The sequence below is a fragment of the Urocitellus parryii genome, chromosome 8, assembly GCF_045843805.1.
Source record: "Urocitellus parryii isolate mUroPar1 chromosome 8, mUroPar1.hap1, whole genome shotgun sequence".
NCBI lineage: Eukaryota > Metazoa > Chordata > Mammalia > Rodentia > Sciuridae > Urocitellus > Urocitellus parryii.
The window spans coordinates 57,985,085-58,057,173 of record NC_135538.1 but is presented as its reverse complement, the minus strand read 5'-3'; the positions used below and the strand labels follow the sequence as shown (position 1 = coordinate 58,057,173).

Genomic DNA, 72,089 nt, shown 5'->3' with positions numbered 1-72,089 from the left:
AGTTGTAGTTTGGTCTTAGTCTTCACCGGCACTGGGATGGAGATGGGAATTATGGCCATGTTGCTAAAGAGACATTATCCTGAACAGAATTATGAAATATAATGAAAAGGAAAGGTGAAAGTAAACAAACATATCTGTTAACCACCTTTAAAAACAAAATTTAATAACAGCTGTTTACCTAAAGTAAATTAAACCATATAAGTCACGTGACTAAATTTTTTTTTTTGAATACTTGTATCTATATATACATGAGCGCTCCTTATAAATGAAATATGGACATACACACATACAGACATACAACACAAAACAGCATACATAACATAGAACATATAAGACAATAGTAAATAAAGGCCTTGTAGCTATAGCTAGGTGAAATCTCCATTGCAATGTTTAAAAACTTTACAGTTAAAAATAAATAAATAAATAAAACACAGTCAAAAAAATAAAACTGATCAGAAAAACATTAACCTAGGTTTGTATGAGCTTAAAAAATAAGGTAAAATAAAATAAAATAAAATAAAATAGAACTTTATGATGTGGGAAAAATGCAAATAATAAAATAGATATTGAAAAAGGCACCGTGGTAAATCACTGTCGCAGATGCAAGAATAGCCAGGCTGGAACTCTGGATATCAGCTGTTATGGATTTGAGTCAAATCATCTTCTTTTTCTGTAGAAATTGTTTTAGTTAATCTCTCTGGAATCCAAATTGGTTGCTGTTCCTCCTGTGGAAAAACACAGACGGAGCCCCGACTCCAGACTATTACTGGGTCCGGACCTTTCCATTGTCCTGTTAGAATATCTTTCCAAAGTACCTTAGGCTTATGTACATTTTTCGGATACATATGTCTTTCCGCAGCACTAAGTCCTGATGAATCCAAATTTAGAAAGTTTAGAGTAAAAAGGGTTATTTTAAGTTTATCTTTGGGGGATATATACCCCTTACTAATTCCCTCCCTTTGCTTTAATAAGTACATTTTTATAGTTTGATGAGCTCTTTCAACTATGCCTTGTCCCTGTGGGTTGTATGGGATTCCTGTTATATGAGTAATGCCAAATGATGAGCAAAATTGTTTAAAAGACTTGGAGATGTAACCAGGACCTTTATCGGTTTTTAACTGTATAGGAACACCCACAGTGGCAAAATTTTGTAAGCAATGAGCTATAACATCTTTAGTTTTTTCTCCGGGATGAAGGGAGCCCATCAAAAATCCAGAAGAAGTATCAACTGTAACATGTAAATATTTTAATTTTCCAAATTCTGGCAAGTGTGTGACGTCCATCTGCCAAATATGGTTAGGTATCAGTCCTCTAGGATTGACTCCAAGATTAACTTGTGGCAAAAATGTCACACAATTTTGACATTGTTTTATTATATGTCTGGCTTGTTCTTTAGTTATTTTAAAACGTTTTTGTAAAGTATTAGCATTGACATGGAACCTTTTATGAAAATTTATAGCTTCTTCTATTGTGGAGAAAATATGTATGTCATGTGTAGATTTATCTGCTAGTTCATTACCCAAACTAAGGGCTCCAGGCAATCCTGTATGTGCTCTGATATGTCCTATAAAGAATGGATCCTTTCTATCCCAGATTAGACTTTGTATAGCAGAAAACAAAGAGAAAACAGTAGAGGAAGGAGAAATCCTACCAGCATCTTCAAGAGATACGATAGCATTAACTACATACTGACTATCAGAAAATAAATTAAATGTAGAATCTTTGAACATCATAAAAGCTTGCAATACTGCATTGAGCTCTACCTTTTGAGCTGATTGTTTGGGTACTAAAAATGTAAAAGTTTGATCAGGAGTAACTACTGCTGCTGTACCATTATTTGACCCATCAGTGAATATATTTGGAGCATTTATGATAGGGGTTTTTCTTGTCATTTTTGGAAAAACTACAGGATGCTTAGACCAAAAGGACAACAAAGGATTAGATGGCAAGTGATTATCAAATGCACCACTAGATTTACACATGATTATTGCCCAAGTATTTAACTCATTAGCTAACTCATCAATTTGATCCATAGTATATGGAGTAATAATTTTATTGGGAGAAATCCCAAACACTCCTTTTGCTGCTTTTATTCCTTTGAGTATTAATTGCCCTACAGCCTCAGGATATCTAGTAAGAATAGTATTAGGAGAATAAGATAAATGTATCCATAATAATGGACCTTCTTGCCAAAATACCCCTGTAGGAATATTTTTTGTCGGTAATACAATAAATAATAAAGGCAAACTTATATCAATTCTATCCAAATGCATATTTTCCATATATGTTTCAATGATTTTTAATGCCTTTCTAGCTTCAGGCGTTAACATGCGGGGTGAATTTGGATCTGATGGACCTTTTAAAATATCAAATAAAGGTCCTAATTCTCCTGTTGGTATGCCTAGATAAGGCCTTATCCAATTTATATCTCCCAATAACTTTTGAAAGTCATTAAGTGATTTGAGTTGATCTACTCGTATTTGAATTTTTGGTGGACGGACCATGGTTGAGGATAATAGAACTCCTAAATAATTAATTGGAAGATTTAATTGTACTTTATCTATTGCTATCTCTAGATTATAATTTTTTAATAAGTTTGTAAGCGTGGCATAACATTCTAGCAATGTGTTTTTATCTTTATGTGCCATTAACACATCATCCATATAGTGAAATATCTGTAGTTCAGGGTTTTGATTTCTAAGTGGCTGGATTGCTTTATCAACATAAATTTGGCACAAAGTTGGGCTGTTAGCCATCCCTTGAGGGAGTACTTTCCATTCATATCTCTGATCAGGACCTTCATGATTCAGTGCAGGGATAGTAAATGCAAAATGTGGACTATCCTCGGGGTGAATTGGAATTGAGAAGAAACAATCTTTAATATCTATAGCTAGAACATGCCACGTTTTTGGTAAAGCAGACAGTTGGGGAATCCCTGATTGAGCAGGTCCCATAATAACCATTTCATTATTAATGGCTCTTAAATCTTGTAATAATCTCCATTTACCAGATTTCTTTTTAATAACAAAAATGGGAGTATTATGGGGAGATACGGAAGGTTGTATATGTCCTTCCGCTAATTGCTGTTTGACCAGATCATGGGCTACTTGTATCTTTTCTTTAGTTAGGGGCCACTGAGGAACCCATACTGGTCTTTCTGATTTCCAAGTAATTTTGATTGTCTCAGTGGCCCTTTTTGAAAACCCAATCCATGTTTATCTATCTCTTGATCTACTTGAATTGGTGCTGTTATATCTTGTTCTTGATTTCTTAATCTCTTTTCTTTTCTAAAGCCTTGTTTTGCCCTAGTAGTGGGCGCGTTAGGATTGACGTTATTTGTTAATGTCAATCCTAATTGATCTAGGACGTCTCGTCCCCATAAATTTATGGGGAGATGGTCCAATACATAGGGCTGTATAGTTCCTTCACATCCTTCAGGATCCCTCCAATCTAATACCATTGCACTTCTATGGGGATTAGTTGCCACTCCTAGGCCTCTAAGCGTTTGGGTCGCTTGCTGTAATGGCCAATGTTTAGGCCATTCCTGGCGAGATATGATGCTGAGGTCAGCGCCTGTGTCCAGCAGTCCATTAAAATCATGCCCTTGAATATTTAATATTAGCATAGGGCGAGAATCTAAATTTAAAGATAGCATAGCCCAATCTACACCTATGGAGCCTAATCCCTTGGAACCTCTTTCTACATTACAACTGGAAAATTTATCATGTAGGCTTGGTATTATTAATAACTGTGCTATTCTATCTCCTGATGAAATTACTGATATACCTCTTGGAGAACTAGCTATGATTTTTATTTCACCCTCATAATCGGGATCAATTACCCCAGGACTTATCATAAGTCCTTTAAGTGTAGAAGAACTGCGTCCTAATAATAAGCCTACTGTTCCCTGGGGAAGAGGTCCTTTTATTCCTGTGGGAATGATTTGAACTCCCATCTCTGGAGTTAATACTGCTCTGGCAGAGGCACAGATGTCCAACCCTGCGTTCCCTCTAGTCTGTCTGATGAGGGATCTGATGGATAATGCGTCCTGGGCACCACCTTGATGGTGCTGCTGGGTTCCTCCATTGCCCCGTATATTTGTGGTTTTGGGCCCCGGGGCATTGGGCCCTCCAATTCGTTTTTTGACAACGGGGCCTGATGCCTTTCTCCACGATATCGTGGGTAGACACTTGGTCTTTGTCCATTTTTTTATAACGGAATACCCTCTATGGTGGTTTGAGAATGGCATTCATTAGCCCAATGTCTCCCTCTATGGCATCGTGGGCAAATACCCGGGATTCTACTCTTTTGATACCTAGCTTTGTTAAACCCTCCTCCTATGGGGCAATTTCTTTTAAAATGCCCTTCTTGATTGCAATTATAGCATGTTTTTGGCTTGGTACTTAAAGCCTGTTTTACTTCAGCTGCCATGACTTGTCCTTGTTCATTAATGTCTCTACATAATTTAATATATGTGTTTAAATCTTCCTGTTTCCATGGTCTAATGACCTCTTTGCAGCAACGATTTGCTTGATCGTAAGCCAGCTGTTTTATAAATGGCATTGCCTGTTCTGTATTTTCAAATGTCTCAGAGGCTGCTTCAATAAGTCTAGCTACAAAGTCAGCGTAGGGCTCATTAACTCCTTGTATTATCTTAGATAGTTGACCTTGAAAATCCCCTTGTCCCTTTAAAGTTTTCCATGCCTTAATTGCATTTATAGCGACCTGAGCGTATACGCCAGGATCATATCTGAGCTGTTGCATTTGCTCTTGAAATTCCTCTTTTCCCAGTAACATTTTCAGGTCTCGTTCAGGGTAACCTGCTTCTGCATTTCGCCTAGCTGTCTCCTTGCAAAATTCCTCATTGGCAATTTTCCATAATAAATACTGTCCTCTATTTAGCACAGAATTACACACGTTAGCCCAATCTGCTGGTGTTAAGTTCCAGCCGGTAATAGATTCGACCATACTGACTGTGAAGGGAGCGGCCGGGCCGTAGGCTGCTACAGCTTCCTTTAATTGCTTTATTATTTTGAAATCTAAGGCACGGTAAACTCGTTCTTTTTCTTCTCCCTGCTCAACTACAGGGCATGCTAGTTTTTGGGGTCCCGCCTCAGGATTCCGTTCATCATCTATGGAGGCAGGTAAAGCTGTTGGTTGAACTATGCCCTCTGGTGGTGGAACGGAGTTAGTAGCAGCCTCCCTATCTGACGACCGTTTTTTCCCTGAGCTTGCCTTGTTCAAATTTTCTTCTATCTGACTAGCTTGAGAGACCTTTTGTTTTGCTTGACCTAATATGTTTTCTGCCATGGCTTGGACCTCTAACAATTTACTTAACAGTTTTTCGGTTTGTTTTTTACTAGATTCTAATCTACTATAAAGGTAACGTAACCCAATAAGATAGGATAGAAGAAAGCCAAAACAGAATGAAACAGAAACGGAGAGGAGGAAAATGATTATGTCAATTTTCTCTCTCTCAGGGCCGAATAACTTCAAACCTTGAGTTAACCATTTATCCCAACTCGTCTGAAAAAATTGTAAGGCTAGAGAGCCTGAAATAAGAGCAGAATAAATCAAAACAGAAATACCCATTCTGTCGCCTTTCCTTAGGGGCGAGCGATATTACTCACCTTTAAATTTTGGGCGTTCCCGGTACAGGGCCACCAAAATGCCGCAAACTGCCCGGCCCCGGGCCGGCTGAGTCCCGCTCCTGCTGCCGAGCACTGCCTGCAGCACCCCTGCTGAGCGATTCCCTGCTGAGCTGTTAGTGCACGCGGGCTTGCAATCTTGCAACCCGGTTGGGCACAAAAACACAAGCCAGTCAAACTGAGACAAAGTTTTATTTAGAGAGAGGCCGTGTGCGTCCCCTAACAGGTGGGTCCGCCACGTGTGTGTTCTACCTGAGCTGGGGGGTTTCCCCTTCCCCCGGAACACCCTCCTACCATCCTTTCCCAACCAATGGGAACTCTCCCATTACAAGAGTGACATGAGTAACCTGAGTCCTGAAAATGGGCCCAGCTAGACAGCATGAGTCCAATTACCATATGAATGTGAATTGCTGGCTGGCAGTCATAAAATCCAAAGGTGCCTGTATCAATATTTTTGCTGTGGCTCCTAACAATAGGAAGAACATGGGAAATAAATAAAAATACAGCAGGAAAATATTTCCATAACTACCTTATCTAATATTTCCAACCTCTGTGTCTTCATATTATTAGACTTTATTTCCACCACAATAATAACCAGTATGTGGAACATAAAGGTCACATGGGGTAACATGAATCCATGGTTCTCTTACTACTTCACATCATAACTTGAGTTCAAAATATAGCTGTCTTTTTTGTCTTCTTTATTCTTTGAAGTATGTTCATAGAAGGAAGTTTCTAAGGCAATGAATGAAAAGACAATATGGCCTATGACTGTTATGGTCACTCATAGAAAGTGATACAACAACATTAAATTATAAGTTTCAATTCATTTATAAAAATATCTACAGTCAGAAAAATTATAGTCCTACCTAAAATTAAACTTTCTTCACAAACTATGATCACAAATGGGACAGAGTTATTTCTGCCCATTTTTTATTTGGGGATTCTAAGTCTAATTTTACAACAGAAAGTGAGGTCAGAGGAAGGGAATGAAGAACAGATATTAAATGTCTGAAATTTATTTTGCTTTTCATTTTTTGGGTCATGCTCATGCTTAAACATTTGTTTTATGCCAAATGCCAAGTGCCAATGTCTCGGCTGGCACTGAATCACGAGCCACCACACAGCTTTGTAGGTTCAAACAGCAATTCTTTATTCCGGATCTCACACCAGCCTCCACACACGTTCAGGGGCAGTCTCGTTCTCCCTCACAATTCACCTACTCCACGAGGCTTTTTCCAAATCCCATTTTAATCTCACGAGAACTCAACGGGAACAAGCAGCAGGAACACCCTAATCCCAGCAGCCATAATCTTCAACCTCAACTTCCCTAAAACCCTTATTCTTAAACCGGGAAACGCCTTAAACCGGGAACACCCTAAACCCAAGGACCATACTTACTCAAACCTGCAGGATACTTCCTCAAACCTGGATCCACCCTCAATCACCTTGAGCAGGGTCATCTTACTAAAGCACACAAGCAAGGTCTCAGCAAATTTCCAAGGCAAGTCCATTTAACATGGGGTACACTGGCAAGGATTACGATGCGTCAATACCTACTTGGTAATGGCCCTCAGCAGTTTTATTCATTAATATATGAAATTATAAATATATGCATTCATATTCGTATTTTGACGTACAAATTTCTATGTGATTTTATAAGTGTATATAATATTTGCCATTATAAGTATATTTAATTAAGTATATGTAATACATGTAAACATATAGTTTGTTAATTATCAGGTAATTAATATTGATATACTCTTCTAGAATTTTGGAGTCTTGCCTGTTCTTTCACCACCATTATCCCTGTTTTTGCATCAGTCCTGGAAACAAAGGAGATAGGTAAATATGTTGCATGGATTTAACAAATGTATGGAAAATCATCCAGCACAGACACTTTTCAGACAAGTTTTGTGGAGTAATAACCTATATTTGGAAATTTCTGATTGCAGATAATATTTTAAAAAATAATAAAAAATCAGATAAATTCTATAGATAAACTGGAACCAAAGTTCTAGGGGAGGGGTAGGCAGCAGAGCCCAGGAAGTAACCCATTAAGGTAGAGTAAAGTGAGTTGCAAAGATTGTCTTCTGAATGAATGAATGAATGAATGAATGTTGTGAGAATGAAGATCAATATGTGAAACATCACAGAGTGGCATTGATCTTATTGTTGAGCAGGAACTTGATAGCAGTATTAACTACGCGGTGAGGATTGGGGTTGAACTGAAGGGGAAGCTCTCAGTAGTTCTGCATGAGATTAGAGTTTATAGCTATAGTCAGTTAACAAGATGTTGAGTTTAACATCAGGATGGACATTCATGAAGTAGGGATGAAAACTTCTGGAGTAAGGGTAGCAGGTGGTTTACATAAAATCTCCTAAGATGATTGAAAGTTGGAACCAGAGTGGGAATAAAAGGTTTTCTTCTAGTTAACTCAATCATCAAACCGTCTGTGGTGGCAAACTTCAATTTGATACACTGCATTAATATGGTACTGTGTTAACGAGATCTTTATGGCAGATATAAGAGATACTGTATTGTTTTCAAAAAAATCTATAAATCAGGAGGCAACAGTATTTATTATTTGCTTGTTTATTTTTCATATGCAGATTAGTAAAGCACTTGTCAAAGGTGAGATATCTGCATGTGATCCTTAATAATGAAATGAGACTAGAGAAAACAAGATTTTGAGGAATGAGCTTAAAAAGATTTGAAGATGGAGGGATAAAGTGCAGAGTATTAAGGAGAGAAAAGACAAGAATGATAGGGAATTATAGGGTGACCACAAGTTATAAAAGAGTGTATTGCCTGTTTGGATAGTTATTGCAAATAGAAAATAGAATTGAGTTATAGCCATTTTCCTAACTTGACTAACAGAGATTTTTGTCTTTGTAATATCTTATGAATTTGATTATCTTTTGGTAAAAAACAACAACAACAACAAAAAAATCTATTTCCAGATAAGAAAGATTTTTCTCTAAATACTTAATTATACACCAACCTCTGTGTTAGAGAGTAAAGTAATAAAAGTATATTTCCATTTTGAACATAGAAATAGCTTTGAATAAAAACATATCATGACACAAATATGTCTAGAAAAAAGCAAAGAAAAAAAGGATTTTTATATCAAACTCATTATAGAGAACTGAATAATACGATAGCATGAAAGAATAGCCAGGCAGACTTAAGTGTTTAAGTATCATTTTGCTGAATTTATAAAATATAATTGCTATATTTATTGAGTTAAAAAATGAAATAGATAAAAATTAGAAAGTATCAAGTCTATATACTGATCTTATCTATTATCAAATTAGCATACCAATTGTTATAAGTCTCTAGTTCGTACTACAGTTCCAAATGAATACATAAAACAGTTAGCATTTTAAAGATTCTTGATCTCCGAGAATGTAAGAATGTAAGTAAAATTTCCAATAACTATGTAAGATAATTTTTACTACTACTTTAATAGTAGCTCTATAAGTTAACATTTACTAATATTTATGCATAAAATGAATTGACCTACTGAAAACTAATCCCCTGGCACCAGAATATGTTATATTATCATCTGATCAGTACATTTAGTGGCACAAGCACAACTTATGCTTTCCAGTTGAAAATCAACCATGATTTTATTCACCTTGAGAAAAAAGATTATAAAGAGAATAAAATCTACAAAATTGAATAAAACCTTATATTTCTTCTGTTTTTTTTCACACTAATAAAAGGTGAATTTTTAAAATGTTGTTTTTAGTTGTAGATGTACAAAATACTTTTATTTTATTTATTTTTGTGTGGTGCTGAGTTTCAAACCCAGTGCCTCACACGTGCTAGGTAAGCACTGTACCATTGAGTCCCAACCCCAGCCCAAGGTGAAACATTTTATAATTACATTGTATGACCTCAGGTTTCTAGAAATCAAAATTTCCTACATACCTAATGATGAATTAATATAATAGGTCAAATCCATTTTAGTATCAATTCTGTCACTTTGCTTAATCATTTCCTATTTTATGAGACCTAAGTAGATCACACAATTTATTCCTCTTCACTCCTAGATGGCCATCTACTGAGATATCAATAGCCTATATATAGGTGCAAGCAATGATTGTGTGAAATGGAGCTAATTACACTCCTTGCATGTGTTATTATTTCTAAATGATTCCCACTATTATGTATAGCACATTAATAAAACATTTATAAAATAAAATTGCAAACTCTCCAGAAAAAAAGAAATGATTATGGTTTCATATCCCATTAGGTTCTCATTATTGTTTGTCAGGTCTTTTGCTTTTATTTCTTGATGTACCACACCCACCCAATTAATGCTGGTGTCAAAAATTATCCATTAAATTTAAATTGTTTACCATAACTTCCTATTTTTTTATTTAGCCACCAGGAATAAAAATAATCAAGTTAACTAATGATACCTAAAAGCATATTATAAAACTGTGAACAAATTTTTCTTATGAAATCAATTCTTCTCATATTGGAGGTCAGTTTTCATTTCCTTGTTATTATAAGTCCTGTCTTCAAAACAACTTTTCATTGTTTATTGATTTCTGTCACTTTTTCTTTGATCATTTATAATTTCTTTACCTTTTCTGATAAACTTTAAAAAATATTTATGTAGAATATATATAAAATGTTTATTTAAAATAATTAAGAATAAAGATATATTTTCAAGAATAACTTGGTGAAGTGTATATATATATAGAGAGAGAGAGAGAGGAGAGAAAAATAAGACACAGTTACTCTTTTCTGTGTGTGTGTGTGTGTGTGTGTGTGTGTGTATATATATATATAGAGAGAGAGAGAGAGAGAGAGAGAACAGAAAAAGAAGAAACAGTTCCTCTCTTCCTTATCTGTAAATGACTGGCTGCATTACTAAACGAAATTTTGCTTTTCTTTTTGATTTTTTCTTTAAATTCTACTTAATTTTATTATAACAAGAGATGTCTCAGATGTGGTTACTGCTATTTGAAGGGGCAGATCATCTAGTATCTTTTTCCATAAATTATGAGCTAATTTTGGCAAAAGGAAAGATTGATGTGATTTCCATAGGCTACTTTCAGAGAGTTGGAATTGCCTTGTTAAGCGGCTTGTCTGTGGCCAACTAGAACATTTCAGTAGTACAATACTCTATGAATAGCTTTTATAATCATATTTTCTACACCATCTATACTTTTAAAATTTCTAATTATTATTAACTCTTAATGGAATACATAATTAAGCATCCTAACTTTGAATCTTAATTAACTTTAATTTGTATTCTACATTCTTAACCCATTACAACGTGGATGATGATGATGATGATGATGATGATGATGATGATGATTTGGTGACCGTAATTTTATTTATTTACCTATTTATTTATCTATTTATTTATTTATTTACTGTTTTTTTTTGTAATACAAAGCATTCTTTTTATTCCTTCGATACACATTTTTTTTCACTCTTCAAAGCATGTTTAACTTAAACAACTAAAATTAGTATACTGGGCTGGGTATGTGGCTCAAGCGGTATCGCACTCGCCTGGCATATGTGCAGCCCGGGTTCAATCCTCAGCACCACATACAAACAAAGATGTTGTGTCTGGCAAAAAAAAAAAAAATATATATATATATATATATATATATATATATATATATATATAAATTCTCTTTCTCTCTCTCTCTCTCTATCCCCCTCCCTCCCTCCCTCCCTCCCTTTAAAAAAATTAGTATACTATTCTCCTCAAGAAAAACATAAGAAGTTTAGAATGTCATAATTTTGAGCATCTTTTCTATTTTTGTGCAATTTCATCCAATATATTACTTGTAGAGAAGAGCCTCATTAGTCACAGATACTTGATTTACTATCTTTTTTAATGTATTTTTTATTTATATATGATAGCAAGATGCATTACAAATCTTATTACATATATAGAGCACAATTTTTCATATCTCTGGTTGTATACATAGTATATTTACACCAATTCATGTCTTCATACATGTACTTTGGATAGTAATGATCATCACATTCAACCATCATTAATTACCACATGTCCCCACTCTTCTTCCTCTCCCACCCCTCTGCCCTATCTAGAGTTTGTCTATTTCTCCCATGCTCCCGCTTCCTATTCCACTATGAATCTGCCTCCTTATATCAAAGAAAATATTCACCATTTGGTTTTTGGCAATTGGCTAACTTCACTTAGCATCATATTCTCTAACTCCATCCATTTACCTGCAATTGCCATGACTTTGTTCCTTTTATTGCGGAGAAATATTCCATTGTGTATATATGCCACATTTTTTATCCATTCATCTATTGAAAGGCATCTAGGTTGGTTCCACAATTTGGCTATTGTGAATTATGCTGCTATAAACATTGATGTGGCTGTGTCCCTGTAGTATGCTGTTTTTAAGTCCTTTGGGTGTAGACTGAAAAGAGGGACAGCTGGGCCAAATGGTGGTTCCATTCCCAATTTTCCAAGAAATCTCCATACTGCTTTCCATATTGGCTGCACCAATTTGCAGTCCCACCAGCAGTATATGAGTGTAACTTTTTCCCCACATCCTCACCAACACTTATTGTTGTTTTTATATTATTATTATTTACGTTAATTTTCCAATTGGAAGTTTATGCTTCCTAATAAGGAATGAAGACTGTTATTATGGTTATTCTATTGCTGCATTTTTTTATACAGAAATTGGATATCATTGTGACTCACCTCCTTTTACTATTGCTTTCTTCTCTCTCTCTCTCTCTCTCTCTCTCTCTCTCTCTCTCTCTCTCTCTTTACTTATTTATTTATGGTGCTGGGTATTGAAATCGGGGTCTCATACATGCAAGGCAAATTTTCTGTCATTGAACTACATCCCCAGTCCTAGAATGCCTTTCTTATTAATTTCTTATTTCTCTTCAGAAACCATTTCCAGATATCATATAATTTCTAACATGCCTACTGAAACGAAGTGAAGTAAAATTTTCTATTTTGCTATATTACTTGATGTATGTGAGCATGTGTCTATGTGTGTTCAAATTTTTCAATATTGTATGACATTATAATTATATTGTTGTTGTCCATTATGTTTTACTAATTGAAGTTTTAAAGTCCTTCAGAGTTTTTTTATTCTTATTTTTCCTATAATTGAGTGACAAAATAATTATATGCCTACTTAGCAAAACTGAAATACCTGTATAGTTCTATAATCAGTAGGTATGCAGTATTTCAGTGAGCCCATAAAAATTAAGGGCAACAAAAATTTTATTTATAAAAAGATTAACTTATAAGAAGTTCATTTATAGAAGTTGTAATTTAAGAAATTAGTTGAACTTAGAAATATAGTATTTATCCTCAATATTAAAACACATGACATTAATTAACAAAATCTTTGAATTAGATCATATTTACTTAGTTAATCATCCACAGTGTTTTAGAATCTGCTTTCAGAATCAATACATTATTCTTAATGGGAAATACAATATTGATAGTACTATCAGGTATGCCAGTTGCAGCAGGTGAAATGACAGTCTTCCAAAAGATTAAACACATGTCCTTATCCCTGGAACCTACAAATGTTACTTCATTTGAAACAAACCAACAACAACAAGAGTATTGGAAGATATAATTGATTAAGGATTAAGAAATCATCCTGAATTATCAGAGTGGACCCTAAATCAATCATCCTATAACAGTGTTCTCTAAGATAGATACACAGGAGAGAAATCCCAAGGAGAGAAACCCGAAGAAGAGGAAGCAAAGTGACAACAAAGACAGAGAGACTAGAGAGATGCAGCCACAAGCCCAGATGCCTACAGCCTCCAGAAACTTTAAGAAGCAAGAACCAAAATGTGGCCCTTGATTTCAGGTCCTCAGTCTCCAGAATCACAAAATAAGAAGTCTCAGTTATGTTCAGTCATGTAGTTTAATGTAGTGTGGAATAGTAGCTGTCAGAAACCAATAAACTCATATTTAAAATGTGCTTTCTGTCCTCATAGAACGTATTTCAAAGACTTTCCCAGTCATTGTCGTCGTCGTCGTCTTCTTCTTCTTCTTCTTCTTCTTCTTCTTCTTTTTGAATAATTTAAGAATTTAATAATTTAAGAGCCATCTGGTCCTGGGCTTTTCTTTGATGGGAAACTTTATTACTGATTCAGTCGAATTATTCATAATTTATTTGTTTGTATCATTTTTATATTCTTATATGTTACAAAATAAAATTGAACTGAAAAAATAAATATTTTTCAAGTTCAATTATTTTTAAATATCATAAATGATAAATAAGAACCTATAAACTCTCCTTTTAAATGCTAAAATTACTTTCATAAGTCAAAAGTAATTTGGTGTGTTCTATACTACCCAAGAAGTGGAAGTAATACAGTAGACAGATCAATGCTATTCTGCCATGACTAACTACTGGGTAAGTCATTAAAATAAGAAAAATTGAATAAAATAAACCTCTTTCTTCAACCTTTACAATTTTATTTCTCATAAAAAATTCAGTTATTTTCACTGAGAAAAATTTAAGCCAAGTAATGGTGAGGATTACATTTGGATTTTGTAGAGTAAGACAAATTAATATAAACAGTCATGTAATGAGATATCCTTATTGAAACCAATGCATTTTCATATCCTCTTACATGTTGCAACTGTTAATCCAGGCATCATTTTCTGCTTTCAATGCCACTACTACATCAACTTGTCACCCAAATAACTGTAATTAAGCATTCTCTCTAGTTGCTGATTAGAGTATGCTGATGAACATTCCCACTGGATTTAACAGCCTTTTTCATAACATCTACACTAATCATCACATATTATAATGTCTTTTTTTGCTGAAGACTTCTTAAATAATCTAAAATTTAAATTGAACAGCCCTTTGATTATTGCAATTTAAAGTTCAACAGGCGTTTAATCAGAAAGGTGTAAGTATCATATCTTTGACATCTAAGCAATAGGATAATATATATCTAGGGAAATAAATACTTAAACTCCCTGGTCATTGATCCATGTCATTTTAAAAATTAACATCAGCATATAAACCAGATTTTTTTTCACTCCAAAGTAGCAAACTAACTAGGAAATATACCTTTTGAACAGAATATTTACAATACTCCTATGATCCATTATGAGGACTTTAGGACATATATAGTGATATGCACAATAACACTGGAATCTGAATCAAGTAAAAGTTTACTGAGCATACATTGAACTGTTATTTAATAGGGTCATTATTATTCATAGATAAAAGGAAAATGACATAAATTTTCAAGTCCAGAGTCCCAATGCATATATACGTTTTATTGTGTCTTTCCTTAGATCTGGGCAAGAGGAACCACTCCACAAATCCCATGATTCATGAGATTATAAAAATCACGTATATGCAATTATGCATCCCTATATAATTATCCTCTTGCTCTATAATCTCTGTTACTCAGGATGCAGGGCATATATCTATTGTGATCCCAGACAGTAATATCAGTTCTTATGAATGATAAGTTTTAGTGTTTCAGTCTTTAGAGAATAGATTTTCCACATTTTGCCCCATAGACTTGGAGGGGAAAAAAGGCATCTAGGTTCAAATGTTACCAATATTGATGATTTTTTATTGTCAATATATGGATAGATACTTATTTGTAGGACAATAAAAAGAAATTTAATTGCATTCATACACACTATTACTTGAACTACACATTTCTTTATTTTACTCAATTTGCATTCACAAACCAATCATTTATTTGGACTACTCCACGAGAATATGATTCAATAAATATGAAAAGCTATATCAAGAAAATGTATAACAGTACATTACTTAAACATTTCTGTGAATATATATTTTCTACATCTTTTTTGAATACTGTTAAGAATTTTACAAAGAAGCAAAACCAATAAGATAAATATACTGTATTGTATGCACATTATAAGAATTTGGCTAATGTGGTCATGGAGGTTGACAACTCCATTATGCACGGTGGCCTGGCATGCTGGAGGCCCAGAAAGAGTTGATGTTACAATTCGAAGGCTATCAGTAAAAGTTCACATGGCAAATGAAATCAGAGGCAGTTGCTTGATAATTCCATTTTTAGGGAAAGGTCAGTTCTTTGGTTCTAGTCAGTACTTCAACTAGATAAAGATCACTCATTCAGAAACCCACCCCCCAACCATGCTTATGAATAAAAACAACCATCAGACTTTGCTAAACAAAGTATGTGTTAAGTCTTGATTTTATTTACACCAAGCAACTTAGTACTTGAAAAATATGTTTGTGTGTATGGTTGGGTTAGGGAGACAGAGAAAGAGACAGAGAGAGATAGACAAAGAGAGAGAGAGACAGACAAACAGAGATAACAAATGTGTGTCTTTAGGGGAGAAAGAGTTATGTATGCATATAACAATTAAAATTATTAAAATAATAAATGAACAAACAATTCATGAATAATGAACAATTAGCCAATCTATGTCATAATTTTATTGTGGATCCATTTATTTGTAAACGTCAATATATCCATGTACATTGATTATAATAGCAAATAAACAAAATCTCAATACATTTTAGACCAAGGAACAAACCTAAACACATTTAGGAATAATATTGCATATTTCTCTTTTTCATTTGTATTTTTGAATCTACTAATGATATTTGAAGCAAAAAAATGAAAATGGTAATGAAGTTTTTTCTCTAGGTTTATATATAATCAATTCATTTAATTTATTATTATCTTGAAAACAAAGGAAGTTTTTCTTTAAAGTCTATGTTATTTTACAAATTATTCTTTTCAAGATTATATTTTCATTTTTTAAAACCCATATCCTAGAAGCTGATAAACCCAAATCAATTGTCAGAAGCCGCAAAATATTCATTAACTCCCACAGCTTTTATTCAAGCATTTCAGAAAAACTTCAACAGAAAACTATCGTAAATTACTTGAAATATTTTATAATAATTTATATCTATTTATGCTTTTTTAGTTGGTTAGAAATCATAAAAAGTGATTCCATTCTAAGTTTCCTAAGGAATCTCCATACTATTTTCCAGATTGGTTGAACCAATTTGCACTCCCATCAGCAATGTAAGAATGTGCCTTTCCCCCCACATCCTTGCAAATGCTTGTTATTGCTTATATTCTTAATAACTGCATTGTGACTAGAGTGAGTGAGCTCTTTATATATCCTAGAGATTAGTGCTGTATCTGATGTGGGTGTGGTAAAAATTGGCTTCCATTCTGTAGGCTCTCTATTCACTTCACTGATTGTTTCTTTTGCTGAGAAGAAGGTTTTCAGTTTGTTAGTATCCTATTTATTGATTCTTGATTTTATTTCTTGCACTTTAGGGGTCTTGTTAATGAAGTTGGGAACTAATCCATCTTGATGAAGATTTGGGCCTACTTTCTCTTCTATTAGGCTCAGGGTCTCTGGTCTAAATCTTAGGTCCTTGATTTATTTTGGGTTCAGTTTTGTGCATGGTGAGAGATAGGGATTTAATTTTATTTTGCTACATATGGATTTCCAGTTTTCCCAGCACCATTTGTTGAAGTGGCTATCTTTTCTCCAATGTTTTTGGCACCTTTGTCTAGGATGGGATAACTCTATTTATATGGGTTTGTCTCTGTGTCCTCTATTCTGTATCATTGGTCTACAAGTTTTTTTTGGTTCCAGTATCATGCTGCTTTTGTTACTGTTGCTCTATAGTAGATATATAGACATTAGTGCTCTATCTGATGTGTGGGTGGTAAAAATTAGTTTAAGGTGTGGTATTGTGATGCCACCTGCTTCTCTCTTCTTGCTAAGGATTGCTTTGGCTATTATGGTTCTTTTATTTTTTCCAGATGAGTTTCATGACTGATTTTTCTATTTCTATGAGGAATGTCATTTGACCCAGCTATCCCACTCCTTGGTGTATACCCAAAGGACTTAAAAACAGCATACTACAGTGATGCAGTCACACCAATGGTTATAGCAGCACAATTCACAATAGGTAAATTCTAGAACCAACCTATATGTCCTTCAATAGATAAATGGATAAAGAAACTGGTATATATACACATTAGAATATTACTCAGCATTGAAAGAGAATAAAATCATGACATTCGCAGATAAATGGATGGAGTTGGGGAATATCCTGCTAAGTGAAGTAAGACAATACCAAAAAACCAAAGACCAAATGTTTTCTCTGATAATTGAATGCTGATTCATAATGGGGTGGGGAGCATGGGAGGAATGGAGGAACTTTGAATAGGGCAAAGGAAAGGGAGGGGAAGGGAGGGGGAATGGGATAGGAAAAATGGTGGAATGAGATGGACATCATTACTCTAGGTACCTGTATGATTGCACAAATGGTGTGACTCTACTTTGTGTACAACCAGAGAAATGAAAAGTGTGCTCCATTTGTGTACTATGAACTGAAATGCATTCTGCTTTTATGTATAACAAATTAGAACAAATAAATAAATTAATTAAAAACAAAAAATAAACCATAAAAAGTACATAAAATGAAAAATAAATTCTCCTTGCACACTCACTTAAAATTTCTCCTTTGAAAGTTAACCAATCATTCTTCAGACCTATTTAAACTTTAAGTATTCAGTTGAAGTACTTATACTGTGGATTTGTTTTCATAAGAGGTGAATGCATTAAGCATGTCATTAAAACTCTTGGTCTTATTGATATTAAGTATTAATCTTTAAAATTTTTCCCTTTCTGACATAGAAGTAATTTCATTTAATGGTTACATATCGTTTCTTTTTATGTATGTAACAAAATTTAAAGATTCTCATAAAATTGAATTTTCATATTTTCCTGCAACTCAGAAAATGTTGGAATACATATATCAATACACAGGGCTTGGTCTAATTTTATAAGCACATTCAAAGGGTATAGTTCTAAAAATTTAAATGTTTGGGTCACAGAACATATGTATATATCCCTTAACTAGAGAGATATTACTAAATTTTCTTCTATAAAAGGTATGCTGATTGTTATTTTCATAAAACATTTATTTAATTTAAATAGACTTTGAGGTAAAAGAATTCCATTATATTCCATAATACCAGGTTAAATTTTTTGTAGTTACTAAACTCATTATTGATTCTGATTTTCCTGATTTCTAAAAATAGTTGATTCCTTCTTATACTCCCTTCAATTTGTTCATTAATTTTGCAATAATGAAATCTAGAATTGAGCATTTAATTTTGAATGCATTTATTTAGAGATCGGTTGGGAATAATTTTAAAGAATCTTATCCAAAACAAAATATCAACTTAGATTTTGAAGTATGCAAGATGCAACACTTTCTTTTAATATTTTAATATTTTCATAATTTTAAGATTTTAATATTTTCACAATTCCTTCAATTCAAAGTAATGTGCTGTTTTTACAATTTTCAATTGACCTTTAAGACCCAGAAAATACGTATGTTTACGTTTTGGAGCTTGGCCCACATGAGTGACTGTGAAGTAGTGAGGGACTTAGTTCATTTCAGCCCTTTCATTTCCCATAATACAACAGAAAAGAGCAGTGGCAGAAGAAATCAATCCCAACTTATCCCTTGTCGAATATCAGCAAACACAATGTCACAAAACCAATGTGAAGAAATAGAGTATGGATTTTCTGCTGACATTTGTAAAGTGTTTGTGTCAAAGTATTTTTCTAATACAGAAAAGGTTATAGCTTAGCAAATTAAAGCACATGTTTCTTTTAAACTCTTATGTTGGTCATTTAGATTATTTTTAATAGCTTTTTTCTTATAAAATTCTAACTTATCTGGTCTGATCAGTTTAAACCTCTGATATGATCAATCTCAAAGATTTATTTTCATAAACATTCAGAAAATTTATAAAATATATTTTTTATATTGCAGATTTATTTACTATAATTTCAAATAGAATTTTCTCAAGAATTTAGTTTCTAGAAAGGATTTTTAGTTGTTTTTGTTTTGTTTTGTTTTTAATTTTTTTGGTTGTCAATGGACCTTTATTTTATCTATTCATATGCTGTGCTGAGAATCAAACTCAGTACCTCACACATGCTAGGCAAGCACTCTACCACTGAGCCATAACCCCAACCCCCATTTTTTTTTGTTTTGAGTGTTAAAAATGTGCTACCTTAATTTACATTTACTGCTATTATAGATTCTTACAACTATATGTGATCTTAATTTTGTGGATACATATAAGAAGAGATGTGTGCTTATATATTTATCAAAGTTTTTCTTTTATTTTTATTTCCATCAATGCCATGTATCTATGATCTACTTAAAAACATTATGAGAGTGTAGATGAAGTACCATGGTTGTAGATTAAATTAAATCAAGAATGTCTCATTATAGAAGGATGATGAATAAATAAAGATGAATCGTCTTCCTTTTTAAATTTTTTTGGAAATGCTTAAACTCTTCCACATTAAAAAAGTATATTTTAAAAAAGCAGTTCTTTATAATAGAGAACATTATGAGTGAACAGAAGGAAATGATTAAATGATTAACTTACCTGGGAGAAGATCTAAAAACTATATTTAAGGGCTGGGGGTGTGGCTCAGTGGTAGAGTACTTGCCTAGCATGTGTGAGGCACTGGGTTCAATCCTCAGCAGCACATAAAAATAAATAAATAAATAAAATATACTTAGAGAAGATAAATTTTATCTTATATAATCTTATTTACATGACTTCCTTCCTTAATTTTCATATTATCTTCTACACTTTAAAATGAAGACATTATTTTATTGATAAACTTAAGAGGTTTTTTTCCCCCACCTGGAGGATGTACCAGAGATTGAACTCAGTCTGAATGTCCATCAGTAGATGAATGAATAACAACGTATAGTATGTACATACAACAGAAAAATATTCAAACCCAAAAAGAACAAAGTCCCATTATTTATAACAACATGGATTAATTAATTAACCTGAAGGGCAATATATATATATATATATATATATATATATATATATATATATATATATATATATATATACAAACAAATAAGCCAGGCACAGAAAGATAATTACAACATGATCTCACTGGTGCAGAATCTACAAAAGTAAAGATAGCAAAAAAGAGGGAAATTCTAAAAAAAAAAAAAAAAAAGCAGGGAAGGGAGATAACTAGAATACAGGAAGGGGAACAAGAGGAGAAAGAAAAGGAGGGAAAGAGATGTACTGGGGAATGAAATTGACCAAATTATGTTATATGCATGTTTAAATATGTCACAATACATCCCTTTATTATGTATAATTATAATGCACCAATAAAATTTTTTCTTTAAAAAACTGGTATTTTAATGTAAATTGTGTTGAACATATAGGTTGATCTTGGTGAAATGGACATTTTAACAATATTAATTCTTCCAACTCAGGCTCTAAGGGACACCCCTTTTACCAGGTAATATCGATGTTCTCCACATTTTCATTATCACTTGGTGTTGTGAGTTAGTTGCTTTGGATTTTGGTCACTCTGATAGACCTGAGGTCAAACCACATTGTTGTTCTAATGATCATTTCTCTGATGAAGCATATGCTCACTTGCCACCTGAATAAGATCTTCTTTGATGAGGTGTCTGTTCAGGTCTTGTCCAGTTCTTAATTATCTTGTTTCCTTATTTTTGAGTTTTGATATTATTCAATTTGTTTTGACAGGAAAAGGATGTAAACACTAGGGCTAAAATAATCATCTGAGAATTAGATATTGTTTCTGAAAATGAACTAAATGTCCAGCAGATATGTAAAAAATACAAATAAAAATTATTATTCAGATTTGTAAATTAATTACATTCATTCTTCCAATACCATTGTTTTACATATTTTAGATGAATTAATCTTCTTAAATTAAAAGTACCTATTAAATATTGCAAGAACAAAATATGACCTTTTAAAAATCATAACTAGTGCAAGCATTCCATACTTATTAACTTTTATTATATTTATCATCCATTAAAAGCAGCCTTTTCATTGTTGTTAAGGAAGTTTTCATGAGTATATTTTTAAACATATATTTGTTTTATCACAATTCTAACAGTTAAAATTTTACATTTCATTTCCTAGCAAGATAAAAACAATGCAATAGATCCCCTTAAGGTTTAGTACACATATTCTCATAAGTTAACAAAGAACCTAAATATTTCAAAATTGGCATGGTTTGTGCACACAAGTCAATAATGACCATATATCAGCTTTTAAAAGTTAATGATTTAAGGTAATGAAATAATATAGATTTAATTTGCATTTACCATAAAGAAAGATTGGATATCAGCCAGTATTCAGATTTATTAAGAATCAAAAATGCTGTCACAGCTCATGTGCACATGGAACATTAGTCATTCATTCTGTTAATCTAAAATAATATGGAATATAATTTATCAGGACATCAAAATAATAGCTTTTACTTCATTTCCTCACTTCTATAAGGACATGCACAATAGACTCTACAGCTATACATGCACTCTATTAGAGTTAATTGAAAATAGATGGTACAATTAACCTGCTTCTTAGTAAAAAGCATTAACACTTAATGTAAAAGTCTAATCACAATAAAAAGAGGTTCACATCAGAAGGGAATGTGGTGAATAATTCAAAATGATCCGATTTTCTCTTACAAAGTAAATTAAAGAAAGAAAAAGTTAATATAACACCACCCAGAGCAGCAATTAGATCATTTGCTTTCCTATTCTTTGCTTTCTCTCTCAGATGTATTCCATTTCAGAACATTTTATAGATGATTTAACACAATGACTCTCAGTATTTAGGTGCAACATAGAAGAACTGAGCAGGTGGCCATGGAACAAATAAGCTGTTAAAGTAATCCAATACAATACAAACTGCAAAGAGTGAAAATTAATATGCAAACTCTTTCTAAGAGAAACTACCTTGATAATTTTTCTCAATAAATTTTAATAAACAGATTATTTTAATAGTGTGCTACATTTAAATTCAATAGTTTCCTAAAAGATATAGAAAATCACTATTCATTTTTCCTATTAAAATAAATACAAATGATAATCATTTGAAATCTACAAGTTCGGTTGTCTTGTGAGACGATTTTTCATGTCTAAACTTTAAAAAATGTTTTATAACTCAAATTTTTAAAGCAATATTTCAAAGAAATACCATCTATACTTTCCACCACTATTCCCTTTTTCACTGAGAGTAAATTGCATTAATCAGGATATACTATTTCCTGATAAATCTCGTCTTAGTTCAAGGATTTTTACTGGTGATCAACACTACCAATTCTTAGGGATTGCTATAACATAGTGAAATTAAAAATCACAGTGTTGATCTTTCTTTTCTTTACTGAGGACTGAAATAAATTAATAATATATTAGTTTTGAAATTTCAAATTAATTATACAAAATTTATTTCAAATGAGGATGCATGTAGATCATGTAGGACCATTATTCTATGTGTGGCATAAAAGATAATATTATTCATTTCAGGAATTTAAGCCAGGTGTGGTAATACACACCCATAATCCCAGCAACAGGGGAGGCTAAGGCAGAGGATCACAAGATCTAGACCAACCTCAGCACCTAAGGAACTTAGAGAGGCACTAGGATTTAGCAAGACCCTGTTTCAAAATAAAACAAAAAATGGGCTGAGATGACGTTCACTGCTTAAGCAAACCTAGGCTCAATCCCCAGTAACAAAATAAATAAATAAATAAATATGTGTGTGTGTGTGTATAATTTTTTTTCTGAAAAAGGTAAAATACTAAGTGTTACTAGAATTGAAACTGAATATAATTGTTATACTAAAATGATAGTAGATCAGTTTCTATTTTTAGAAAAAATATTCTAATTTATGAAGTTGTGAATAAGTTTTTATTAGAGGAGATGAAAAAATAGGAGAAAGCTAAGTTTAGACAAAATACTGAAAATCTTCAGGCTATAAGAATTTGGGAATGGAATAGTATGATATTCAAACACAATAAAATCTAAAATAATTTTTAGACTATATGAAGCAAAATAAGAAAATTAAAGGGGAGAATCTCTTCAAATCAGCACCATAACTCATTTCTTCTCTCGTCAGTGGTAGATGAACTCTTTGAGATTGTCTAGAACTCCAGTAAACATAAGTATAGATTGGCTAAAAGTTAAGATATTATAGGGACAGCTACATACTTATTTACTTGAGAAGTTATTTTGTAAATATATTCATACCTTTGAATTTATGAACCTTCAATATACTATAGAATAAACATCATTCTTGTAACTTTTTTTATCTATAGAAAATGAAATAGATCTAACTAGAATGACCTAAATCTACATTTTGCTCTTTCTAAACCCAAAATGTTTCCTGGTAAGGAAAAGCTGCAGACTTGGGAGATGAATCAGGTACATAAGGAATCTCACAGATGATGAGGAATTTGTGAAGTAAATAGTCACAACTTTTTTTGTAGTCTTTGCTAATCATCAGTAATACGATTTAAGATTTGTATTTTGTGTATATCTATGTTATTATTCAGTACTTTGGATTTACTAATGATTAAAGATTTATGAGACTGACTCTAAAATGATAGAATAACAGGCACAGATTTTGTAATTGGTATAGCTATTAAAAATAAAAATTTCATTATGAAAAAATGTTTAGGATGATTCACCTTTTAATACCCTAGAGATTTGTAATGAACATTCAAATTCTAGAAACTTATTTCTAGAACCGCATTTCTAGAACCAATTCTAGAACCATATTTCTTTCTCTAAAGGAAATAACAGTTTATTGTGAAAAATATATGAGTGACCTATGCCCGGAGACTAAGATTTGAGTATCCTTGGAAAATATGTTGTCCCACGGAAGAGGTTATATGAACTTTTAGAGTTGCAGAACAAAAGAACGTCATAAATAAATGCATTTGCAGAAGATTGGTGGTTTCATCAAGTATACAGATTACATACAACACTGCAGGAAAATTTTTTCTATAGGTTTTGGATGTGATTTTATGGCATTCTCAGATTTGGGGTTGGTGGAACTTGAGGTCTGCTCTATTCACCAATACATTCCAAGAATAAATGTCTATTAAAGGAAATAAGACAGCCCAAGACAATTTTGACTCTTAACCTGCAACATTCCATCTCTCCACAATCACAATGTTGTACTCTACTAAAGTCAGTCTGTAGGGTTTTTCAGATGGATGTGGCTTCTTCAGAGAACTTCAGCTACATAATCTCAAGAAGTACTTTTTGTGAACTGAGAGAGAAGACCTCCAATTCTTCTTAACACAGTGCAACTCAAATTTATTTCACCAAGGGAAAATGAATTTTTTTCATATGAGTACCAGAAAGATTTTAAATAAAGAAGAAAAATCATATGATGCTCTCAGTAAATTGAGAAAATTTGATAAAATTCAATATGTATGCACAATAACAATCTCAGGCAACTATAAATAGAGTGAAAATCAATGTTAAGCTCTTTAAAAAAACTACAACAGGTTTGAGGTTGTAGCTCAGTGGTACAGTACTTGCCTAGCACATGTGAGCACTGAGTTTGATTCTCAGTACTGCATATAAATTAAAAAATCCATTGAAAACATATTTTTAAAATCTACAAAAAAGCAGCTGAAATATTAAAAGTTTTTTTGGTAAATAAAAAAGGAAACAAAGATTACCACTGCCATAGATTTTCTTTATTTTAATAGCAGAGGTTCTAGCTTGAGCATTAATGTAATAGAAAATAGAAATTATAATTGTCAGAGAGGGATAAATAAGTGTTGTTTTTCACACATTGCATGATTACATATATGGAAAATGCAAAAAAAAATATGCCCCAAATGTTAGAAGTAATCATAGAAACTAAAAATTTTTCTGCACCCAAGTACAATGAACAAAGTCAATTGTGTGTCTTTATTCCAAGTTAGAAAACATGTTTGAACTCCCTTAGAAAGTGGAATATTATTCAGGTAAAATAAAGACAAATAAAAGGAGGGATAAATGATAACATGATTGGAAATGTTAACTTTGATAAGATTCTATATATTTCCAAGTGTATTTATATATTCAGTGCAGACATTATTAAAATTTTATTTGGGAATTCTCTGAAAAATGTGAATTAATTATAAAATGTATCTGTATATTCAGGGAGCAAAGACAATCTAAAATGAAGCTGAAAAGGAACAGCACAACTTTTATTATACACCAAGTCAAGGATTAGGCAAAAATATTTATATACTAATAGAAGAACATAATCTATCCAGATTTATTCATAGAGTATCTCAATAATAATCCATTAAAAGAAAAATGTTATTCTTTCAGTCATTGTGCTGTGTATAAGTGACTAGCCTTAAAAAGAAAAATAAATTAATTTATCCTGACTTCAGACATCAAAAACTAAATTCTATTGTATTATCACTGAGTATTAATGCTATACTATGGCTTCCAGATAAAATGAAAGTATAATTTAAACATGAAAATTGAAATAAGAGAGGGAAATGCTAGGAGTAGGCAGATTATTAGAGGTTTTGGAAAGTTGTGAGAATATTGAGTGTGAAAGAGGATAATATGATTTAAAATAATTGGTTATGCTAGATGAATCAATAAAAGAAGCAAAGAGGAAAATCTCTGGTAACTCAAAGACACAAAAATTGAAATAAAGGTCAAATTGTGGTCACAGAAATGACTATGATTATTTTTTTAAACTGAAAATAGCATGTGTTTGTAAAGATGTGGGAAAAATTAACTTTCATTCACTAGCTTTGATAATATAACTAGGTTTGGAAACACAGTTTGGCAATATCTACAAAATTTAGTATATTCATGCAAAATGACCCAGCAGTTCCTTTCCAAGGAAGGTATGCATTAGAAATGCTGTTGAATGTGCATGAAATGTCCTACACAAGAATGTCTTTGGCAGCATTATTTGTAATAACCTTGAAATGGAACCAGTACACATGTCCAGCTACATAAATGGATGAATTATTTTTTGTATTGCTGGGTAATGAGATATTACACATTTCATTTAAATAAATACACTACAATAATAAGCCAGAATAAATTTTCTAAGCATAATTTTCAGTACAAGTTTCCAGACACAAATGAATAGTTTATGCTTTATAATTCTACTTAAAATAAACAAAACTAGGTTACAGTACCAAAAGTTAGGATAATATTTACTATTGGAGAAAAAAGAAGTTGTTGATTGGAAAAAATTTGGGATCGGGTTCTGGTGAGTTATAATGTATTGTGTGATGATTCTATCACTGTGTTCGGTTTGCAAAAATTCATCAAGATATACATTTATGGCTTGTATAATATAAGTGCAAACATGAGGTACTATCTGTTCCTGGCCTATTTCACTTAACATAATGACATTTCAATTCATCTTTTCACAAACGATAGTATTTATTTTTTATGACTGAATAGTGTTCTATTTTGCACATATACCACATTTTCTTTATCCAGTCATGGTTCATTCATTGGTTGATGAACAATTTAGGTTGTTTCCATTTCTTGGCTATTGTAAGTCATGCTGCTATGAATACAAAATGCAGATGTCTCTTTGATACAATGATTTCAATTCCGTTGGATAAATACCCAGTTCTGGGATTTCTGGATCATTTGGTGGTTCGTTTTGTTTTACCAAAATGGTTCTAAGTTACACTTAAATTCTATTGCACATTTTAAAATTGGATTAAAATTTTAATTTATTATTATTATTATTATTTGCTACTGAAATTTTGGATGTCCTTATGTGTCTATATATTAACGCATTGTCAGGTGTATGGACTGAAATATTTTCTCCATTTCTGAAGGTTGTGTTTTGACTCTGTTGGTTATTTTTTGTTTTTACTGTATGAAAGGTTTTTAAGTAGGCTAATCAATTTTGATTGACAAGTAGTTAATAGGATGACTTTACAAACCATGTTTTCACAATATATGTTGCAACATAAAAGTTTTTTTTTTTTTTTTTTAATGAAACTATTCGGTAAATCTTTGTGCAGAGGCAGTGTAGAAAGTGGTGGCACAACAGGGGAACAAGATTTCCAAACAAATCTTTAGAAATAGGCCTAAATATTTGTTTCTGATTTAATTCTATAAAAAGTGACAAGTTTATAACTTTAAAATACACCAAGAGTGCAGTGCATTGATTAGTTTAAAAAACAGTAGTGCCAAGCATATTACTTGGGCATCAAATTTCCCTTTGTAACTATTCAGATTCACATTTTATACTTATTAAATAATTATTTTAAATTACAACCACCAAGATCTAAAGTTATTCTTATCTGGATCAAATCATGGTAGAACTGATATTTCTAAAAATTCCAATTTATTAATTCATCAGTGAAATGCACCAGTTGCAATGTCCCCACAGAATGAGGCTTCTATGTATAAGATGATGTTATATCTGCTATTAATTAAATTATTGAGGTAGTCAATAATATAGCAATTTTTTATTGCACTGATGTTTCCACTTAAACATAGTCTTACACACAGTCATTATCATACCTATCCTGAAGAATAAATTATTCCTGAAGCAAGAACCGTCTTTACCTTAGTATTTGTTGTTTATGCTGTTTAGTTTTGGTATGATTAAGCACAGTGAATTTTTCTTAATGAATATTGGCAAGTTAAAGCAAAAAGGATATAGTGTTTTCCCCTCAGTAGTTTATACTCTGTCCTATTTACATTGTTGTTGAGGCCATACAAACTTCATATCTCCTGACTGGAATGGTGAAGTTGTCCCTTGACAAACATCTGACTTTTAAGCATGAGATTAAAATCTTGTTCTCCCAGCATCTTTTCTAGATCTCCCATTAAGACCATTCCTCAAGTAGTGTGATGTCTACTGCTGTGTTTAAATGGTTATTTTATTTATGCATGTAACTCTTTGTCTTTAAGGATTTGACATGTGCTTTATGGTGTATTATCTAAATTATTTTTATTAATATACTGCAAGTTATATATACACAATTTAAAAGTTCTGGAAGTATTTGAGAAATTTTTTAAATTATTTATTTATTTATTTATTTTTTAGTTTTCGGCAGACACAACATCCTTGTTTGTATGTGGTGCTGAGGAATTTAAATTGAGTCCAGGCCAGTGAAATTAAAAGAAAATATTCCAGGCCAGTAAATAGATGTGCATCTGTTTATGTCATTACACTTAATAACTCATTACTGAAAAGAATTTGATTATTAAAAAGATTTAAATATTTAAGTTCACTTTATGTTTGAGAATTATATAGTTAATATGTAATGAATATGATATTCCAAAATAGTTCTGTTTTTAGAGTTTTCATAAGTACAATATAATAATGTCTTATAAAGCTTGTAATGCAATTTTCAATTAGATTCTTAAGCTAAGAGTGATCCAATTATGATTTGTCTGTAGAGTTGTCTTATTCCTTAGATCCAGTAATTACATCTTAACACTTCTATTTAATTTGTAATTCCCAGTGATTTGAGGTCTTATTTGGAAGTAATCTTCTCCAAATCAGTTGCCTTCCGGTATACAATTTTAGGCTCTTTTTCCCCCTTAAACTTGTTCTTAATGATAATTTTTTGCTTAAATACTAATTGTTTCCAATATTTGTTTTTATTATATTTTAACATTTTGACTATAATTTTATATTTCATCACCTAAGAATAAGTCATTTTTCAACTGTCATTTAAAAATATATTTCATGTATTCAAAATGTTCAAAATAGTTGTATTTAAAATTAACTTCTAAAACCAGTTATCTTTTTATTCTGAACTGTATTACACAGCAAGTAAATAAAAAAGAAAGAAATATAAGCACAATTCTCATTCTTAAATAACATTAATTTTCATTTATTAATTTTATTAACATTAATTATAGAGAGGCAACTGCTAAAGATAAAGAGAAGAACAATATGGCCTTGGAGATGTTGATGTATAAGAAAAGGGACTTACCTACTTGGTCAATACTTTGAGTTTAAAAAAGAAAGAGTATACTTTAGCCACCTGGTTTGGGGGCAGAAACCCTTCTGGAAATGAATCCATTCAGTTAAGCAGAGAACTAAATACACAGATGAGCTACTGCAGAACCAAATGGTCTTGTTCTACTACAATAGAAAAGCTCCTAGAGGAGGACTGAAACATGATGCCCAGAAAAATGTGACAAGCTACTCTTGCAAATAGAAGGTTGGAGTCACAATCATTTTATGACAGGTAATGAATATGAGTCATGATCTGACTCAACATAAATACAAGGAAAATGAGAACGATAAAGAAGTTTATATGATTAGTGGCTTATTTATATTATGCTAAGGAATAAAAAAAAAGATGAAAGAAAATGGGATAAAATCAGAGGATGAAATATGAGATGATAAAACACAAGAAACATTTAAAAAGACAAATGACAAAGTAACACACAGAAAAAATAGCCATTGCCTTATTGATTTCTGTTATATTACTATCTATGTCATAAAATCATGCATATGACATTAGTGAAAAAATCTAACAGTATGAAACAGAATTGAAGAAATTTTAAGTAAATATTGGTAAGTGGTGACAAAAGTTTTCCAAAACATACATTTACATTTTAAATTTTCCAAATACAGAAAACAAAATAATGAAAAAGATCAAATATTCATATATGACTTAAATGGTGACAATATTTTCTGAAATAACAATGTTAAATGTATTTCATAAAATAGCAAACATGTACCAGAGGAAAAAAATGTTAAAATAAAGTTTATGCCAGTGATGTGACTGCACTATGAAAGTACAAAAATTTATAAGAAAACACCAGATGTGGTGTCCCATGCCTGTAATCCCAGCAACTTGGGAAATTACAACAGAAAGATCACAAGTTTAAGCTAGCCTGGGCAATTTAGCAATTAGTGCTTCAACATAAAAAAATAAAAAGGACTTGGAATATATATAGCTCAGCAATAAAAAAGCCCTAGGTTAAATCTTCAGCACTGGAAAAATTTATAGAAATATATAAATGAATTATAAAAGTATAATCATTGTAGTCCTCGAAGTTGGGTCAGGGGAGGGAACAATAATAAAAGAAGTCCTTGAAAAGTGAGTCTCACCTCAAAGTTTCCCAGAACAACATTTAGTGTAATAAAAAAGAATAAAAACATTGTAAAATATGAAAAAAATATTTAAGTTATACAAGCTATTTGACTGACTTAAAGGCTATAGCCCAAACAGTTTTGAGTATAAAATATGGTAGAGAATATTGTTGACAAATAATCTTCTTGAGGTTAATAACAAATGGTGTGTGTTTTATATACTTCTTTGAAGAATTATTGCAAGTTGCTGATGTAATATGTCTTAAAAAGAGAATTTTGAGGAAGTTTTCATCTCACTGAAAACATGAACTGAAAGTACAGACAGTTCCCACACATCTCCTCAAATCCATATAGCATCCAATCTCCTCCATTAGACACATTGTCACCACAGTAATTGAGTTTTGTTTTTATCCATTCCAGCCAGTCTGTATCTTTTAATTGGATAATTTAACTCACTGATATTCAAGGTTATTACAGAGAAGTAAATGTTTATTCCTGACATTTTGTTAAATTTGTTTTGAAAATATTTTGTTCCATTCCTCCTTTCTTGTTTAATTTTGTGATTTAGTGGCTTGTTGTATAGATAAGGTTTGATTCTTTTCTATTTCTCATTTGTTCATCTGCTTTTCTAGTAGGTTTTTTACTTTCATGTTTTCATGATGGTAGTTATCTTTCTTCTGCTTCTGGATGTAGAACTCCCTCAACCATATTTTGTAAGACTGATCTGGTGGTGATTCATCCCCTTGGTTTTTGATTCCCTGGAAAGTCTTTATTTGAAAGGAGTCTTTTCTGGATATAGTATTCCCATTTGGCAGCTGTATTAGTTCAGAATTTGGAATATGTTATCTCATTCCCTCTTGAGCTGTAAAGGTTCTATTGAGAAGTCATATGTTAATCTAATGGGTATTTTCTTTAAAATGACTCAGGACTTTTCTCTTTCAACTTGTAAGACTCTCTTTTTCATGTATTTTTGACAGTTTGTATGCCTTATAAGTCACAGTGGCCATTTGGAGTCCTATTGGCCTCCCACACCTAAATATCCAAGATTGGGGACACTTTCAACTAAATAGGTTTTATATGCCTTTCTCCTTTTCTTACCTTCAGAAAGCCCAAAATATGAAAATTCACTTATTAAATCATGTCTCAGAGGCTGTCTTCATCCTTTTATTATTCTTGTTTTTTTTTTTTTTTTAAGCCATTGTCTTAGTGGGATAGCCCAAAAGACCTGTGTCTAGGTTTAGGCATTCTTTTACTTGATCTAGTCTGTTGTTGAGGCTATAAACTATTACGTTTTTGTTTTTATTGTTGTTGTTTGTTTGATTTTTCTTTACCTCATTTAATTTTTCATTTCCAAGATTTATATTTGGATCTTTTTAGAGAATGCCATCTCTTTGCTAAATTGCATTCTCATTCCATTGATTGATTTTTTCCAATTTTGTTCAACTTTTTATCCAGATTCTTTGAATATAATTGAGTTCCCTTATAATCACATATTTGAATTCTTTATCAGGTAGAAATTTCACCAATATCCTTTCCTTTGAGACTGTTCCAAGAGAATTATTGTGCTCCTTTGGAGATGACATGTTATTGTCTTCCCACTATCATTTTGTGAACCTACATTGAGATTTATGCATCTGGTGCATAAGTTATCTTTATCACTTTTATAAGATCGTTTGCATGGTACATGTCTTTCTACTGAACAATTTTCTTGGGATGTTAGATTGTTGGGAGATGTTATCTTTGGTTCTTGCAGGGCCTCTGCTCATAGTACAGGATCACTATCGCTTTTCAGCTATAACTGATGGCTTTGGGTGCAGTATTTTGACAGTGGAATCAGAGAATCCCACTCTCCTCAGAAGCCACACAGGGGTAAGGATGCTGTAGCAGCACAGGCAGGTATGATGCACACAGCAGTGGTGGTGTGGTAGCCATCTGCATAGTCACTCCAGCCGTGAGAGTCATGGTGCCACTTGTTCCTAAGGCACTAGTGAAGCACCTGACCTCAGTGTTACCAGTGGCAAGGGTTCACAAATGCCTATTAGGGAACCAGCATTCTTGGAGTGCGACCCTTACTCTCAGATCTAGCAGCAGTATGCTAATTAGAAAATCTGTTAGGATTCTCCCATTTAACATTCATCTGCAAAGGGGAGTCTCAGTTTCCAGATTCAGAGTCTCAGTTGCTGATATATTTTGTTTCTCTTTCTATGCTACATCCTGTACCTCCATGTGTTATAATGTCCTGTTCTCTCTCCTGCTGAGTTCCAAAATTCTCCCTTCATCACTCACCTAAAAATGCTATTCACCTATGATGATGACTTTTTTGTAGAGGTGAGCACTGGGTATCTGTATTTACCCACTTTGGAATTCTCCATTGACAGATTAATATCAAGGACCATCAAGAAAGTTTTCCTTGGAGAAATAACAAAACAGATGCAGAGACAGTCTCCGTGCTATAGTTCCTGAGGGAAAGAGAGAGAAAGCACAAAAAGAAGCTCGGCTGCCTAAGCATCAGCATTCTCCAGAAGTACTCCAAAATGTTGCAAAAAATACAAGTAGGGAGAAGAGGGAAAGCAAACCATTTTTTGCAAGCCAAAAAATATGAAGGCCATTGACTGAGCCAGTCATTTCTATAGATACAGAATTTGGCTTTCCCATTTTTTTTTTTTTTTACATGCATATTTAGCTCTGATTATATTGCTCAAAAACTGCACCCATTATCAGAACAGTGCAAATGATATTTAATTTTAAAAGTAATTATAATGGCTTGAATTCAAAGTTATTCAAATGAACACTGTCAAGTAATTTCACTTGAGTGTGTACACATTTCATCACCACTGTTTACATAAGCCTTAAGGATAACCATCAATGCTTCACAATTTCTTTATATCATCAGTTTTCCCTCCCAAGTCCCCAAACTAAGAATGCCAAATATAGTCTTGGAAACCCACAGAGCTCCATATTTTAATATTTTCTTAAAGAACACATTTGTGAACTCACAAAAATGTTCATCTTTAAACTTTGACAATGCAATTCTTACTTAAAAATCAAACAAACCTGTCCTAAAATCCCAACAAATAATTCTGAGAATTAACTTAAACACCTTGACAGTGTCCCTTAAAAATGGTATGACAGTTAAGTGCCAATAGGCATGGCAATGACCTCTCGGGTGGGATTATTTAACTCCTTGGATCTGGGAAATACCAGCACCAAGGATTACACTGAGATTCAATTTTACTGAAGGCTACATTTAGTTTACCCACTTTCCACAACCTATTATATACTCGTTATGTTAGAATGAAATGTAAATGTTCTGTGTAGCCCTCAAACTTACACTAAGATTTGAAAGATGTACTTTAAAAAAGCACGGGGTAATATATAAAATCAGTGGCAGAAAGTTTCATTAAGCACCAGGAACAAATTTTTGTCACCCCATACTCATTTTGTAGGTAAGTTTCAATAACCGGCAAGGCACATTTACATATATTCCAATGAATACTTATTGACAAATTTTAAATTACACTCTATGTCCCAGCTATCCCAGTAACTGACATACAACATACTAAAATGGTTTATTAAGGTAACAAAAAAACCAATTAATGTGAAACATACAGGCTATTGGCAACCACTATTCTAAAATTATGTAAGTACAAATAAACATACTGAAATGTGTGCAATTCTAAGTTTTTAAACCAGAAGATTTCTATACTAACACACATTTATATTAATGACACATAAAAAAAATAAAAACTTTATTACAAAAATAAGTTACACTCGCCTCCAGCTTACAGTATAAAACAATTTTATTTGCAGGAATGCAAAATGATTGTTTGCCATGAGCATTTTGAACATATGACATGTCTAATTTTCTTGTTAAATTTGCATTTACTGGGGAACTGGTGTGTATAAAACCTTAATTAAGTATAAGCTCTGATCTTCATCGTGGTGCCTATTGGGTATGTGATATAACTGCAGTATCCCTTTGGGGAAGGGGAAAAGGGATTTCTTTATACCAAGTCCTAATTAAACTATAATTTTACTTTTGACTTTTAAGCTATCAACTTAGGACTTGGCCAAAAATTTTTTGAGGGTGATTCAATAGAGGATGCTTCACCACTGAACACTCACTGTCATCAAGGTGCTTTAGAAAATTAAAAACATAGCACAAATGATTGTACTCTACTCTACAAGTTATCATGACCTGCATAAAAAATGGAAAGCTGATTCACATTTTTACAGTGATCAGCAGTAAGAAATGCACTAATGAAACATACCTTTTACCTAAAAAGCTAAACTATAGCCAAGCTGGACCTATATGGGATCTTCGTCTAATGATGGATCCACTCACTGGTCTCAATAGAGGTTATGCGTTTGTCACTTTTTGTACAAAAGAAGCAGCTCAAGAGGCTGTTAAATTGTATAATAATCATGAAATTCGTTCTGGAAAACACATTGGTGTCTGCATCTCAGTTGCCAACAATAGGCTTTTTGTGGGCTCTATTCCTAAAAGTAAAACCAAGGAACAGATTCTTGAAGAATTTAGCAAAGTAACAGAGGGTCTTACAGACGTCATTTTATACCACCAACCGGATGACAAGAAAAAAAACAGAGGCTTTTGCTTTCTTGAATATGAAGATCACAAAACAGCGGCCCAGGCAAGGCGTAGGTTAATGAGTGGTAAAGTCAAGGTCTGGGGAAATGTTGGAACTGTTGAATGGGCAGATCCCATAGAAGATCCTGATCCTGAAGTTATGGCAAAGGTAAAAGTGCTGTTTGTACGCAACCTTGCCAATACCGTAACAGAAGAGATTTTAGAAAAGGCATTTAGTCAGTTTGGGAAACTGGAACGAGTGAAGAAACTAAAAGATTATGCTTTCATTCATTTTGATGAACGAGATGGTGCTGTCAAGGCTATGGAAGAAATGAATGGAAAAGACTTGGAGGGAGAAAATATTGAAATTGTTTTTGCTAAGCCACCAGATCAGAAAAGGAAAGAAAGAAAAGCTCAGAGGCAAGCAGCAAAGAATCAAATGTATGATGATTACTACTATTATGGTCCACCTCATATGCCCCCTCCAACAAGAGGTCGAGGGCGTGGAGGTAGAGGTGGTTATGGATATCCTCCAGATTATTATGGATATGAAGATTATTATGATTATTATGGCTATGATTATCTTGGCTTTCCCATTTAATGCTAATGATTTGAAGTTGGAATTCTTCCCTGCATCTTTTAGTAATCCCATCCTGAAAAACAGCTACCTGATAATCTGGCATGTTCCACTAAGTATAGAAGGGATTATCTTAAAAAGCATATTTATAACTATCTTCAAAAATACACACTTGGCCATATTCAGTGGTTCTTCACTCTCCAACCTATTTCCTTTTGTGTTCCAATTTTTTTTTTCTCAAAACCTGGACTTTCATTTCACGGAAAGCAGGCAGATTTTAAGCATGACTGTATGCCCTTTTCAAAAAATAAAAGACTTCAAGAAATTTTATTTCAGCTAAATTTTTAATAATTTATATATCCAAAGTTATATACTCAAGTGTTACATACATTAGCATTTATTTTAATGAATCATTTCATTTATTTTGGCATTTCAGAAAAATGTATAATTTTGAAAGTCTGTTGATCTAAAATTTTCAGACTATATAACCTTCTTAGAATTTCATTTCTTTTGATGACTTCCTCTTTTTTATCTTTTTCTAGTAGTATATGATTCCACATAATAGGTGATGCAGATAATAGTGGTCTTTGTTCAGGCAATTAAAACAAAAATTAAAATGGAATGGGTGGCTTAAACAAGACTTTTTTTTTCTAACAGTCCTAAAAGCTAGAAAGTCCTGCGATCAAGATCATGACAGATAAGTGGTGAGGGTCTCCTGCCCGGATCCATAAATAGACATCACTGTGTCCTTACATGGTAAAAGGGACGAGAGGACTCTCTTGTGTATCATTTTAAAGGACACTAACATAATTTATAAGGGCTTCACCCTGATTGATTACCTAGTCACCTACCAAACACCGTACTTCATAAGACTATTGGTTTGGAGTTAGTATTTCAATATACAGACATTGGAGAGAATACAAACATTTAGGATATAACAATTGTATTAAATGATGATGCATTCTATACACACACACACACACACACACACACACACTTGCATGTAATGAAGTCATGCATAATTTCATATATTTATATGTTTATATGCTGCTCATGATTCATGCCAGATAAAATAAAATTTATTGTTCTCCACATAGTGACATGTATTATATCTGAAGAGCAATTTTGCAATTTTGTTCAACCCATTTCATTCCTTAAATTAATTCTTATAATAAAACAATAATATATAATTTCTTCAAGCCTCTATACGTAATTTGTAAAAGACTCTAAATGGAAAATAGATTTAATTTTGCTAACTAATTTACAGAAGAATGTGTAAAGAAAATATAAGGGAAAAAAGAAAACAAAGAATGTAATAATTCTCTCCTTCTCCTCTTCCTAGGAGTCCTTTCTGAGCAGGTTCTCCCTCTTTTTCTCTTTCCACCTTCCGTCTTTTCCTCTTTCCAATTAAAGAAAATATAAGTACAATTTGAGATAGAAAATTGTTTCTACCACATACGGATGCTTAGAATTAGAGCTAAGTCAACATCAGTGTTTAAATAAAAGAAAGATATTGAGCAGTGTTAGAGTGCATTTTCTTTTATCTTAAAATAAGAACATTCACTTTTTCACTTGAATCTGAAACATTGTACTGATAAATTACTGCTTCTTCCACAACACATTTTCACAAAGTAGATTTTATCAAAACTTCAGCTATTAAAATAAGAGTTCATACTTAACAATGTCAACATTTTATGTAGAAAAACAACTTTATAATCAGTATTTTTTACCTTTCAACAAACTTTTTTTTTAATAGCTTGGAAGTCTGTCACAGGTTATTTTTTTCATGAAACAGAGTATAAAGACTTGACCTCACTTACATACTACAGTAATAATATTAATGATATTTTATCATGTTGTTTTGACTTTTAGCTATATTTTTATAATTATTTACAATAATTATTATTTGTGGATTTATGAGTCTTATGTTTATACAAAAAACTGATTTAACCAGTAAAACTCATAGAACTCTATGTAATTGAATATATGTCAAAAAGTAATAAGAGTTAGAGTTTCAGAGGATAAAATAAAATTTATTGTTCTCTGCCATAGTGACATGTATTATATCTCAAGAGCAATTTTGCAATTTTGTTTGACCCATTTTATTCCTTAAATTAGTATGAATGGTTTCTGACTAATTTCATTGCAAACTATTGCCTCTGCACATCAAGTATGTAATCAATATTTATGAAAGAACCAGAAAACCAAGAAATAGCATGAGTTGAAAATGAACTATTTTCATTTTTTTTCCCAGTAGAATATTTCTCACCTAAGTTTTTCAAGCCAGATGCTGTGAAAAGGGGTGAGATACTTCTGAGGCTTCATTTTTACTTCCCCAATATTCCTATTTTGTTCAGAAGTTGCTTCAATGACATGTTACAGTTACAATTGTATGCTCTTCACTTTTTCCTTTCAAAGAATTGCCTGCTGAACATCTATTCAGCTCAGCCCAGAAGAGTTTTCAAAACAAGATTTCAATGAAATTTTGACTTAGTTAAAGAAGTTAAAATCAAAGTAGACAGTATAGAAGAAATAACTTGGTGAGTTTGGCTCAGAAATGTGGAGTTTCATATTTGTGTCATACATGGTGTTCTACATTTTTATTTTGGGCACTGTCTGAAAATGTTGGATTACTCATAGTCTGACCCTAGGAACATATCTCCTTTACTACTCTCACTACTGAATGTCATCATTTCCCAAAGATGTAACTATAATCTTTAAACAGATGATTTCAAATTCATATTCTCAACCAAAACCGTGTTTCTGAACTCAAAAGTTGAATATACAAATTACTACTCTTATCTTCAATCAGATGTCTTCTAAAGATCACAATTCAAGTATCATGATTTTAACATATATAAAATACAAATCTTGATTTTGTAACCAATCTGTTTCCTTCTTCACATCCACCCTATTTAAAAAAATGCTATCATGAATCATTCAAGAGAGAAAGCCCAAAATTATCCATGAGTCTTCATTTTCTCTAACCCTGTATTCCTGTATTTCTCAGCCATGGAGTTTAAGGAAATATATGGAGATTTAAAATAGATGGTGGTGCCAGAGGGAGAGATTATTTGTATTTTCTGCATCTGAAAAGAAAATAATCATTGGTTGGAAGTCATGGTGAGGCAGATTTTTTTTTCTGCCTATTAGGGTGAAAACCTACATCAGTCATCAATGTCAAAAACAGTTTTTGTATGGATCTTATTTTAAGTTGTATTTCAGTCTCTACCCCTCTTTCCTCTTCATTATTACTGCCACCATCTTCATCTAGGACTTTTACACTATATCACTACATAAAGTAACACTCTCCAAATTTCCATGTTTGTTTTTTCTAATCTAATATTAGACAATGATAAATCAACCTTCTCAAATTTTAATCAAGTCATACAACTCCCTTCTAATTAAGCATTTTTAATGGCTCTTCTATTGCCCTTATACTTAAAATAAAAGCTCTCTTCTTACTATAGCTTACTGTGTGGCCTATTTTCACTTAACTCTAAGCTTATTTTAAATATCAGAAATCAAGTTGCTCTTCATTAATTGCTGTGGGCACACAAAAATTATGCCTATAATACATTTTGCACAATTTTTTTCCATGATTAGATCCTTCACTTTGTTCAATTTCAGTTTAAAGGTCACATTGTCTAAAAGATATTCCCTGAAAAACTAATAAAAATCGGTCTATTGTTTTCATAACCTCTTAATACTTTTAACCATAGGATGGTTAGAAACGGCAATTACTTTAGATTTGTGATAGGTTCTCTACACTTTTTCCTTCATTGGAAGGTAGTTTTCAATACAGAATTATTAATGTCATGTCCACCTTTGTATCTAAAGTATCTTGCTGTTGGCAAGAAAAGTTGCTTTTGATTTTCTGTGGGGTTCCGAGTCAAATTCAGTGCTTCCTATATTCTAGGCAAGTGCTCTAGCACCGAACTATATCCTCATCTCTTTAGGAAGAGTTTTGAATGGTCTATTAGATATGCCAAAAATTTGGGGAGAGTTTTGTAGGTAGGTCAGAGACATATTTACTGAGATACTTAGAGATAATATAATATACTGAAAAGAGAAAATCAGCTAATTTCTCACATCTGGAATCAAAACAATACTTTATTCTTAAGTAGATCCCAGTTAAGGTCTTACTAAAAGTTTTACATTGAGTAATTTCCTGTGTGTTCCTTAAAAATATTCAACCTCCAATTTTAAAAGTTTGTAATAAAAGGCAGTGTCTCAGGCACACCTGGAATAGCGTTACAGAGAGGAAGTTCATTCTCTATGGTGAATAATAAAACAAGGGCTTCAGGTCATGAAGAGTTGTACCCTGCTACCTCTATCAGGTTTATCTCCATTTCTACCTGGCAACTTCCTCTGCTTGAGGTATAAAATACTTTAGTTTCTAGAGATGAGACCTTCAAAAAATGAAGAGTCTTTCTTTTAACAGTGAAATAGTTATATTTAGTTATATTTCTTTCAGAATTTATATGTACTACCTAGCAAGATTCATACATAATTTGAGATTGAGATTAGAAAAGGACATGAACATGCCTTCTATAAAAAAGAAATCCCTGGAAGGTGATCAAAATTATGAGTAGACTGAAAGCCATAGTTTTTAGGATGAATGAAAAGGTTAAATGAAAAGAAGAGAAATTTCACACTAACAAAGGTATTTAGATATATGAGTGAATGTGTACATATATATGTAGTTTTGTGAGTGAATATGTGTAATGTGTATATAATTTTGTTCTCATTTCACATGCATATAAAAATTACACAAATCTTATGATTATGGCTTCATAGGACTATAAGAGCTTAAAGTAAAACACTTATAGTAGAAGAGAAAAAAGAGAAAAGGAGGAGGAAACCATCTCAAGGAACACTGGATGATAAATTGTACAACTGTACACAAAAGAGAATTTCTCATAAAAAGGGAAATACTATTGGGCAAGTATATGAATACAATTTTGAATTTGGGCAAAATATGAATAAAATACATCTTCTCAGTGCCATGATACCTTGTGACAACTGTGGAGGGGTGAGATTACTTATATGTTATGTATCTCCAAAGAACAGGATCTGTAAGAGGTACAGAGAGGTAGGTTTCCGCTAATTGGGAGAAAGTGCATAAGTCAGCACTGTGCAAACAGCCATGAGTAGATGCATATTGTAAAGGATTTACCATTTTTGGAAGAATTCAGGCCTGTGAAAATTTCAGGTCTGTGGGAAAATACAGGCCTGTGGAAGAATACTGCACTGGGAAAACACTGGATGAGACTCTCAAAGATTCATTTTTTGGTTTCTTAGTTCACTATACAAATAGCTTACTTATTAAACACTTCCTTAACTTCACAATGTATATTCTGTATCAACAAATCTCTACTCTTGGGCTAGCTCTCTTTCTTCAAAACTTTTATGTAGTATAATAAAATGAAGTGCTGCATTCCATTAACCTAGGAACATTAAAAGGTATCTTTGGTGAATAATAAAACAGGCTTGATTACCCATTTCAGCACAGATTATATGATTTCACAGTCAAGTGGTCAAATAGTGAATTAACTTAAAACAAAGCCATAAGCAAAAGAAAACCTCATGCAAAGAAGAGTTTTTAAGTGTTTATAACAGAAGGTAATTTGGCTAAAAGATATAGTCTCCTAACTCAATTGATAGGAAATTTCCTATTTTCAAAAATATTTCTATCCTTCTTATATTTTTAAATAGGTTGTGTTTTCTCATTGCTAGTTTGCGAATTTTTAGTTATTGATTAGCACTTATATATGATTCAAGAATATTTTTATTTTCTATGTTTTCATCAAAAAATTAAGTACATGCATAATCATATGAAAGAATTAAGAATTATTTGGGAAAAGTATTTTCATTTCATTATGAAAGCACTAATCCTATAATAAGATGCAATTAAGGAAATCCTAAAATATGCAAGATAAATTGAATTAAAGACAACTTTTAGTCTGGCTCTCTGCCCCTAAAAGGGATTAAGGCAATTTATTAATTACAATTCTCAAACTATTCCTAGGGAAAATATTTAAATCCTCATGTTTGGTTACCCTGAATCTTCAGTAACTATCACATTGTTCCAGTGTGTGTTCATGACCAACTTTGAGGTAGTTACATAATCTTAGAGACTTCCAAGGAATTTTTGTATCATTTATATAATTTAAGATTCCTACAGAATCACATGTCTATAAAGGTGCCCTGGATGGAATTTCATTTAAGGAAAGAAGTTTGTACCTATTACTTAATTCTAACTATACTGGATTTTTCCAAGTTATGGAAATGTCAAATTATTGATACACCTGAATTTTTTATCAAACTTCACATTGTGCCTAGAAAAATCAGGTCAAGTCCCCTTTTTGATAAAACTCATTTTAACATCTGACTCAATAGCAATGTCCTTTCTTGTTAGCTGCAAATTTTCCAAGAGGTTAAATTTGAGTGGTTGATGAAAAAATGCCAGTAGAATCAAGCAAACTTTCCTTAATATAGGTAAGCTTTGTTTTGTTTTGTTTGCTTATTTACTCACAGGTGCCTACACAAAGAAAGAAGTACTATTGTATGTCTTCATTTATTTGCAATGCTAGGGATCAAACCCAGGGCTTCTTTTGTGGTAGAATGACACTCTACCATTGAGCCACATCCCCAATCTGGCACTGTTACAAATCTTAATGAAAATTGAATCGAGTTGCAAATTGTCTCACTTGAGGTCAGAATCACAATGGGACCTTCAAAACCTCTCTCTACTCTATTATTTGATGTGTGTTTATGTCCTCATGGCTTATTTTAAATGTTGGGAAACTCTGGTCACATGCTGGTATATCCCTGTTTAGTGAAACTAGATGAATCCTAGGAGTACTATGCCTTTAACAAATTTATATTTTGGTATTTTCTGATCTCCGTTTCTGAAGTATCCTACTATATGAAACACAGATGTGTTATATTAACCATGAAATATATTGCATTTTCTTATTTACATATCTTTTGGTTCTATTGAAAGTCCATTGAAAGGCAAAATAGGGTCTTTGTATTACCAGTGCCTATCAAAGTGACCAGCACATAAAATTTACTGAATTTTTGTGACTGGAATATACCCTAAAAATACATTATTTGCCTTTATTTGCATTATTAGAGGAGATCATCTGTATTTTAACATGTGATATTTTATTATTATTTACTTTTATCTTGAAATAGATAGTGCACTAAATAAAAGTGCTCTTTCCACATTATTTCACAATAATGATCACCCATCTATCCTTATAACCTGTGGTGAGCCGTTTCTGCGGACTATGGTCGCCATTACAAGATGGTGCTGGCTCCGCTGTGGTCTGTGACAAACAACTCCTTATTAGGGAGAGTTGGCGCGTTGTTTTTCAACACCCTATGAGAAAGTTCCACGTGGCAGCTTCGCATTGGGGCTTGAGATGCTTTATTAAGGCTGGGAGGGGCATCCGAGAGAGATTAGAAGAAATATCAAGGGCCTGAATAAACTGCTGAAAGAAGATTCCTGAGTTGCGTCTTCCTTGCGGGCAAGGGGTCGCGACAATAACCCTTTACTCACTTATTTTCAAAGATTTTGTAAATGCCTACATTTTCCAATTTTCCACAGCTTTCCTTCCTCCAGTTCTATAAACACATTTTACTCTCTTTTCTATGTATATACTCACTCATTCTATCACAATCAATAAGCTACTCTAAGGATTCTAAAGATAACAAGCAAATTAGCAAATTTTTGGTTCAGTCCCTACTTCTTTTTCATGTTTCAGTCTTAAACTTAAAAACTACCTATTAGATATTTGACTCTATATATCTCATTGGCATATAAAATTCAATTATATAAAATATTCTCATAACCTAATATTTCTATTAATAATCCAGACATATTTTCCAGGTATCTACAAGCATTGCTTGAATTTTTTTCCCTTACACATTCCTGAAAGAAGTTGCTTTTTATCATATTGTACAAAGTCTTATTGTCTTCTTATTAAAACTATTAAATTTTGTGGAAAGATGTTTCACTGTGGTTTGATATAATCTCCATTGTGCTCAGAGACTCCATGGCATAAGGGTTTAGAACACCTTACCTATGTGGCCTGGAACAAGTGTAACTGGACTTTTTATGTGATAGATTTTGACTCCAAAGGTAGGGTGCTAGGAAACAAAATGAAAGTTACAATACCTTTCATGACTAACTCGTGAAACGTAGCAGCATTTCTTCAACATTCTCTTGGGTACAAACAAAGTAACCAGACTACCCATATTCAAAAGGATAGGATATCAGGCCCCTTTTAATGCAATTGTAAAGGTTCCATTGTAGGAAAGCATCTGGTATGGAAGGTTTTTTTTTTTTTTTTTTTTTTTTTTTTTTTAATCAGGGAAAAATGCAAACTGGCACTGTCTGTTCATTGGCTACAAGTCACATAATTTATAAATGCAAAAGTGGTTGATTCATTTCCCAAGTCCAGCAAAGTTCTGGCCCGTTAAATATTAGCTCAGACTGTCCACCCAAGTGTTAGATATCCATGGTATATATCAGGTCCACATGTGTAAGTGCCTTCTCAGGGATATTTCATCTGGTGAACTCTAAAGACAAGATGCCTACTGTTCCTATACTCACATGTAATTGTACAACAGTTATGGAGAAACAATCATAGACACTCTATTAGTTGGCTCTGTATGCCATAACAAAATACCACAAACTGGTTTTGCCATGACAATAGAAATTTTATGGTTTTTCATTGTTCTGGAGGCTAAAAGTTAAAGATCCATCTTGGCAGGATTCATTCTGGTGAAATCCCTTTCTGGCATGCAGAAGTCTGCCTTCTTGCTACATCTTCACATGCCCTATTTTCACTCATCCACACAAGTTCTCCTGGTGCCCGAGTAAGACCACTGGCATTAGCACCTGCCCAGAACTCCTGGTTTCCCAACCGTGCATGAATGCTGGATGCCACTCCCAAGCAGGACACCTGGCCACTGCCTGTGCAGAAGAACTCCAGATGCTACTCCTATATGGACACCCATCTTCCAACGTGGGCTTCCTATGGTGGCCTCTATCTTGGGGCACTGGAATTACTGCCACAGTGCCCTACATGCAGTAGCCTGCACTTGGGGACACCACACTGGGTCTGGAGACAGCCACAAAACTGCATCTCTGAACATGCCACCCACCAGCACCACTCAGCCCCACCTGACCTGATACCCTGCTGCTGAAAGCAGCTGCCTCCATCATGGAACACCTTCATTACCATCTTTAATTGGGGCAACTCCCAGCTTGGAACACCTGTTGGGGCTTAGATGCATTATCAAGGTACCATAAGTCCCCAACTCTCACCTCTCCCCTGCAGCCACTAACTAAGCACACTGCCTGGAGCTATGCTGCTGGTCTGTAGCTTATAAAACCAGGTCACAAAACTGGGTCCTGAGCTGCCCAATAGAAAGCAGCTCTCCATTGCAAGTGTGCAGCTCGCAGAGCACAGCCCACAAGACCTCTGTAGAGAAAGGTTCCTGATTGGGAACTAAAAAGGGAGTGGGTGAGTGAGATACAGTTTAGCGACTAAATTAAAGACCAGGAATTGCAAGGTCTACAGATGATATAAGGAGATATGACTAGGCTCCCACATCACATGAAGGGGCCCCAAAGGACATCCTTGGATCAACTCATTCTAATAACCTTTACCATCCTGAGGGTAGAGATACCAGCAAACAACAGACAAGCTCACTTATTGGATGAGAAGGGAAGGTGGAAAGATATTTATCTCCCCAAAAACAGTTCTGTATCTTCCTTTGAGATTTTGTTTTTTTCTCTCTCTCTTCTCCTGCCATCACATCCCCAACATTTGTGAAACCAACTACTTTTCATGAAGTAGACTAATGAGGACTGGGATGTCTAAATAGTATATTGCTGTGGTGTTATGTATTCTTTTTTACTTTTTTAATATATACGTATGCTTTCTGTATTCTACTGTCTTCCCACTTACTTGTCTCCTTAAAATCACATTCTACCCCTTCTCCTGCTACTAACCAGCTTCTTTAGATTCCTCTTTCATTTTTTTCTAAAATCTAATGACTCTACATCCTCACCTCCTGAACCCTCAACAGTTCATCCTACAACTCACTCTCATTTCTTTGTCCAACATCAGAAACTGTAGACCCTTTTGCACACTTACAGTTTATACTGTAGATAATAATTGAACTTACCAGTTCTGTATGTTGTGATGAAACCATACATGTCTTAACAGCAGTTAGCTGGTTTAAGGTTGTATATTTTTTTGTATTGGGATCTGTATTGGGTTTTTTTCCCCTTAAAGGAGAGATATTGGAAACATTCAGGGACACTGTAAGCCTAGATGGTAAAACCATAATGGCTCAGATCCATAGTTCTAGAAGGGAAGACTCACAAACAATATGAAAAAACAAGGGAAGAAAGTTCCCCTGAACAAACTAAGATACTACATTATTAAAATCCATGGCCAGCACTTGCAGAAGAAATCTCAGATAATGAGTACAGGATATACATGATTAAAATGTTCTGTGAATTAAAGGATGATATAAGAGAACAAATATAGGCAGCAAAAACCATTTTGATAAAAAGCTACATAAGCAAATATGGGAAGCAAAAGATTACTTCAACAAGGAGATAGAAGTTATGAAAACAAACAAACAAACAAAAAAAAACAGAAGTCCTTGAAATGAAAGAAAAAATAAACCAAATTAAAAGCTCAATAGAAAGCATCACCAACAGATTAGATCACATGGGAGATAGGACCTCAGACAATGAAGACAAAATATATAATCTTGAAAAAATATTGACCACACAGTAAAGATGGTAGAAAATCATGAGCAGAACATTCAAGAATTATGAGATAATGTAAACAGACCAAATTTAATTTGGTGGGAAGAAGGACACCACAGTTACAAATCAAAGGAATGAACGATTTATTCAAAGAAATAATATCAAAAAATTTTCCAAACATGAAGAATAAATTGGAAAATCGAATAGAAGAGGCTTATACAACACATTCATAACAAATCACATTATAATGAAAATGCCTAGCATATAGAAAGCCACAAGAGAAAGAAATCAGATTACATATAGGAGGAAACCAATTAGGTTATGTACAGATTTTTCAACCCAGACCCTGAAAGCTAGAAGATCCTTGAACTACATATGCCAATCTCTGATAGAAAATGAATGCCAACCAAGAATCTTATATCACACAAAATTCAGCTTTAGGTTTGACAAAATAAAGACCTTTCAAGATAAACAAAAGTTAAAAGAATTTACAACTAGAAAGCCTGCACTACAGTACATCCTCAGCAAAATATTTCATGAGGAGGAAATAAAAAACAACAATGAAAATCAGCAAAGTAAGGTATTACACATACCAATCAAAGGAGGAACCCAGTTAAATTAAATAACAAAAATAAACAAGTATTACCAGCAATACAAATCATGTCTCCATAATAACCCTGATTGTTAATAGCCTAAACTCACCAATAAAAAGACAAGGGTTGGCAGATTGGATTTTTTTAAAAAACAACAACAACCATGTGCTACCTTCGAGAGACTCATCTCATAGGAAAAGATATCCACAGAGTGAAGGTGAAAGGGTTAGAAAAACCATAACACTCACATGAACTATGGAAACAAGCAGTGGTTTTTACCCTCTTATCAAATAAAGTAGACTTCAAACTAAAGTTAATCAAAAAGGACAAAGAAGGGAGTTTCATACTGCTCAAGGGAAAAATGCATCAACAAGACATAAAAATTATAAATATATATGCCCCAAACAATGAAACATCTATGTTCATCAAACAAACTCTTATCAAGTTTAAGAGTCAAATAGACCACAACACAATATTTCTGGGTGATTTTAACACACCTCTTTCACCATTGTGGATTGATCTTCCAAACAAAAGCTGAACAAAGAAATTATTGAACTCAGTAATACAATTGATAACCTAGACTTAACAGACAAATACAGAATATTTTATCTTTCAATGACTGGATACATTTCCCTCTCAGCAGCAAATGGATTCTTGTATAAAATAGACCATATATAATATCACAAATCAATTCTTAACAAATACAAAAAAAGTAGAGATACTACCGTAATTATATCAGATCATAGTGGAATGAAATTAGAAATCAATGATACAATAAAAAAATAGAAGCTACTCCAAAACCTAGAGATAAATAATATACTATTGGATGAACAAAGCATTGTAAAAGACATCAAAGAGGAGATGAAAAAATTCATAGAGGTAAATGAGAACACTGATACAACATATCAAAATCCCTTGGACCCTATGAAGGTAGTACTAAGAGGAAAGTATATTGCATGGAGTCCATTCCTTAAAAGAAGAAAAAGTCCACAAATAAATGAATTAACATTATACCTAAAAGTCCTAGAAAAAGAAAAACAAATCAACATCAAAAGCAGTAAAAGACAGGAAATAATTAAAATCAGAGCTGAAATCAATGAATTTTGAAATAAAAGAAATAATTGAAAAAAATGACAAAACAAAAAGTTGGTTCTTTGAAAAAATAAATAAAATTGATAAACCCTTAGCCATGCTAATGAAGAGAAAAAGAGAGAAAACTCAAATTACTAACATACTTGATGAAAAAAGTAATATCAAAACAAACACTACAGAATTACAGAAGATAATTAGAAATTATTTTGAAAATTTGTCCTCCAATAAAATATAAAATATCAAAGGCATCACAAATATGTTGAGTCATATAATTTGCAAAAATTGAATAAGAATGGTATACACAAGTTAAACATATATATTTAAAGCAATGAAATAGAAGACACCATCAGAAGCCTACTGACCAAGAAAAGCTCAGGATCAGATGGACATGCAGTTGAGTTTTACAAAACATTTAAAGAAGAACTAATACCAATACTCCTCAAATTATTTCATGAAGTAGAAAAAGAGGGAACACTTCCAAAGTCATTCTATTAATCCTATATCACCTGATTCCAAAACCAGAAAAAGACACATCAAAGAAAGAAAACTTCAGACCAATATCTCTAATGAATATAGATGGAAAAATTATCAATAAAATTTTGGCAAATCAAATACAAAAACATTTTAAAAAGCTATTGCAACACAATCAAGTGGGGATCATTCCAGGGATGCAAGATTGGTTCAACATATGGAAATTAATAAATGTAATTCATCACATTAATAGACTTAAAAAGAAGAATCAAGATCACCTCAATAGATGCAAAAAAAGCATTCAACAAAATACAGCACCCTTTCATGTTCAAAACACGAGAAAAATTAGGGATAACAGGAACATATCTCAACACTGTAAAAGCTATCTATGCTAAGCCCCAGGCCAACATTATTTTAAATGGAGAAAAATTGAAATCATTCCCTCTAAAAACTGGAACAAGACAGGGATGCCCTCTTTCATTACTTCCATTTAACATTGTTTTTGAAACTCTAGCCAGAGCAATTATACAGATGAAATAAATTAAAGGATCTGGATATGAAAAGAACTCAGACTATCACTATTTTCTGAAGACATGAATCTATAGCTAGAGGATCCAAAAAATTCCACCAGAAAAATTCTAGAACCAATCAATAAATTCAGTAAAGTACTAGAATATAAAGCCAATACCCATAAATCAAAGGCATTTCTGTACATCAGTGACAAATCTTCTGAAGGAGAAACTAGGAAAACCACCCATATAATAACCTTAAAAAAAAAAACTTGAAATGGGGGGCAGACCTTGGGAATCAACATAACAAAAGAGGGAAAAGACCTCTAACAATTAAAACTACAGAACACTAAAGAAAGAAATTAAAGAAGACCTTAGTTGATGGTAAGATCACCCTTGTTCTTGAACAGGCAGAAATAATATTGTCAAAATGACCGTCCATATATAATGCACTATCCAGATTTAATTCAATTTCAATCAAAATCCCAATGATATTCCTCATAGAAATAGAAAAAGCAATCGTGAAATTTATCTGGAAAAATAAGAGACCCAGAATAGCTAAACCAATTCTTAGCAAGAAGAGTGAAGCAGGTGGCATTACTATATCAGATGTTAATCTAATCTACAGAGCAATAGTAACAAAAACAGCATGATATCAGCACCAAAACAAACTTGTAGACCAGTGGTACAGAACAGAGAAAAACTCACACAAATACAGTTATCTCATATTAGACAAAGTTGCATATATATATATATATATATATATATATATATATATATATATATAGAGAGAGAGAGAGAGAGAGAGAGAGAGAGAGAGAAAGGATAGTCTCTTCAACAAATGCTGCTTGGAAAGCTGGAATTCCATATGCAACAAAATTAATTAAGCCCCTATCTCTCACCATGCACAAAAATTAACTCAAAGTGGATCAGGAACTTAGGAATTAAACCAGAGACCCTGGGCCTACTAGAAGAAAAAGTAGGCCCAAATTATCATGATATCAAATTAGGCCCCAACTTCTTTAATAAGATTCCTATAGCATAAGAAATAAAATCAAGAATCAATAAAGGGCATGGATTCAAACTAAAAAGCCTCTTCTTCACAAAAGAAACCATCAGTGAAGTGAATAGAGAGCCTACAGAACGGGAGTAAATTTAAAGTTTTACCACATGCACAACAGATAGAGAACTAATCTCTAGGATATATAAAGAACTCAAAAATCTTAACATCAATAAAACAAATAACCTAATCAATAAATGAGCCAAGGAACTGAACAGACACTTTTCAGAAGATGATATTCAATTAATCAACAAATATATAAAAAAATGTTTAATATCTCTAGCAATTAGAGGAATTCAAATCAAAACTACTCTAAGATTTCACCTTACTCCAGTCATAATGGCAGCTATTAAGAATACAAACAACAAAAAGTGTTGGCAAGGATGTGAGGAGAAAGGCACACTCATACATTGCTAATGGGACCACAAAGTGGTGCAACCAAAGTGGAACGCAGAATGGAGATTCCTTGGTGCGGCCAATTTGGAAAGCAGTATGGAGATTCCTGGGAAAGCTGGGAATGGAACCACCCTTTGACCCAGCTATCGCCCTTCTCGGACTATTCCCTGAAGACCTTAAAAGAGCGTACTATAGGGATACATCGATGTTCATAGCAGCACAATTCAAAATAGCTAGACTGTGGAACCAACTGATGCCCTTCAATAGATGAATGGATAAAAAATGTGGCATTTATACACAACAGAGTATTACTCTGCACTAAAAAATGACAAAATCATGGAATTTGCAGGGAAATGGATGGCATTAGAGCAAATTATGCTAAGTGAAGCTAGCCAATTCCTAAAAAACAAATGCCAAATGTCTTCTTTGATGTAATGAGAGCAACTAAGAACAGAGCAGGGAGGAAGAGCAGGAGGAAAAGATTAACATTAAACAGAGACATGAGGTGGGAGGGAAAGGGAGAGAAAAGGGAAATTGCATGGAAATGGAAGGAGACCCTCATTGTTATACAACATTACATATAAGAGATTGTGAGGGGAATGGGAAAAAAAACAAGGAGAGAAATGGATTACAGTAGATGGGGTAGAGAGAGAAGATGGGAGGGGAGGGGAGGGGGGATAGTAGAGGATAGGAAAGGTAGCAGAATACAATAGTTACTAATATGGCATTATGTAAAAATGTGGATGTGTAAGTGATGTGATTCTGCAATCTGTATTTGGGGTAAAAATGGGAGTTCATAACCCACTTGAATCTAATGTATAAAATATGATATGTCAGGAGCTTTGTAATGTTTTGAACAACCAATAAAAAAAAAGAAAGGAAAAAAAAACTTGGAATGAAACCATATTTGACCCAGCCACCCTATTCCTTGGTTTATACCCAAAGGACTATAGTAAAGCAGCCACATGAAGGTTTATAGCAGTACATCACAATAGCTAAATCATAAAACCAACCTAGATGCCCTTTGGTAGATGAATGGATAAAGAAACCGTGATATATATATACACAATGGAATATTACTCAGCATTAAAAGAGAACAAAATCATGACATTTGCAGTCAATGGATGGACTTGGAGAATATTATGCTAAGTGAAGTAAGCCAATCCCAAATAACCAAATGCTGAATGTGTTCTCTAATATGAGGATGCTGATGCATAATGCAAATGCAGGGGGGGACATGAAAGGAATGGAGGAACTTTACATAGGGCAAAGGAGAGGGAAGAGAAGAGAGGGGGTCAGGGGCAGGAAAAATGGTAGAATGAGATGGACATCATTACCCCAAGTACATGTATGAAAACACAAATAGTGTTACTATACTTTGTGTACAACCAGAGACATAAAAATAATTGTCCTCTCTGTGTGTATTATGAATTGAAATGCAATTTGCTGTCATATATAACAGATGAGAATAAGTTTTTAAAAATTTAAAAATAAAAGTATAACAATAAAAAAGGAATAAAGTTGAAATTTGGGCATTCATGTATTTGTAATTACTTTGTAAAATTTTTAATTTGTTTTAATGAGTTATACATGACAGTAGAATGTATTTATGCACTTTGATATATAATTCATAGATGGGATATAATTTCTCATTTTTCTGAGTGTACATGTTGCAGAATCATATTGGTCATGCAGTCACATATATACATATAGTAATAATGTCTGTTCATTCTACTATCTTTCCTATCATCACATCCCCTTCCTTTCCCTCCCATCACTTATCTCTACCTAATCTAAGGTAACGCTATTCTTCCCTAGTGCCTACCTGCCTTATTGTGAATTAGCATCTGCATATTAGGGATAACATTTGGCCTTTGGTTTTGTGGGATTGTTGTTTTTTTTTCTGCTTAACATGATATTCTTCAACTCCAACTGTTTACTGGCAAATGCCATAATTTTACTCTTCTTTGATTAATATTCCACTGAGTATATATACCATATTTTCTTTATCCATTCATTTATTGAGGGACCCCTACGTTGGTTCCATAGTCTAACTATTGTGAATTGAGCTGCTATAAACATTGGATGTGGCTGCGTCACTATAGTATACTGATTTTAATTCCTTTGGATATTTTAAAGCCGAATCTGCTGGTAAAGTTTTTATGGCTTAATCTCATTTTGGTTTATATTCGCTGTACATATGTTATAATCTTTTATTAAAGGTATTAAAATCTTAAAACTCAAATGATGTTAAAATATTCCAAAATGATATGTATAAATAGAAAGTTAATTTAGATTTTTAGAGTAGTTTCAGTGATCTCTGAAATGTTATACCAATTAATTCAGTTGAAACCCCAAAGCAGATATTAATAACATTGTCATTTTTATTTGAATCATCAAATAATAAATGCAAAGATCTTTTTTTCTATCTCATAATAATAATCAGCTAACCAACACTAAAATAGTTTAATTGAAAAACTAAATAATCATTTCTCCAGGGTAGCTTAACCAACAGACCTTGAGAATTGTTGAGACTAGAATTAATTATATTTAAACTTATAACTAGGTGACACTGCTTAAAATTATATCAAACTTCCAGATATTTTAAAAATGTGTATATTTTCTTTTAACCCAAAATTTCAGAATATAATTTCATACCAAAAATGCATTGAATTAAGTAAGACAATTTTTTCTTAAAAGAATATTGTAGCATTCTAAATGTAACTGATATTTTAAAACTCTTTAAAAACTTACATCCCTATAAAGTTAATACATAGCAAACCTAAATCAATAAATTCATGAGAGATGCACAATTTCAAAACTATCATATTTCTAACTTGTTAAGCTAGCTCAATAAACTTTGATGATGGGGAATTAGATATTAACTAGCTACTCATTGGCGACAATAAGCCATGATGATATTGATTCCTCAACCCAACAATATTCTTTAGTCTTATTCCCCTTCCTCTGGTTTGGTGATCCTCACTGTCCTTAAGTTACCCTGAATAATAGCCTTTTTATATTTACAAAGACAGAGGGAAGCTACCTGATAATTACAGGCATCAATATTTCTAGATGGCTGCATACTGTGGTAACATCTATCTGATTTAAATAATAAAACACTGATATAGCATAGTATATATGTGGTATATATATATATATATATACATATATAGCATATATATCATAAATATATATGTGGTATGTAGACATATTTTACACACATTTGCAGTATATATATATATATATATATATATATATACAAATCACCAATGAATCTCTCTTTACATGACAGATAGCTTTACCTTTATTTTATTTATATATATATATATATATATATATATATATATGCTGTATGGTTGCATGGTAACACATAGTAGCACATGCAATTAGAAAAAAAATATCTGGACTTTAATATCACGTTGCTTGAACTTTCCCAGAAAACCATCTTTGAAGCAAAATTTTAAATTTAACTACTTATAATAATATAAAATAATAGGAAAATGAAATAACATGGCTATTAAACAAATGCATACAGAATATCTCAAATAGCTCTTAGTCACCTAGTCACCTAACTGGTTTATTAAATATTTATTTGAAGAATAGCTGTATATCAGGAGCTCTGTTCCACTGAATAAAATTAAATGCATTATATACTTTCCAGATTGTACTGATATTTCAATGTGAATTGAGGATATTTTGTTCAAAGTAGGCTTAAGGTAATTTTTATACAGCAGAAGTACATAGTGTGCCAGAAAGAGAAAGGTACTGTACCTTTAGATAACATGGGTAAATTGATGCATTATAGAAATTCTGCACATCATTTATACATGTCCAAATGTAATAGCATAAAATGCATCACCATAAATCATTTTTCTTTCATTATTTAAAGTATAGTAAGGTCACCTTAAAAGTTAAGACAATATTAGACATTTTATTTATTAAGGGGTAAAAAAATAAAACCAGTAATCTCTTATAGGATTGCAAGTACATTTTTCTTTTGAATTTTGTCTCTTCTTCCTCTCTTTTATGGTATTTTGATGCTGGTTTTACCAGAAAAACAAAACACATGATAATGTGAAACATAAATTTTCTGAGCTAAATGGAGTCCATTAAGTGAAACACTGAATGCAGAGCTGTTAGATAAGGAATGGCAGGTTACCATAAATTAAGCAATAGCCATTCAGGAGAATGTGAAGTAGAATTTTAAGATTCTCAGTAGCTCATTTATCAACAACAAAGAATATATCCTGTTTGCAAAGATCCAATATTAACAAAAGAGTATACAATGTTCTTATAAAAACCTTTCTTTCCATTTTTGTCCATGTAAAAGAACATGTTCTAATCAGCTAGTTATTGAGTCTATACTGCCAGCTGATAATGCAGTTATCCAAGGGCAGGAAATATGGATTCATTTTTATTTATATTCTATTAAGTTAATCTATTTAGTGGTCATTTTGAAGAACTTAGGCTATTGTAAGAAGACAAGGGAAAGATTTTGTCAGTCAATATGGGAAATTAGCATCTAGTTTTCACATATATGATGACAAAAAGGGATGCAAAGAGATGGTAGGTAGATTCAGAGATGAATAGCCAGTTCCATTTTTTTATTTCATACCAAACATGAAATTTGTATCCTAAAAGGTATGTGCATTAAAACTAAGAAGGAATGACAATGCATATTTACAGATCTTGAATTCATGACTTAGAATAGAAATGAAATTCATCTACCTTTAAAGTTGATGTTGATGTTGATGATGAATTTTCATAAGAAGTGCTTGCTTCCCCAGATACTAAAGGAAAAGGAAAAGAAACTACAGAGTTGGGTAAGGGGCTGAATTTAAATGCATGCAAATTCACTTTTCATTATTATGATTACAATTCATTTCTACCTCTCCTTCTGTTTTAAGTGTCATCAAATCTTAGGTAAATACTGCTCTCATTTCCCTTATTTCAGAGTTATGATTGGGAATATTCCTTGGGTACCTTATCCCTCACTTGCTTATAGTTTTGGCACCTGTCTTCCATTTAACCTCATATTAAACAAATTATTACATGTAACTTCATAAAGAAAGAGAGTCATCATGACTTTTATATCATAAAAATCAAAACTCAAATGTGCTATTACTAAAACTTTGTATCTATACTTGTTTCATATCTTTGAAAGGTATTATATTGTTTGTAGACCCAACCAAGGGGTCTCCAGTTAGGTGACTAAGAGCTTGGATTATATTTTCATACATATCAGAACTTTTCTTCCTGTTTCTCTTTCTTTCTTTTTTCTGTCCCCTCCCTCCCTCTCTCCCTCCCTTTTTTCCTTTCTTCCTTCCTTCTTTCCTTCCTTCCTTTCTTTTTTCAGAGCTAGGAATTGAATTCAGGGCTTCATGCATGATAGGCAAGCACTTTACCATGGAGCCACATCCTTAGACCCTTTATTGTTTATTTCTATTAGATTAGAAAATATGAACAGCTATAAATCTTTAGGATTAGATTTTTATTTTATCTGAGAATTTTTAACGATTTTGAAAAATTAATTTTGATAAGTTAAAGAGAATTCTTACCGAAATAGCCAATTTCTTGAAAAAGTAATAACCATATCATAACAAAACAGAAAACTAAATGTTTTAACTAAGAAGAAAATGCATGAGTCTCCATTATAGGTTGTAAAATTATCATTAATGATGCATATTATCTTAATTGATCTTCATGCTCTGCCCCAAAAAGCAGATTCTGAGGGAAGAATTAAACTCATGGTGTTAACATGTGAGATAAAGAGCACTAGAGGAGAGAAGGCAGTGACCTAAGAAAGCAGAAGCAACTAGTAAGCGGAGGGCTATTGAGCCACTTATTGCAATGCGTTACCAAAACTAGTCTTCATGAAAATCGTGGGAATGGAATAAAATGTATTCTTTTAAATGATTGTGGAGTGAAAAGGCTAGGCTAATTATAGTTTTATATCTTTAGTCATTACTGGTCAAGGGCTGCCTCCAAAGGGACATTAAATCCTAGTCACTTCCACACAGCTGTGCTTATAAACACAGCATATTCTGCCAAACTACAGATCACAGTCTAACTGTGATTAGGTGTTGATCATCATGAGTCAGGCTGATGAACACAGAGATGTTAAGTGGATCCGAGGGGACACTAGTAGAGCAAAGACAGCATCTGCTACATTTCTCTTCAACAGAATTCACATTTCATATTAACCTGATGGTAATATTTGTTGTCAGCACTTACAAAGTTTTTTTTTTTTTTATCTTACTGTGTGTGTGTGTGTGTGTGTGTGTGTGTGTGGTGTGTGTTGCTGTTTTCAGTAATTTGGTATTTCAATTATTCAGTTTGAAGACATTGATAACTCTCTGATTTAGAGATAAATTGTATAAAACAACATTAATGTTCAGAAAGAGTCCATAGAAATTGCATGAAAAAACAATAACAAAACGCATTACATTTTTATAACAGGGTATGCATTGAGTAAATTAGCATCTCCTTGTATAACAGTTTAAAGAGGAAGTGCAAGTTCTGTACTATTTTTCCAGCTTTCCTGGAAATTTAAAACTAAACAATCAAAACTTTTTTAAAAAATAAATAGAACATAGTCTTAAGTGGAAGAAATAAAAGTATGAACAAACATAATGTGAATAGTATATGTTTAACTATAAAAACGAATCATATTTTTAATTGTAACAAACGTGTCATTTCCTTAACTCTTTTTATCTCAGAACTGTTTGACTTCTAATAGATTTTCAGAAAATACCAGTTTTTTATGGGCTTTAATGTAAGAAATACATTCTCAAACATACATTATGCAAGGCCAGCCATAAGGCATCTTTAAGCTGAAATTATAGATGAAGAAATGATTTGTTCTGTGTTTGCTACTCTTCCAAAACTAAGATTTAAGAAAAAAAAAGAGTAGTGGTAAACCAAAGATCAAATATGGACTGTTTACAACATCTGTTATTAATTACTATCTTCCCTGATGACTGAAAAGCAGATGTTATAATTAAAAGACAGAAGTGTCATACTTCAGGCAGAAGGAATAATATCCTCAGTATTACTCCTTAGCAAGTGAAAATGATGCATTGTTCAGAAGAAATTAGAAAAGCTTATTTGTACAGACCCTCACAGGATGAAAAAGCCTCCTTAGCTGAGGCTCCTTTGGTGTTGTCCTTAAGTCCTACCCCATACTGACTGCAGGATGCCCTGCTTGTCCCTCCTGGAGCACTCAAGGGAATAGACAGACTAAAATGTTGCGAGAGATTTTACCAGGCTTGTAAATGTCCAGAATTAAAATCTTACTTTCATTATGGACCCCTACATACATCAGAGTAACTAAGGCTTTTAATAATGAAATAAAAAAGAAATAAAAACTAAAACAACAATACCATTAATATTTTTAAAAAAAGAATTATTCACAACATGACCTCTATTTTCCCATGTGTATCACCATAAGATGCAGACAGGTTGTATAGCTATGGGGAGAATGAAATATTCTGTTAGGTGACCTACAGTTTATATATTGCTTTGTAATGTAAGGATTCATGAGCTTATATCTATTTATATAATTTACAATATAATAAAATAAAAATAAAAATAAATAAAAATAAATCCCCATTAGCCTATTTAAAATAGACATGTCAGCATGTTTATAAACCAAATTATATGATGCAGCTCTTGCAAGCTATAAAACACTCTTTGACTAGTGCTCTTATTTTTTTCTGTCACAATACATTATCTAAATAAGGCATAATGTTTATAGTAGTGGAATATATGAGTCAATAAATAGCTCTTGAAGGTGATGGAATGCCAAAACAAAGCAGAGGTGTTTGATAACCTCCAAATCATGTTTGTAGCACGTGTCAATATGATGGACATTATTCCTACTAGTGTAAATTTTCATACAATAAAGAAATCAACAATTTAATGTACCCAAATCCAAAACCCTACTATTATTTTGAGTTGCTGTATATTCTGTGAGCAAATAAAATAAGCAAAACATGTTATAGCAAAATTCAGTATAAGAAGACATTTTTATTGTGAATCTATAGAGAACTGATTTTTTATTAATATCTAATATTGAAAATTCCCATCATTTAAATAAATGTACTATTACATTGTTTGCTGTTACACAGGTACCTAGTCATTCCCTTTGATTCCTATTACCACATTTTGAAATTTTATCTGTGAACATTTGACAATTCCTTCCTTAAGGACAAAAGGAACAGTGAAAATGTTATTATAATTCAGCAAATGTATACAAACAAGTATAGAAGGTATACAAACCAGAATGGCATGTTTCTTAACTTACTTAAGGGTCAAAGTAATAAATATAAGTTAAGTATTTTTTAAAGATTTATTAAATTTTCATTTTTTATTTCATTTTAAATTTTGTAATGAAATTTCATTATACTTTATGTCTTACACAATAAGTAAATAAGCAATATGTTTTGCACAAATAAGTAATTCTATAAATAAAGCTTACATAATTATTTTTATATTTTACTTTTGTAGTAACAAATATACATTCATGTTTGATATATGTATATGCACTTTTTCATGGGCAAAATTGTAAATTATGATGTTCTTTCTACAGCTAAAGTGGAGTATGATCAAAACTTACTGTTCCAAGAACACTACACATATTTCAGTATTTATACGGCCAATACCTTCAGCATTTTTTAAAATAAACTAGAAAGGGAAGAACAATAAATGTATATAAGCATAATGAATCACAGAGAAAGAAAACAAAATTTAATTCAATGTATCAAGTGCAGAAAGTAAAAGATGTAAAGAAGTATTATTTTTTTACTAGAAAATTAAGTCTCTCTTCTCAAGCAATACAGCATAATTTGTGATAGTATAAAATGCAGGCAAACAGAAATAAATAATATGAAATTAATAACAGAATTTATCAATAAAATCAGAATATCACATAAAAATATTGATAGTAAACTGTTTCACACTCTGTCTTAAACTTTGGAATTACTAAATCTATAAGACAACCATTTGGGACCATATTGGTGTCTCCATTTTACAAGAGAGAGACTAAGGTTCAGAGACAATGAGTTTGTTTCCAATAATAACATTAGAATCTTTAGTTTATCAAAACTTATATCTCAAACTATTAACTACTGTAATACATTTACTGAAAGTGGGTCTTTCTGTGTATGTGTTTACACTGATTGTTTTCCAGAATCTTGAGTTAAACTAATTCAAGAATGAAAATGAAAACACCTGAGTACAGGTGGCATTAACTCATTCAAGTCTGTTCACTCTTCGCATCTTTCCTCCAATAGCATATTGCATTGCTTACACTTGGAAAGTGGCGGTTATTACTAAATAAAAATAAATAAATAAAATGTAATTTGACTATTCAGCTGAATTTGAATATTTTTATGTCATAAATTTAAAATGTATATAATAATATAGACACTCAAATGTAAATAGAACAGTCATATGCAATTCTCTTTGAAAATAATTAATATAATAATATTAAAGCACAAAAGAAAAATAATTTGAGAAATCACAATTTGAAGTGCAATTAGCAATTTAATTTTACAGTGTTACGTTAATTATTGTTATTTTGAAATCCTACATTTTCACCTCTACTTATTTGTCTCCCAGTATTCAAAAACATATATTTTAATGTGTATGTATAATATATATATATATAAAATACTTTTTTTAACTTTCTTATAGTATTTCATTGCATGTGAGAATAGTACTTTTGTTTTCTAATAAAAAGTATTTTCTTCTTCTTGCTCTTTTTCATTTTTTTATTTTTGCCACCTTCTTCTTTCTCTTCCTTCACCTTCCTCCTCCTTATTCTTCTTCCATTTTTAATATTACTCTCACTCCCAAGAATAACAGAGTGACAGAAGAGAAAGATACAAGTAAATGGCTCCATCTACTTGTATTTTATTATTATTATTATTTAATTTTATTACAGTTATACAAAATAATGGAGTTTAGTTTAACATATCCATAAATACATATAACATAATTTTCTCCATTTCAATCCCTAGTAGTATTCACACCTCCCTTCCTTTTCCCTCCTGATCCCTTCCTCCACTCCACCAGTTTTCCTTTTATTTATTTATTTTTTTAGTTGATACATTATAGTTACATCTAAAATTAGAATGCATTGTTGTATATTCATATATGCACCCAGCCTAATTTAGTCAACTTCATTTCACAATTATTCCCCTTCCCATTCCTCTTTCCTTTGTGTAGTCCTCTGATTCTAAACTACTGCCTTCCTTTCTATTTTTCTGACATACCTTTTTTACATTCCTTTTATCTCTCAAGATTCCACATATGAAAGCAAACATTTGAGTTCTTGAAACTCTGGCTAGAACAATCAAGCAAGAAAAGGAAATTGAAGGAATACAAATAGGAAAAGAGGAAGTCAAGGTACATGTTTCCTAATGACATGATTCCATATCTAGGAAAAAAACTCTACCTGAAGACTTTTAGATCTAGAACTTTTAAATAAATTTAGAAAAGTATCAGGATGCAAGATCAACATACAAAACCCATAGTTTTCTTATACTCTAATAATACTGAATCTGGCAGGGAAAAAAAATCAACAAAGCTATTTCATTCAGAGTAACTTCGGAAAATATGACATAGAAATAAATCTGACTAAGAAGGTAAAAGACCTCTGCATTGAAAATTAGAGGAGACTGGAAGGTGGCAGAAATGAGCTAGGCAGGGAGTTCTGATCTCCTCACATCACAGAAAGGAGACAGTCAAGGAAAAGCAGAATTGAGAGGTAGGTAACAAAATAAATGCTCTAAAACTCAATATTACAAAGTCTGATACCTAGAGAGAATGGAAGAGAGGTTACCAGAGTAGAAAGTAAACCCAGAAACCCTAATCCCAAACTTGAACATGAGTGTGGGAAGAGGGAGGGGGAGGTGAAACAGAGAGAAGGGAGGGGTGTCACCTGCTTAACTTTTGGAAAAAAAGATAAAATTTAAGGCATGACAATAACAGCATGGGCCTTAAAACAGAGCAAACAGCTTAAAAAGAAATCTTGAAAGAAAACAGCTAAGGATCCACAGCCTTTTAATGGAATGCTCTGCTGACCAGACACCCCCTTAAATCAGCATGGGATCTTCCCAAGCCCAGACAGCTGCAAGTTAAACTAGAGGGAATTCCCATGCAGTGGGACTTCCCAGCCAGAAAGTATTTCTAAAAGAACCACTACTAGCCCCAAATTGCTGAAAACCCTTCACCTTTCACCTCATGATGAATACGGGGAGTGGGCTGGTGAGGTATTGGTTCAAGAACTGTGCCTAACCTTACTCAGCCTCTTTGACATAGACAAGGGTGGAAAGAGATAGCAATGAAGCATCTTCAGCCCCAAATAGAGGAAAAGGGATTCACCAAACTCCAATGATTAACTTTGGGAGGAGGTACTGTGGGAAGCCTAGGGACAATCCCTGGTATCATAGAGAAATACCAGAGGAAAACTGCCTTAATAGCCAGTGATTTACAGACCCAGTTCTGGATGTTGGCAGCTGTGGAGAGAAAGCCACTAAGATTAGTTTCCTGATATTCTAAGAAACATAAGCTGAAGTCATTTGCAAATATAGCCAAAGAGAGATAGTTAAGGAAGAAAACTACCAGAACCTATGCAGCACAATGTGGCTGCTGCCAGTTTAAACTGGTACCCAACCTTTCTTACCTGTGATCATGACTGGTGAATAAAAGAGCATTGTTTGTATACTTGTGGGAACTTGTGTCAGACTTAGTAAACAGAAGGAATAAATGTCCACCATGCACAAACTAGGGCAGTGGAAACTAGAAGCCAGGTGAACCACCTGAGTTCTTTCACTCCAGAAAGCAGCATCAAGGAGGAATATTGTTGCACTAAAGAACACCCATCAAAAACCAGAGTTCTTGCAGTTACAGACATACACCATATCTTCAGTACCACAAAAAGGATCCTATAGAGAAGATAAGACATATGGTAGCCCACAGCAATAATAGGAACATTCCAGATCCTTCATCCCAAACTCTTACACACAATAGAAACAGCCAACCCCAAACACTGAACACTCTGAATGTATTGGTAGGAGGTTCATAGCAACTATGGAATTGGCTCCTGTACCTCTGCAACTCAGGAGAGATCCACAGACAAAGACTAAGGGACATCTCCTAAAAGTCTAATCCCCAATGAAATCCAAACCAAGATTCAACAAGCATTTTCTTCACATTGACAATGTTCACTATAAATCACTTGTATGTGAATTTTAATAATATAAATGACTTTTTAATTAAATGATAATTGTTAACCCAGTAACAAAGCACTTGAATGTTTTTTATCTAATGGTTTGAAGTGTTAATTAGAATTTATCTTCCCATATTTTTCCCCCTAGTTCTAGTTTATATTTACTCCTCTTAACCCCTACTCATCCTCTTTATCTATTTCTCCTTTTCACCTTGCTGTAAATTACTCCTTTATATCTTTCAATATTAATTTCCATCTTTATTTTTTCTCTTCTTTTTGCTCAATATTTCTTCCTCTTCCTTTTTAGTCCTCACTTAAGGTTATAGTAAATTTACTAAATTTAACAACTAATTATTTTACATACTCCTGAATATTATTACAAGTTTATACCTGAATTTGAGGCACCATGAAGAATAATAACAAGGTTTTGTTTCTTATAAGGTAGAATAGAATGATGCTTGACTATGAAATAATTATAGTAAATAAGTATTAGTGGCATCCCTTCAAGGGGTGATGACATTGGAAGCAGCAGAAGTCACATATTGAATTAAACATTATTACCTGGATTACCAGCCAACCCAGGGTTCTTAAGAGAAAGAAGGTTAAAAAGTAGTCTTTGTTTAAAAGAAGTAGTGAACACTATAACAATAAATGGGTAGACAGACAAACAATATAAAAAAATCAAAGAAACAAACTATCCATAACAGCCCACAATGCTGCAGAAACTGATTTCATTGTCAAGACAGTGGAGGAAATGGCAGAGGAAAAACTTAGAAATTTTATAGTTAAAATATTCCATGAGTTCAAATAAGATATAAGGCATGAAGTCAGAGAGAAAATATAGAGAGTTGAAGAACATTTTGATAAAGAAACAAAGATTTTTTAAAAAGAATAAAATAGAAATATTAGAAATAAAAACACAATATAAATTAAAAATTCAATGGAAGTCATCACCAACAGATTTGATCACTTTAAAAATAGATTTTCAGACCTCAGATATAAAGTATATAACCAAGAAATGAAAATCGACCATAAAAAAAGGTGTTAAGAAAACATGAACAGAATCAGATCACATATAGAGGGAAACCAGTATCTCAGCAGATTTTTCAACCCAGACCCTCAAACCCAGACCCTGGAACAATATATACCAAGCTCTGAAAGAAAATGGATGCCAACCAAGAAACATATCCAGCAAAATTAAGCTTTAGATTTGATGATGGAATAAAAACCTTTCATGATAAACCAAAGTTAAAAGAATTTGCAGCAAGAAACCCTGCACTAAAAAGCATTCTCAGCACAATATTCCAAGAGGAGAAAATAAAAAACAACAATGAAAATCAGAAAAGGGAGGAACTACACTAAAGGAAAGGCCAATCAAAGGTGAAACCAAGTCATGTTAAACACCAAAATATCTGGGAATACAAATCATATTTCAATAATAACACTGAATGCAAATGGCCTAAACTCACCAATCAAAACACATAGACTGGCAGATTGGATTAAAAAGAACAGCAAAAACAACAATATGCTGCCTTCAAGATACTCATTTCATAGGAAAAGATATCCACAGAATTAAGGTGAAAGGGTGGGAAAAAACATACCACTCAAATGGACCACATAAACAAGCAGGGGTTTCTATCCTCATATCAGGCAAAATGGACTTCAAACCAAAACTAATGAAAATGGATAAAGAAGGACATTTCATACTGCTTAGTGGATTCATACATTAAAAATCATAAATATCTATTTCTCAAACAATGGGGCATCTATGTATTCAAACAAACCTTTTAAACTACAAGAACCCAATAGACCATAATACAATAATACTAGGTCACTTTAATATACCTCTCTAACTACTGCATAGATCTTCCAAACAAAAACTAAACAAGGAGATATAGAACTCAATAATACAATCAATAATTTAGAATTAACAGAAATATATAGAATATTACATCCATCAATGAGCAAATACAATTTCTTCTGAGTAGCTCATGGATCCTTCTGCAAAATAGACCATATGATATGCCACAAAGCAAGTCTTAGCAACTAGAAAACTAGAGATACTACCCTGCATTTTATCTGACCATAATGGAATGAAACTAGAAATAAATTATAAAATAAAAAATAGAAGCTACTCCAACACCTGCAATCTAAACAATACACTATTAAATGGCATATGGATGCCAGAAGACATCAGGGAGGAGGTAAAAAAATTCTTATATGTAAATGAGAACTCTGATACAACTTATCAAAATCTATGGGACCCTATGAAGGCAGTGATAAGAGGAAAGTTCATTTCATTAAGCTCATTCATTAAAAGTAGAAAAAGTCAAAAAATAAACAACCTGAAATTATATCTCAAAGCCCTAGGAAAATAAAAACAAACTAATACCAAAAGTAGTAAAAGACAGGAAATAATAAAAAATAAGGCAGAAATCAATGAAATTGAAACAAAAGAAACAATTCAAAAAATTGACAAAACTAAAAGCTGGTCCTTTGAAAAAAATAAATAAATTGACCAATGCTTAGCCATCCTGATGAAAAAAAGGAGAGGGAAAACTCAAATTACTAAAGTAAATGTCATAACAAATACTATTGAAATACAGAAGATAATTAAGAACTATTTTGAAAATTTATACTCCAGTAAAATAGAATACCTTGAAGACATCAACAAATTTCTACAGGCATATGATCAACCCAAACTGAGTCAAGAGGACATAATAATTTAAACAGATCAATTTCAAGAAAAGAAATAGAAAATAGCATTAGAAACTTACCAACTAGGGTTGGGGGTGTGGCTCAGAGGTAGAGCACTCAACTAGCATGTGTGAGGCACTGGGTTCAATCCTCAGCACAAATAAAAATAAAATAAAGGTATTGTGTCCACCTAAAACCAAAAGATAATTTTTTTTAAAAGAAGCCTACCAACCATGAGAAACCTGGGACCAGATGAATTCATAGCTGAGTTCTACGAAACCTACAAATAAGAATGAATACAAATACTCCTCAAATTATTTGATGAAATAGAAAAGAAGGAAACTGTTCTAAACTCATTCTATCAAGCTAGTATCATCCTGATACCAAAACCAGGCAGAGACACACCAAGAAAAGAAAATTTAGACCTCTGATGAACATTGGTGTAAAAATTCTCAATAAAATTCTGGCAAGTCACATACAAAAACATATTAAAAAGATACTGCACCATGATCAAGTGGTGTTAATTCCAGTGATGCAAAGTTGGTTCAACATACAAAAGTCAACCAGTATAATTAATCACATCAAAAGACTTAAAGATATGGATCATATGATTATACTAATTGATGCAGAGAAAATATTTGACAAAATACAGCATCTTTTTATGTTCAAAACACAAGATAAACTAGGGATAGTAGAAATATATCTCAACATTCTAAAAGCTATCTATGCTAAACCTACTGCAAACATCATACTAAATGGAGAAAAATTGAAAAATTGAAAGCATTCCCTCTAAAAACTGGAACAAGACAGGGATTTCCTCTTTCACCACTTCCATTCCACATAGCCCTTGAATTTCTCGCCAAAGTAATTAGACAGATGAAAGAAATTAAATGATATGAATAGGAAAAAAAGAACTCAAAGTACCAATTTTTGCTTATGACATAATTCTAAACTTACAGGATCAAAAAAACTCCACCAGAAAACTTCTAGAATTAATAAATGAATTCAGAAAAGTGGCAAGATATAAAATCAATTCTCAAAAATCAAATGCATTTCTATACATCAGTGATGAATCCTCTGAAAGAGAAATTAGGAAAACTACCCCATTCATAATAGCCTCAAAAAATTTTTAAATACATGGGAATCAATAAAAGAGGTGAAAAACTTCTACAATGAAAAGTACAAATCATTAAAGAAAGAAATTAAAATAGACATATATATCAATGGTAGAAAATAGAAGACACAGAGACAAACCCACATAAATACAGTTATCTCATACTATACAAATGCACCAAAAACACACAAAGAAGAAAAGATGGTCTAGCCTCTTCAACAAACAGTGCTAGGAAAACTGAAAATCCATATGCAGCAAAATTAAATAAACCCTTATCTCTCACCATGCACAAAACTCAACTCAAAGTCAATCAAGGACCTAGGAATTATACCTGAGACCCTGCACCTAATAGAGGAAAAAGTTAGGTCCAAATCTATAATGTCAGATTTTGGCCTTGACTTCCTTAATAGTACTCCTACAGCAGAAGAAATAAAGTCAAGAATTATTAAATGGGATGATTTAAAGTAAAATAAAACCTTGTCAGCAAAAATATCAATCAATGATGTGAAGAAAGAACTTACATTTTGGGAGCAAATTTTTGCCACAAGCATGTTACAGCACTAATCTTCATGTATATAAAGAACTCAAAAAAATTAAGACCAAAAAAATCAAACCACCCAATTAATAAATGGGCTAAGGAGCTGAAAAGACACTTCTCAGAAGAAGATATACTTTGGATCAACAAATATATGAAAACAAATGTTCAGCATCTCTAGTAATTAAAGAAATGCAAATCAAAACTACTCTAAGATTTCATCTTATGCCAGTCAGAATGGCAATTATCAAGAATACAAACAAGACACTGGCCCCCAGGCTGAGTGCGGGATTTCAGACGGGGAAGGAAGTGGTACAGTCCCATCCCCCACAGCGGACACCGTCTTGGAAAGCTGAAGTATACACCGCCACTCTCCAACAGATTGCAACATCAAAACAGGTGTGTGTCACTCAGCTCACCCCCGAGACATCGGGGAATTCACATAAAATCTCTCCTAGGCTTTCTAGGGGAGGGAGTAACAGAGTGAGCCTGCATAAAGACTAGGGGAAAACTAGAGACACCTGACCTTCAACCCCTCCTCTCATCAGCAGCCAAAACGAAACCTGGCTAGCCAGCACTGGGGGAGGGGCAAGCAGAAAAAATCAAAGCGATAGAGTGCCGGGGATCTCAATAGCCAACTGTGGGTCCCCGGAGATCCAGGCCGACTGATTCGAGCAGCGCCGAAGAGAAGCAATTAATTAGCAAGCAGGGAGAAAAGTGGCTGCGAGTCGGTGGAATCCCGCCAGCCAAGCCAGCAGTGACCCCCGGGCTGAGTACGGGATTTCAGAGGGGGAAGGAAGCAGTACAGTCCCATCCCCCACAACAGAAACAAAACAATAGGCTGCCGGGGTTCCCAATAGTCACCCTCCACACCCAACAAATGGCAGGCCCAGAGTACAGTTTGAATTGCCGAGAGCCATCACTCAGGGGAAATCTGGTCTAGCAGGAGAAACCAAGACTAGCAGGAGAAACCAGGAGACTAGAGGCAAGGCCCTCGAGACTGGGCGGCTGGAAACCGCAGGCCCGCCGGCGACAGTTCACCCACTGCCTGCATAACTGGGCGGTAGGAGAACGCCGCCCGCAGGCGACCTAAAACACGCCCGTGGCCTATGATACTGGGCGGCTGGAGACCGCCCGCCTGCCGCAACCCGGGAACTGAAACCAAACAGAGATAGTCCAGTCACACACCCCCCATTAGGAGCCTGGGGCCCACCATAGCAGAGTAGTGTCGTCACTGGAGCTCGGACTTTGGAATTCTTTCCCAGCGGAATCCATATTAGCAGGCATAGTTTAACAACACAAATGAGAGACATCAGAGTAATACAGAACCAAAACAAAGCTATAGAAGAGAGCAGAAAGACGACAATCAAAAAGAGCTGGAAAGCAACCTGGACAACATGAGAAAACAAGGGAAAAAAGGAGTACAAACAATGCAAGACAACTTAATTCTACAGGAGGACATAGAAACATCAGAAGCAGGGATAGGGAAAGAACTCAAGGCATACCTAACTCAAATGAAAAGGAATATTAGAGAAGACATGAGACAGCAAGTCCAAGAAATAAAAGTATATTTTGAAAATGAATTAAACAAACAAATTCAAATGGCAAAGAACGAGCTCTACCAGGAGATAGAGATCTTAAAAAAAATCAAACAATAATCCTAGAATTGCAGGAAACTATAAACCAAATTAAAAACTCAAATGAGAATATTACAAATAGACTTGATCAAGTAGAAGTCAGAACATCAGATAATGAAGACAAGGTTTATCAACTTGAAAAGAGTATAGTCAACACAGAAAAGATGCTTAAATCCCACGAGCAATCTATTCAAGAGATATGGGATGTCATAAAAAAAACAAATTTGAGAGTCATTGGGATAGAAGAAGGCACAGAGATTCAAACCAAAGGAATGGACAGCATATTAAATGAAATAATTGTAGAAAACTTCCCAGAGATGAAAGATAGAATGGATTGCCAAATCCTGGAAGCCTACAGGACCCCAAACATTCAAAACCATAATAGACCAAATCCAAGACACATAATAATGAAGATAGCCAACATACAGAACAAGGAGAGAATATTAAAAGCTACAAGAGAAAAGAGGCAGATTACATTCAGAGGTAAACCAATTAGGTTAATAAATGATTTCTCATCACAGACTTTGAAAGTGAGAAGATCCTGGAACAATGTATTTCAAACGCTGAAAAATAATGGAATCCAACCAAGAATACTGTATCCAGCAAAATTGAGCTTCAGATTTGACAACGAAATTAAAATCTTTCATGATAAACAAAAGCTAAAAGAATTCGCAGCAAGAAAACCAGCACTGCAAAGTATTTTGAGCAAAATACTATAAGAAGAGGAATTGAAAAATAGTGCCCAAAACCAATAGCAGGAGGTATCTCAGTAAAGGGGGAGGAAAATAACCAAAAAGTAAAACTACCCAAACTAAAATAAATAAATAAAGAAGCATGACTGGAAGTACAAATTGTATCTCAATTGTAACCTTAAATGTTAATGGCCTAAACTCACCAATCAAGAGACATAGGCTAGTAACCTGGATCAAAAACACAAATCCAACAATATGCTGCCTTCAGGAGACTCATATGATAGGAAAAGACATACACAGGCTGAAGGTAAAAGGTTGGGAAAAATCATACCACTCACATGGCCCTTGGAAGCAAGCAGGAGTGGCTATACTCATATCGAATAAAATCAACTTCAAACCTAAGTTAATCAAGAAGGATAAAGAAGGGCACTATATACTGTTAAAAGGAACCATCCACCAACAAGACATAACAATTATCAATTTGTATGCACCAAACAATGGAGCTACAATGTTCATAAAACAAACCCTCCTCAAGTTCAAGAGTCAAATAGACCACAACACAATAATTATGGGTGACTTCAACACACCGCTCTCGCCATTAGACAGATCCTCTAGACAAAAATTGAATAAAGAAACTATAGAACTCAACATCACAATCAACAACCTAGACTTAACCGACATATATAGAATATATCAACCATCATCAAGTGGATACGCGTTCTTCTCAGCAGCACATGGATCCTACTCAAAGATAGACCATATATTATGTCATAAGGCAACTCTTAGTAAATATAAAGGCATGGAGATAATACCATGCACCATATCTGACCATAATGGAATGAAATTGGAAATCAATGATAAAAGAAGGAAGGAAAAACCCTACACCACATGGAAAATAAACAATATGTTACTGAATGATCAATGGGTTACAGAAGACATAAAGGAGGAGATGAAAAAATTCACAGAGTCAAATGATAATACAGACACAACATACCGGAATCTATGGGACACAATGAAAACAGTTTTAAGAGGGAAATTCATTTCTTGGAGTACTTTCCTCAAAAAAAGAAAAAATCAACAAATAAATGAACTCACATTACGCCTCAAAAATCTAGAAAAGGAAGAGCAAAACAACAGCAAATGTAGTAGAAGGCAAGAAATAATTAAAAATAGAGCAGAAATTAACGAAATTGAAACAAAAAAACATTGAAAAAATAGATAAAACTAAAAGTTGTTTTTTTGAAAAAATAAATAAGATAGACAAGCCCTTAGCCATGCTAACAAAAAGAAGAAGAGAGAGAACTCAAATTACTAACATACGGGATGAAAAAGGCAATATCACAACAGACACTACAGAAATACAGAAGATAATTAGAAAGTATTTTGAAACCCTATATTCCAATAAAATAGAAGATAGTGAAGATATCGATAAATTTCTTAAGGCATATGATTTACCCAGATTGAGACAGGAAGACACACACAATTTAAACAGACCAATAACAAAGGAAGAAATAGAAGAAGCCATCAAAAGACTACCAACCAAGAAAAGCCCTGGACCAGATGGGTATACAGTGGAGTTCTACAAAACCTTCAAAGAAGAATTAATACCAATACTTTTCAAGCTATTTCAAGAAATAGAAAAAGAAGGAGCTCTTCCAAATTCATTCTATGAGGCCAACATCACTCTGATCCCAAAACCAGACAAAGATACTTCAAAGAAAGAAAACTACAGACCAATATCTCTAATGAACTTGGATGCAAAAATTCTCAAAAAAATTCTGGCGAATCGAATACAAAAACATATCAGAAAACTTGTGCACCATGATCAAGTAGGATTCATCCCTGGGATGCAAGGCTGGTTCAATATACGGAAATCAATAAATGCTATTCACCACATCAATAGACTTAAAGACAAGAACCATATGATCATCTCGATAGATGTAGAAAAAGCATTTGACAAAGTACAGCATCCCTTTATGTTCAAAACACTAGAAAAACTAGGGATAACAGGAACTTACCTCAACATTGTAAAAGCTATATATGCTAGACCTCAGGCTAGCATCATCCTAAATGGAGAAAAACTGAAGGCATTCCCTCTAAAATCTGGAACAAGACAGGGGTGCCCTCTATCACCACTTCTATTCAATTTAGTTCTCGAAATACTAGCCAGAGCAATTAGATAGACAAAAGAAATTAAAGGCATAAAAATAGGAAAAGAAGGAATTAAATTATCGCTATTTGTGGTCTACAAAGAAGCTGCTAGAGTTAATAAATGAATTCAGCAAAGTGGCAGGTTATAAAATCAACACGCATAAATCAAAGGCATTCCTGTATATCAGCAACAAAACCTCTGAAATGGAAATAAGGAAAACCACTCCATTCACAATATCCTCAAAGAAAATAAGATACTTGGGAATCAACCTAACAAAAGAGGTGAAAGATTTATACAATGAAAACTACAGAACCCTAAAGAGAGAGAAAGA

The 72,089-nt window shown here is 33.0% G+C and overlaps 1 pseudogene; it reads left to right on the top strand.

The window, feature by feature from the left end:
• The first annotated feature begins 34,796 nt into the window (after positions 1 to 34,796).
• On the top strand, positions 34,797 to 35,792 carry LOC144256422 (heterogeneous nuclear ribonucleoprotein Q pseudogene; annotated as a pseudogene).
• The last annotated feature ends 36,297 nt before the right edge of the window (positions 35,793 to 72,089 follow it).